This window comes from Nicotiana tabacum, chromosome 12, assembly GCF_000715075.1.
Source record: "Nicotiana tabacum cultivar K326 chromosome 12, ASM71507v2, whole genome shotgun sequence".
Lineage (NCBI taxonomy): Eukaryota > Viridiplantae > Streptophyta > Magnoliopsida > Solanales > Solanaceae > Nicotiana > Nicotiana tabacum.
The window spans coordinates 74,543,000-74,615,088 of NC_134091.1; the positions used below are offsets into that span (position 1 = coordinate 74,543,000).

Sequence of the window (72,089 nt, forward strand, 5' to 3'; positions counted from 1 at the left end):
TCTACGGTGTAAGCTAAAATGTTTACTACATCAATATCTAAATGAAAAATACAACAGGAGTAAAGGTAAAGGAAGGTGACTCCAAGACTTGTAGACGCCGAGTAGGCATACCTTGAAGTCTCCGGAAGCAGCTAAAAGTCGATCACTAACGTCCGGCACAAGCGGACATACCTGGATCTGAACAAAATGATGTGCAGAAGTGTAGTATGAGTATACTACAATGGTACCCATTAAGTATCAAGACTTATCTTGGTAGATTAGTGATGAGGCCAGGTTAAGACACCTACTAGGATATAAATATACAGTATGAAAACATAATAAGGATAAATAATGCAAAGTGAAGACATAACTGATACGAAACAAGCTAATAGCATGAACTAACACTGGAATTGTAAGCTTGGAAATAACATAAAGAAAATCGATAAAAGAGAACCACAATGATCATATACGGACAATGACTGATAGAACAAGGAAGAACAAAACAATAAAAAGTGTTCCCACCAAAACTCTTTGCAACATGAGATAAACAATAAGAATCACAACGAGGTACCGCCTCGTGTATAATAAGAATCACAACTGAGGTACCGCCTCGTGTATATATCAAGAATCACAACTTAGGTACCGCCTTGTATTCACAATTCACAATCTCAATCACAATATTTCCTTATACCGCCATGTGAGCCTTACATTTAAATAGTTTTGAAAATATTTTTGCCCGAAATAGCTACACACACTTTAGCCCATCTTATGACGCTACGTGGCTTCACGTAGTTCCCTACAAGCAACACGCACATAAGTCCCACCTTATGCCGCAGAATGCACATTAACCCCTAGCCTTATACTGCCGCATGCGTGTCAATATCACATCACAATAACATCTCGCAGCACAAGTGCCCATATATCACAACTTACTAACAATCAACAATATCAATATTTCTATAACAATAGCCCATGGCTCCACCACAAAGTGTTCAAGAATATCAACAACAACCATGAATGTAAAATACTCAACAAGAAAGATGTCTCAACAATAAACAATTTTGCCTCAACATGATAACGACTTTCACAACTTCAATACCAATAACTCAACAATGAGAAAAATAATATGTAACTACGAACTAAATACAAATAACTCACAGTGAAAGAGATAACATGACTTCAAATAAGAATAATAGCAATGAAAGAGATAACTTGTAATAATGACTTCAAATAAGAATAATATCAATGAAAGAGATAACTTGTAACAATGACTTCAACTAATGATAATCAACAATGAAAGAGATAACACGTACAATGACCTCAAATAATGATAATCAACAATAAAAGAGATAACATATAACAATAAAAGGGACAACAAGTTCAACTAAAGCATGAGATCAATTTATCAAGTAGGATGTAGTAGAAGTGTTAAACAAATCTTTTAAGGCATGTAAGGATAGACTAACACAAGTAAGAATAGATTGACTATGAGAATTTAGAACATGATATGACATTTCAATTAAAGCATGGAAAGAGTCTAAGTAGCCTAAACCGGTGAATTATCACATATAACCCGTGTACCCACTTGTAACCTTGCTTACACGGCTTTCACATAGCACAAATGACACAATCAATCCCAAATCCTAAGGGGTAGTTGCCCTACACAAAGTTATACAAGATACTTACCTCAACAAGGCCAATTCAACCCTCGGAAATAGTTTTTCCCCGAAAATTCGCCTTCACACGGCTTAAATCTAACCAAACTCGACTTAATATCATCAAACAATACAAGAAAAATCAATTACAATAGATAAAGCTAAGATCTTTACACTTTTCTCAAAAAGTCAATAAAAGTCAACCTGGAACTCACCCAGTCAAAACTCAGCTCCAATGGTAGATTCCGACTACCCATGACACCACGAGTCCATATATGTAATTAGTTTCAAAATTCGAGTCCAAATCGACTCTTAAAACTCAAATTCTTTTTTTTCAAAAACTTGACAATGTTTTGCAAATTTTCACTTATATCATATGATTTTGATGTTAAAATCTAAGATATATTGATGGAATATGATTAGAAATAGATTAGAATCACTTACCCAAAGTTTGTGGATGAAAAACCCCTCTCCAAATCGCCTCCTACCGAGTCTAGGGTTCGAAAATGAGAGAATATAAGATGAAATCCCGACTTACAGCCCTTATGTTCAGCTGCAGTTATCGCAATTACGACATTGGTTCGTAATTGCGAACCCTCACAATTGCGAAGAAAATCTCGTAATTGCGGTACTGACCGGCCTGGGGAACTTCTCGCAAATGCGAAGAGAGGTTTGCAATTGCGAACCCTGTTCCCGTCGCAAAAGCAACAGATTAGTCGCAAATGCGAACTACCCAAAATCCTATGTATCATAATTGTGATAACTAAGTCTCCCTGCTAAGCTCGCAATTGCGAACCTGGTGTTCGTAAATGTGATACCTGAAGCATCAACACACCAGATTCTGCAATTCAGTCCAAAACACTCCGATAAAATTCTGAAACCTATCTGCGCCCTCAGGGCTCCAAACCAAATATCCACACAAGTCTAAAAATATCATACGGACTCGCCCGCACAATCAATATACAAAAATAACATCTAAAACTACGAATTGAACACTAAAACGCATAAGTTTCAAAGTAAATTTTAAGAACTTCTAGAATTATAACTAAACGTACGAATCATATCAAATCAACTTCAAATGATACCAAATTCCGTAGACAAGTTCCAAATATCATAACGGACCTATTCCAAGTCCCAAAATCAAATTCTGAGCTCGATAGTTAAAAGTCAACCTATGGTCAAACTTTTTAACTTCAAATTGTCAAATTTCGGCAAAACAACACAAAGCAACTTACGGACTTCCAAAATCAATTCTGGGCATACACCTAAGTCCGAAATCACGATACAAAGCTATCGGAGTCATCAAAATACCATTTTGGGGTCGTTTTCATAAAAGTCAAAGTTTGATCAACATTTCTAATTTATACTTCTAAGTCAAGAATCAAAGGGTCCAAATCAACCCGAAAGCTTCCCAGAACGAAACTAATCAACCCCGCAAGTTATAAAATCATAAATACATATGTGTGAAGTATCAAAAAGGGTAACGAGGCACAATTACACAAAACGATCGATCTGATTGTTACATAGATATTTGGGATCTAGTTATTGCGTGCGGATCTTGATCTATCCCTCGTGAGTCGCCTAACCTTGTTCCTTTTTTACAGTGTGTGCACGAGTTCTATAGAAACCGACAAGTTTCTGAGTCCAAGTTTGAGGCATTGGGCATGCCTATTATGGTTAAAGTTTGAGTCTTCATCATGCAAATTGATTTGTGGACTTTTGTCGTTGCATTTTATATAAATAATGTGCTTGTCCATGTCGTTATATATGTCTTTGGTGGATTTGATCATGCATTTAACATGAATACTTGAGATACTGTACATCTTGCCATATGCTCTATATGTGCATATCATTATAGCTTTGGATGTGCATACATAATACTCCCTCCGTTTCAATTTAGATGAGGTAGTTTGACTTGGTACGGAGTTTAAGAAAAAAAAACTTTTGAAACTTTTGGTCTTAAAAGCTTTGTGAGACCATGATATTTGTCTGGTTATAAAAGTTTCTTATTAAGGGTAAAATGGGTAAAATGAAGAGTTTAAATTTGAATTATTTTAAAATTTAAAAATGTGTCATTCATTTTGGAATAGACTAAAAAAGAAAGTAGCTCATCTAATTTAAAACGGAGGTAGTAATGCGGTTTTAATGCTTTAGTATTATTACTCTCAGATATATAAATGCATAAGTTTTTTTAGTAAGTATTTCTATTGACTCTCACCACACTTTATTAGGGGTGGTCAACAATATTTACTGAGTACTTCTCGTCTCACTCTACACTTTTGCACCATGTGTACAGATATAGAGTCGAGCTTCTGTGGAATCTGCAAGTGAGCTTTGGAGATCTACTAGCATTCTAACAGTGAGCTGCCAGCTTATTCATAGTAGCTTAGGGTCTTTTTCTTCTTTTTCTATTTTAGATATATTATGTATTATTCGTGTATAGGTGGTACCTATTCTTAGTGGCCCATGACTTGTGACACAGTTCAGAGAGTTTGTTTGAGTCTTCAGTTGTACCAAATATTGTTAACTATGTTATATTCCTTGCCTTAGACGTTTGTACCTCTTATTGGGAATGTGTTTGAAGAATTACTGTGTGTAGGTTCGCCAAACGCGAGGATCGTTGGGTGCCATCACGACTGAAGTATCTTTTGCGTGATAGTAAGACTTGCTCCGAGGGGTAAGATGGAGGATCGAGGTCTCAATGGAGGTAGGATTACCAAATCTACTCATTGCTCTATTCAAATCCTACTACTGGCAATACTAATTAAGGGACCTCAGTGATTCTCGTTCGAGGCACTCTTAGTATTCAGTTCAAGTGAGCCAACCATTTCCAAATCATGGTGGCATCTCTACTCTATCCTTCAACTTCCATTTCAGTTATTGTCCAGTTGCGTCCCTAGACTTTTATGGTAAAACTCTTTAGATGTTTGTATATATCGGGTAGTGACTCGCTGGGTGCCATGTCGCAACATCAAATTGACAAGTGACAATCGTTGACCACCCCAAATGAAGTAGTAATGAGAGTAAATATGAAAAATACTATGTATTAAACTTGAAGGTATCTTATGTTTGGCAATAATAATAGTATGCACGAAATCACAAGAAGCACATTTACCGCAGACAACCAATGCAGAGATAAAACATACATTAATATGCACAACTAAAGTATATTATGATATGTACAGATAAAGCATATAAAAGTCTACAACTATATGCATAAGTCCATTATTTAATAAATGCACAAGTCCAGCATTTAACAAAAAATGCATAAAAAGAAAGCATATAACGGTATGCATAATAAAGCTTCAAGCTTTACTTAAAATGAACTGTAATAGACCGGTCGGTTGTTTTGAGTATTGTAGTCATGTTCCCCCATTTATTGCTTATTCTATGTTCGTTTGTTGTTATGTGGCTTGCCGAGGTGGTTGGTTTGGTTCCGGGGATATTTCGTAATGAATTGGGACACTTAGTCCCAAGGTTGGAAGCCTAAGTTGAAAGAGTTGACCGAATGTTGACTTCTGTGTAAATGACTTCATAATGAAAATTTGATGGTTCTGATAGCTCCATATGGTGATTTTGGACTTAGGTGTGTGTCCGAATATTGATTTGGAGGTCTGTAGAATAATTTTGGCTTGAATTGGCGAAAGTTGGAAAAGTTGAAGTTTGGAGAGTTAAGGTGACCGAGAGTTGACTTTATTGTTTCCGAGCTTGAATTTTAGTTCCGGAAGTTGGAATAGGTCCGTTGTGTTATTTATGACTTATGTGCAAAATTTGAGATCAATCGGAGTTGGTTTGATAGGTTTCGACAACGATTGTAGAAGTTAAAAATCCATTAGTTTCATTAGGCTTGAATTGGAGTGCGATTCGGATTTTTGATGTTGTTTGATGTGATTTGAGGCCTTGACTAAGTTCTATCATGTTTTAAGACTTGTTGGTATGTTTGGATAGGTCCCAGGAGCCTCGGACGAAGTTCGGCTTCATTTTGGTCTTATTTAACTACTGATCTTATATCTTGTGTGTCCTTCATTGCAATCACGACATAGTGGTCGCGTTCGCGTAGTGTTCCTAGGTGGAAGATGGTTTTATTCTTCGTGTTCGCGATGAAGGCAACGCGTTCGCGAAGGCTAAGAGGGGTTGGGCATCGCAATCGCGAGGGTAGTGTCGCGTACGCGTAAAAGGATGAGGCCGGCTTAGGCACCAGGACTTAAGCCTTCGCGTTCGCGGTTAGGGAGATGCATTCGCGTAGGCAGAGCACTGTGAAGCATCGCGTTCGTGGACGAGGTTTTGTCAGCTGGTAATTTTTGTGCTTCACAAATGCGAGGCTTTTTCCGCATTCACTAAGAGGAACTTCTAGGCGGCAAATATTTAATTTCAAAATCAAGGGTTTTGACCCATTTTTCATATTTTGAGCTAGAGACCTCGATTTTGGGCGATACTTGAAGGAATTTTCAAGAAGTTGATTGGGGTAAGTGATTCTAACTCGGATTTGGTTAACATACACGAATCTATCATTGTTTTTACCACTTAATTAGTGTTTTGGATTGGAATAAATGGGAAAAATTATAGAAACTTCATAAATTATATTTTGAGGATTTGAAAGGCGATTTAAGGTCGGAATCGGATGATTTTGGTATGGTTGGACTTGTTATTGAATGGGTGTTCGGATTTTATAACTTTTATCGGATTCAGAGACATGGACCCAGTGTTGACTTTTTGGATTGACTTTTTGACTTTGGTTAAAGAACATAGCTTTATCATTTGGAATCAATTTTATAGCTTATATTAATAGTATTACGTTATGTTTTTCTAGATTCGGGCCTTTCGAAGTTTGATACGCGTGGGAAGGGCTTGCTAGTAGAGTGATTTGATTTGTTTGAGATAAGTATCTTATCTAAACTTGGTTAAGGCACTAGTTGCCTGAATTATTGTGATAGCTACGTACTATTGGGTGCGCACATGCATGGGGTTGAACTCATGTGCGGACACCAGGGTTATTTTTTCATGTTCGGGTTGTGCTCAGGCTCTTATAAGCCTAGAATTTGACTGTTAGACCTTAAGCTATGATGCTTCGCACATTTGTGACATTGTTGTGAACTATTTGAGCCATGTTTGAGGCTATATAGGGGCTTAATCCCTTAATGAACTTATAAATATTATTCTTTGATGAAATTATCGGTTTGAGCTATGATAGTACACTTGCACATGCCTACACTTTAGCATGTCATTTATACCAGCCTAGGAGCATGAGATTTGTTATTCACTCGTTTCACACATGTATACTTGTTTATTTGCTCATGTATGATATGATTGGACTGGGTGCCTATGACCACGCCGGGCGGATTGTGTTATTGTGCATGTGACCATGCTGGGAGGATTGTGTTTGTTGGCATGTAAGTTGTCCGTACAGATCCTAATATTGATATTATTAGTACGTGAGTTGTCCGTGCAGCACGTGAGTTGTCCGTGCGGGTTCTATTATTAGCACGTGAGTTGTCCATGCAGCGTGTGGATACGGATCCATCCCCTTAAGGTCACACTCTCATGTTTCTCTCTTGATGGTGTACACGCGGTTATTAAGGAACTGATCAATGGTTTGGTACGGATATGGAAAAGTTGAGTAAATCTGGCCAATGTTTTGTTTGGATTTTGCATTTCATCTTTACTTGCAATTTCCTTGATCATTTATCTGATTTAACTGCACATCATCTCTATATGCCAAGATATTGACTGAGTATGGTATTTGAGAAACTGTACACATACACACACGGATATTTTCTTACTAAACTTTATGATTGATTCAAATATTGTTCTGTACCGGTTTAAAAGACGAAACTACACAGGTGATAGCTAGCATCATTTGATAATTCGTGTTTCTCCTACCTCGCCATATTTATTTTCGATATTTATTGAGTACACTAGGTCAGTTGTACTCATACTATACTCTGTACTTAATTGTGCATATCCAGGTGTGGGGAACAGTTATCAACAGTAGGCTTGAGTGTTGGACTATCTGCTAGAGGCGAGGTAGAGCTGCATCCTTGGTCACAGTCTGACTTGTCTTTTCCTTTCATACTGTTGTTACAGTTCAAACAGTGTATTTATAGTTCAGATTCAGACTTGTATTCCGTTGTAGAAGCTCATGACTTCGTACTTACCAGTTTCTGGGGATTTACTTTGTATTAGTGGTTTTATTGTATTGAGATCTCAGACTTATGCTATTTCTATAGAGGGGCTCAGTAAGAGGATCCTCAGGATTTCTTAGACAGGTGCCAGCAGATCCTACGTACAGTGGGTATTCTGGAGACTAGTTGAGTCTCATTTACTATTTTTCAGCTGTCGGGGGAAGCCTTCAGATGGTGGGAGGCCTATGAGTTGAGCAGGCCAGCCGGCACTGCACCACTTACATGGAATGAGTTCTCAGTTCTCTTCTTAAAGAAGTTTGTTCCACAGACCCGTAGGGAGGAGTTGCGTAGGAAGTTTGAGCAGCTACGCCAGGAAGGTATGTCAGTGACTCAGTATGAGATGAGATTTTCAGAGTTGGCTCGTCATGCGATCTAGTTGGTTCCCACAGAGAGGGAGAGGATTAGGAGGTTCGTTGATAGCCTCAACTATGTACTGCGCTTCGTCATGACTCGGGAGATTGCATTAGGTTCTAGGTTCGACGACGTTGTTGATATTGCTAGGCGGCTAGAGCAGGTCCATAGTCAGGAGCATGAGGAGAGGAAGGTCAAGAGGCCTCGTGCTTCAGGTGGTTTCAACAGTGTTTCTTCTGGAGTGCAGTCCAATCAAAGCAGGGGTCATCCTTATAGGCTCGCTCAGATGGCTCGTCCAATTGATCGTGGTGCATCAGTTAGCTATAGTTCCTACAGTGCTCGTTCGTATCAGTCATCATTCAGTGTGTTACTAGCACAGAGTTCTTACCATGCTTCGTCTTCCCAGGTTTCTACAGGCAGTTCCTCGGGTTATCAGGGGCAGCAACTCCGTCAGAGGAGAGGTTGTTTCGAGTGCGGGGACTTGAGTCACCTCAAGAGGGATTGCCCTAGACTGGTGAGTAGGGTTCCACAACAGAGTTCTCAGTCGATGATACCAGCACCAGCAGCTACACCACCCGCTCAGCCAGCTTGGGGTGGGGCTCAGGCAGCTAGAGGTCGCCCTAGAGGGGGAGGCCGTTCAGGTGGCGGTCAGGCTCGATACTATGATTTCCCTGCCAGGCCAGAGGCCGTTGCTTCAGATGCAATGATCACAGGTATTGTCTCAGTATTCCACAAGGATGCTTCCATATTATTTGACCTTGGTTCCCCTTGGACCCAGGTTTCAACCGGGCGGGCCCGGAGTTGACTTTTGAGTAATTGTGCAAAGATCATAACTTTAATTATTGGAATTGATTTCTCTTGCCTTATTTGATGTTATTAGGTCGATTTTTGTTAGATTTGAAACGAGCGGAGGTGAATTGTAAAGGAAAAGCTATTTTAAGATATTGATCGAAGGCTTTTGAGATAAGTATCTTGTGGAATATTATTATGCGCATGTGGCGAGACAAGACGGGCATTTATTTTATTGTTGCGCACGTGAAAAGACAACAGGGGCTATGCCGGGGATGATTTGTTATGGCCTGGGGACATTGTTATTGATGATATTATGTAGTGGTGTGCCTACCTTGTGTGAGTCATGCATATTACGATTTTGTTGTGTTGTTTGTTATGTGCCTTTCATTATCTCTGATCTTACTTGTCAACTCGAGTTGTGACAGAATACTTGCACAAGCATACATCGTAATTAGTCACTCTTATAAGTCTAAGAAGATGAACCTTGATGCTTGTTGATCATTTGCATGTATTCTTGTATACCTGCCTTCTGTGCGTGAGTTACACTGTTAGCACGTGAGTTATTAGTGCGGATATGAGATATTATTACTGCTAGCATGTGAGTTGTCCGTGCAGATATGGGATACTGTTACTCTCTTAGCACGTGAGTTGTCCGTGCAGATATTAGGTATTAATGGTATTGGCACGTGAGTCGTCTGTGCAGCACGTGAGTTGTCCGTGCAGTTGTGATTTGTAATATGGGCACAATATACCATGTGATTAGAGTTCATGATTTGGGACCCGTGATTTGTGATTATGAGGTTTGGTACCTCGGAGAAATTTTTGTATAAACCATGTGTGAACGCAGTTGTTTTATTGGGTTGTTACTTTTTTCCTTTACTTGGTTTCACCGGACTTTAACTGTATTCTGCTTACTTCACGGCGTTATTACCTGTTTGCTCCTTGTTCTTAATTTTTGTTTCTAGTTCTTATTGCAAGTATTGTAACATTATTCTTACCATGCTTAGCTTTATATTGTTCCATGTTAGTTATTATATCCATACTTATACAGGTTATTATGTCTAATAGGTGTCTTGGATATTCCTCATCACTACTTCACCGAGGTTAGTCCTGATACTTACTGGGTACCGCTGTAGTGTACTCATGCTAAGCATGCTGCATATTTTTGTGCAGATCCATCTACCTCGGGGCGTGTTGATCATAGATAGCCGATCGAGTATTGCTGTGGAGACTTCAAGGTATACCTGTCGTCGCGTTCGCATGCCTCGGAGTCACCTTCTGAAGTTTACTTTGTATTGTTTATTTCTATTCTGGAACAGTTGTAATTAGAGATTTTCTAGTGAACTAAGTAGAGCTTATGACCTGTACTACCGATTTTGGGATTGTTATATATCTACTTTGGATTGTTGGCGTTATATAGAAATTTATGGTTCATGTTTAATAGTTGATTGGTTAAAATCTGTTATTAATTCAGTAAGTGTTAGGCTTACCTTGTCTTAGAGATTAGGTACCATCACGACTCCTAAAGAGAAATTTTGAATCGTGACAAAATAGCGTGGCAATATGCACAATCAATCACTTCGTAAATATAGCAAATAGCATGGTCGATATGTACAATCAATCATATCACATATATAGAACGTTATGCATACAAAAGAGCAACAGTATATCATTTATTTTCCTCATATTTATATTGATACTCGTAACCTCATATATACAGTACTCCCATATATGTAGTCTATTTAAAATAGTTATTTCGAAAAAGTTCCCTCTTTGAGGTCAAAATCTTAATTTACTTCGATCCAGTCAATATTAATATTCCTCAATATTTTTGCCGCATTTGGGATCCACCTACGATTCCAATTTGTTCGAAAGAATACTCAATGGTGTCAAAATAAAAAGCTATGAGACTCAATTTCATAATACTAAGCTTGATTAAAGTCAATGTCAACCTAAAACGTCAACCCATAGTTCACATGGTTAAACCCCAAAATCTAAGTCAAATATGGGTTAGCTATAACTCCACGAGCCCAAATATTTAAGCATTCAAATCATTAGTCTAGTGATAGATTAAATGATAATAAACAGTACAAAGTAAACCTTGCTCAAGATAGATTCTTGATAAAAACTCAAATTTATGTTAAAATCATTTACACTAAGCGTGTGGATGAAAACCTTGCTCAATATCTCTCAAAACCGAGCTCCCAAGGTCTTAAAGTATTGAATAATGAAATTAAATGGTGAAATGGCGCTATTTATACTTGATAGAATTTTGCCTAATGTTATAGGTCGCACGTTGAGCGCTCGTCACTCTCCCTTGCCCTTGTGCGACAGGTCTGCGTCGCCTTTCCATCGCACAAACTACTTGCTTGTGCTTCAAGTGTGCAGTGCATGCACCAAAGAACACCATGCAGTTTTCCTATTTTTCTCAAACTTTTCTTAATGGAGGTAAAACTTACCGAGCCCCTTGGGACCCAACCAAACCCTGCCAACGAGCCACAAAATAACATATGAACTTGTACGAAGTCATAAAATATGAAATGGAGGACCCATACTCAAAACAAGGGAAAACAAATCAGAAATAGCCATATTTACAAGTGGTAATTGAAAAATTATCACAGTTTCAAAAGTAATAGAAATTTAGCTACTTTTCAAGTAAAGATAAAATGTGAACAAAAATACTCTTATAAGTTCAAATATTGTGATGACCCGATAGGTCATTTTAAGTTTAAGCCTTTATTTCCGTGTTTCGAGACCTCAATTAGCTCCGTTTAGCATTCCTTGATATGCTTGCGCAGTCCGTGTCTTGTTCCAAAAAGTCTTTATGTGAAAAATTGAAGAAAATGTGAATTTTTGCCATAAAAATGATTTCAGTTGACTACGGTCAACATTTTGTGTAAACGGATCCGGATCAGTATTTTGACACTCTCAGTGGGTCCGTATTGCAATTTGGAACTTGGGCGTACGCCGGGAATCGAATTCGGAAGTCCCTAACTTGATTTAACGTGATTTATTGAAAACTAGTAATTTGAAGGTTTAAAGAATTTTGAAGTTTGACCGTAGGTTGACTTTATAGCTACCAGGCTTGGATTTCAGTTCCGAGACTTGGTGTAGGTTCATTTTACTATTATTGACTTGTCTGCAAAATTTGGTTCAAAACGGAGTCGATTTGACATGATTCGGACGCTCGGTCGTAATTTGAAAGTTTTTAAGTTTCATTGAAAATTTCATACATTTTGATGTGTGATTCGTAGTTCTAGGTGTAATTTGGGTATTTTGATCGTGCGAACGAGTTTGTATGATGTTATTACACTTGTGTGCATGTTTGGTTTGGAGCCTGAGGGGCTTGAGTGAGTTTCGGATAGGCTACGGACCCCTTTTGGACTTAGAAGTTGTTGGTTTCAGCTATCTTCTAGTGTCTATCACTTTGTGCTTCGCGATTGCAAAGCCACTATCACGAAGGGGAAATGGGGCTGGGGAGGAATTTCATCTATGCGAACGCGGGGACTTGGTCATGAACGAAAAGTAGCGGGGGGTTTACCCTTTGCGAACGCGGCCTTTCCCTCGCGAACGCGATGGGTTATGGGATCTGGGGACAGGCTGGGCAGTAACTCTATGCGAACGCAAAGGCAAGAGGGGCTAAGCCTTCCCGAACGCAAAGAGTTGATCGTGATCACGATGGCCACTTGACTAGTGCTCTTCGCGAATGCGTCAGGTGCTTCGCGAACGCGAAGAACACCTGACGCCCAGGTATTAAATATTTCAAAAGTCGGGATTTTCTTCACTTTTCACCATTTCCAATTTTGAACTCGGCCTAGAGGCGATTTTGAAGAGAAATTTCATCTCAACTTCAGAAGCTAGTAGAAATTGGAGATTTTGAGAAATTGAGATATAGTCTTCAAATTGAGGTCGGATTTCGAAATTAATCACATAATCGAGCTCAGGGGTGAATGGGTAATTGGGTTTTGGTCTGAATCTTTGGTTTTGACCAAGTGGGCCCGGGGTTGACTTTTGTTGACTTTTTTCAAAATCATTAAAGATTGAATCTTTTTCACTCGTGGGTAGTTTCTAAAGCTTATTTTAAATTGTTTGAACTATATTTGGTTAGATTCGATTGGTTTAGAGGCGAATTTTAGAGGAAAGGCCCCGATTGAGCTTTGATTTGATTGAGGAGTGAGGTAATTGTTGGATCTAACCTTGACTTGAGGAAATTAAGAATTTTTGAACTATGTGTTGTGTGGATTATGTGAGAAAATGGTGTATATGCGATGTGAAGTGTATATACGTCGTCAAGATATTTGTTTCCATGTTTCTCGTTATTTCATGAATTATCTTATTCTATGCCTTAATTGTTACATGCTTTATTTGACTTATATACCGTAATTGTTAATTGTAATTTATTTATTTTTGTATTATATTGTTCGCCCCTTCCATGACTCTGTGCTTAATTATTACTTGCCTTTAATTATTTTATTTGCACTCTTTGACTGTCACATGCTTTACTTGTCCTATTATTTTTGTAATATTTGTTGGATTCTAAGATGTAGTTTCATTTGCATGAGTTGATGAATTTGTTAGACACCGATAAACTTGTAAAGTAGAGACTTCGAATTTTAAAGATTCTTTGATTATTATGTGGTTCTTTATTGCCTTGTACTGTTACTCTTTGATGTAGAAATTCTTGTAAATTGAGCTATTGGATTGTTTGTGTTAATTGGAAGTGTTAGGGGATCGGGTTGCACGCCGCAACGGAAATTTGAAGATATTAAATTGAAATGGTGGGATAAGGGAGGATACTTGATGTTGATAAATGATGATATGGTGGGATCGGGTTGCACGCCGCAACGGATTGTATACAGATATTTTGATGTTGATAAATGATGATATGGTGGGATCGGGTTGCGCCGCAACGAATTGCATACAGATATTTGATGTTGATAAATGATGATATGGTGGGATCGGATTGCACGCCGGAACGGATTGTCGACGTGGTACTTGATATTGATAAAGGATGATATGGTGGGATCGGGTTGTATTCCGCAAGGGATTGTATGTGTCATACTTGTTGTTATTGTTGTTGTGTTGGTTCAGGATTATTATATGAGATTACGAGACTTGTTATTCTGGGCTTTCTAATAGTGAGGTTTGAGTTCATTTCCACAAATTAATTGCTTTACTTCCATTTCCTGCTTTTCCTTCCCTGTTATTATAATGATTACTGCATACAGGTTATTGTAAGTAGTCCGCTTTAGCCTCGTCACTACTTCGTCGAGGTTAGGCTTACAGAGTACATGGGGTCGGTTATACTCATACTACACTCTGCACTTGTTGTGCAAATACCCGAGTTGGTCCTAGAGGCGTTCAGTAGCTTTTGCTCGGATCCAGTCGCTGACGGAAACTTGAGGTACAACTGCAAAGCATTCGCAACCCTGAACTCCCCTTCCCTCCTATCTTTACTGTTTTTCTGAGTTTCAAAACAGTGTATTTTATTCAGACCCTGTTTGTAGCACTCTAGATGTTCATGTACTCGTGACACCAGCTTCTGGGTTATGTTTAGACTTTGTTATTCAGTATTACTTTACTATACTTTAGACTTATATAGTTTTTACTGTTAATATCTTGTTATAAATTGTTAAAATTAGTTAATTTTCTGTTTCATGTCGGCTTGCCTAGCAAGTAGATGTTAGGCTCCATCTCTACCCTGAAGTTGGGATTATGGTTCGTGACAAGTTGTTATCAGAGCATTAGGTTTCCTAGGTCTCACGAGTCATGACCAAGCTTAGTAGAGTCTGAAGGATCGGTACGGAGACGTCTGTACTTATCTTCAAGAGGCTTTAGAGTTTTAGAAAAAAAATTCACTTTTTTCCTTCCCTATCATGCGATTTTGTTCTATCATTGATGTTTGAATCATTCTATTTTTACTCTCTCGCAAATGGTGAGAACACGCACGGTATCTACAGTCGGGCAGGAGTCGGAGCCCCTGTTGCAGCTACTACCAGGGGTAGAGGCCGAGGTTGAGGCCGAGGTCGAGCCAAAGGCCAAGGCAAAGGTAGAGCTCAGCCTAGAGCTCGAGTAGCAGCACTAGCAGTGGAGCCTCAGATTGATCATGAGGAGGATATCCCAGCTCAGACCGTACCCATCAGACCAGCTCAGGTCCCGGAGGGATTAATAGCCACTCCAGTGCTTCAGGACGCTCTAGTCCACATGGTGGGCCTTATAGAGAGTGTGGCCTAGACCGGTGCCTATCCGGTGGTACCAGCCGTCTCTCAGGCTGGGAGAGGAGCACAAACTCCTGCTACTCACACTCTGAAGCAGATGGCTCCCCTATATCAGACATCATCAGCCCAGCCAGTTGGGGTAGTTCAGCCGGTTATTGCTGCACAGGCCGGGGATAGGCTCGCTATGTCTTCTGAGGCCTTGATGAGGATGGATAAGTTTACCAAGCTCTTTCCTGTTCATTTCAGCAATGCACCTTCTGAGGACCCACATGATTACTTGGATCATTGCCACAAGGTATTGCGCAACATGGGTTTTATTGATATCAATGGGATCGACTTTGCAGTGTTCCAGATGACCGATTCTGCCAAGAGATGGTGGAGTGATTATGTGTTAACTAGACCAGCTGGTTCGCTTTCACATACCTAGAATTAGTTTTCATAGCTATTTCTAGAGAAGTTCATTCCTTTCAATCTGAGAAAGGAGTATCGCAGGCAATTTGATCGCCTTCAATAGGATAGCATGACCATTACCCAGTATGAGACTCGATTTGTGGACCTAGCTTGTCATGCCATTATCTTCCTCCCTACTGAGAGAGAGAGAGAGAGAGAGAGAGAGAGAGAGAGAGAGAGAGGAGATTTATTGATGGGATCACTTTTAGTATAAGGTTACAGATGGCCAAGGAGACCATAGATGATATTTCTTTTCAGAAGGCCATAGAGATTGTTAGACGGATCGAGATGGTTCGTGGTCAGGAGAGGGGGCCGGTATCAGATAAGAGGCCTCGTCATTTTGGAGGTTTCAGTGCCGCCTCATCTGGAGGCAGGGGTACCTTGGGTAGAGGTTATCCTCCCAAACCATTTTAGTCAGCACTTCGGGCATCCCACTGTGCTTCGGGTAGTCGTGGTCCTTATGTATCTCGAGTTAGACAACTAGATTATAGTGCACCATCAACTCATATTAGTGTGCCTTCGATCCAGAGCTACTACAGTGGTTATCCTGCCCGTTCAGGTCAGTCTCAGCTTCAGCAGCCACAACAGTCGGGAGTGTGTTTTGAATGTGGGGGTACAGGTCATATCAGGAGGTACTGTCCTAGATTGTTGAGCAGCATGCCACAATAGAGTTCTCATGCCATGGTTCCGGCACCGGTTGCTTCACCGCCCGCTCAGCCAGCCAGAGGCGGGGGTCAGGTTGCCAGAGGTGGAAGTCAGGCCATTAGAGGTGGAAGTCAGGCCGTTAGAGGTGGAGGCTAGCCAGTTAGAGGCCTTCTGAGAGGCAGAGGTCAGGGTGGTGGGGCCCAACCCCATTTTTATGCATTCCCAGCTAGACCTAAGGCCGAGTCATCTAATGTCGTTATCACATGTATTGTTCCAGTTTTCCATAGAGATGTTTCAGTTCTATTTGATCCGGGCTCTACTTATTCCTACGTGTAATCCTATGTTTCTTTATATTTGGTTGTGCCTCGTGATTCTTTGAGTGCTCCTGTGTATGTGTCCACGCCTTTGGAATATCCTATTATTGTAGACCGTGTCTATCCCTCATGTGTGATTACTATGGGAGTCTTGAGACTAGTGTGGATCTCCCACTTCTTGATATGGTAGACTTTGACGTTATTTTGGGCATGGATTGGCTGTCACATTATCATTCTATATTGGACTGTCACACCAAGATGGTGACCTTAGCCATGTCGGGGTTGCCTCGATTAGAGTAGAGAGGGACTCCTGTCCATTCTACCAGCAGGGTTATTTCTTATGTGAAAGCTCGGTGTATGGTCAAGAATGGATATCTAGCTTGTTTGGCCTATATTCTCGATTCTAGTGCAGAGGTTCCTTCCATGGATTAGGTACCTGTTGTACGTGGGTTTCCAGAGGTATTTCCTGCAGATCTCCAGGGGATGCCACCCGACAGGGATATTGACTTCTGTATTGATTTGGCTCCGGGAACTCGGCCCATTTCTATTCCACTATACCATATGGCCCCGCCTGAGTTGAAGAAACTGAAGGAGCAGCTGCAAGATTTACTTGATAAGGGATTCATTAAACCTAGTATCTTGCCTTGGGGTGTGCCCGTGTTGTTTGTGAAGAAGAATGATAGTTCGATGAGGATGTGTATAGACTATCAGCAGTTGAACAAAGTCACTATCAAGAACAAGTATCCGTTGCCGAGGATTGATGACTTATTTGATCAGTTTCAGGGTGCCAAAGTGTTATCGAAGATTGATTTGAGATCGGGCTACCACCAGTTGAGAATTAGGGCATCGGATGTCCCTGAGACAGCTTTTTAGACTCAGTATGGGCATTATGAGTTCCTAGTGATGTCATTTGGGTTGACAAATGCCCCAGTAGAATTTATGGATTTGAACCGGGTATTTAAGCCCTATTTGGATTTTTGGTGATCGTATTCATTGATGATATCTTGATCTACTCCCGCAGTTGAGAGGAGCATGAGCAGCATCTTCGAGATGTACTTCAGACTTTGAGAGATAGTCAGTTATATGCCAAGTTTTCAAAGTGTGAGTTTTGGTTAGACTCGGTCGCCTTTTTATGTCACATTGTATCAGCCGATGGCATAAAAGTGGATCCTAAGAAGATTGAGGCGGTTCAGAACTGGCCTAGACCTACTTCAGCTATAGAGATTTGGAGTTTTCTAGGTTTGGCGGGTTATTATCGCTGGTTCGTGGAAGGGTTTTCATCCATAACAGCCTCATTGACTAGATTCACCTAGAAGGGTGCTCCATTTAGATGGTCCAATGAATGTGAGTTGAGGTTTCAGAAGCTCAAGACTGCCTTGACTACAACGTCAATATTGGTATTGCCCAAAGGTTCAGGATCATACATAGTATATTGTGATGCATTGCGTATTGGGCTCGGTGCAGTATTGATGTAGGATGGCAGGGTGATCGCGTACGTGTCTCGGAAGTTGAAGGTTCATGAGAAAAATTACCTTGTTCATGACTTGGAGTTGGCAGGCTTTGTTCATGCACCGAAGATTTGGAGGCATTACATCTACTGCGTGTCGTGTGTAGTATTCACGGATCATTGGAGTCTACAATATTTGTTCAAGCAAAAGGATCTCAACTTGGGGTAGCAGAGGTGGTTGGAGCTGTTGAAAGTTTATGATATCACCATTTTGTAATATCCCGGGAAGGCCAATGTGGTGGCCGATGCCTTGAGTAGAAAGGGTGTGAGTATGGGTAGCCCTACGTATATTCCAGTTGGTGAGAGACCACTAGCATCAGATGTTCAGGCCTTGGCCAATCAGTTTGTGAGGTTAGATGTTTCAGAGCCTAGTCAGGTCCTAGCTTGCACAGTCTCTCAGTCTTCTTTGTATGAGCGCATCAGAGAGTGTTAGTATGAGGACCCCCATTTGCTTGTCCTTAAGTACACGGTGAGGAACGATGGTGCCAAGCAGGTTACTATTGGAGATGAAGGGGTGTTGCGTATGTAGGGTCAGATTTATGTGCCCAATGTGGATGGGCTTCATCAGTTGATTCTTGAGGAGGCCCACGGTTCGTAGAATTCCATTCATCCGGGTGCCGCCAAGATGTATCAGGATTTTAGGCACCATTATTTGTGGAGAAGAATGAAGAAGGATATAGTTGAATATGTGGCTCGGTATTTGGATTGTCATCAAGTAAAGTACGAGCATTAGAGGCCTGGCGGTTTGCTTTAGAAGCTTGAGAATCCCGAGTGAAAGTGGGAGCGTATTACCATGGATTTTGTTGTTGGGCTCCCATGGACTTCAAAGAAATTCTACGCAGTATGGATCATTGTGGACAGGTTGACCAAGTCGGCACATTTCACTCCAGTAGCATTTACCTATTCTTCAGAGCGGTTGGCTGAGATCTATATCCGCGAGATCGTTCGTCTTCACGGTATGCCGATGTCCATCATTTATGATTGGGGTACACAATTCACATTGCACTTCTGGAGGGCCTTACGGCGTGAGTTAGGAACACGGGTTGAGTTGAGTACAGCATTTCACCACTAGACGGACGAACAATCCGAACGCACCATTCAGATATTGGAGGATATGCTTCATGCCTGCGTTATGGATTTCGGGGATTCTTGGGATCAATTTTTGCCGCTTGCGGAGTTTTCCTACAACAACAGCTACCAATCAAGTATTTAGATGGCCCTATGAGGCATTATACGGGAGGAAGTGTCGTTCGCCAGTTGGCTGGTTTGAGTCGAGAGAGGCTCTGTTGTTAGGTACCGATTTGGTTCAGGATGCCTTAAAAAAGGTCAAGATGATTCAGGATCGACTTCGCACAGCTCAGTCTAGGAAGAAGAGTTATGGCGATCATATAATTCGTGATGTTTCATTCATGGTTGAAGAGAGGGTTTTTCTTCGGGTTTCACCCATGAAGGTTGTGATAAGGTTCGGAAAGAAGTGCAAGTTGAGCCCTAGGTATATCGGACCCTTTGAGATTCTTGAGAGGGTTGGTGAGGTGGCCTACAAGCTTGAACTACCACCTAGCTTATCAGTAGTTCACTTAGTGTTCCATGTCTCCATGCTCCGGAAGTATCATGATGATCCGTCCCATGTATTAGATTTCATCCTAGTCCAATCGGACAAGGATTTGACTTACGAGGATGAGTCGGTGGCCATTCTAGCACGGCAGGACCGAAAGTTGAGGTCCAAGAGTTATCCTTATGTTAGAGTATAGTGGAGAGGTCAGACGATCGAGGCAGCCACGTGGGAGTCCGAGTCCGACATGCGGAGTAAATACCCATACCTTTTCACTAGTCTAGGTACCTTTCTATGTCCATTCGAGGACAGACATTTGTTTTAGAGGTTGAGAATGAGATGACCCGATAGGTCATTTTGAGTTTAAGACTTTATTTCCTTGTTCTGAGACCTTCATTAGCTCCATTTAGCATTCCTCGATTTGCATGCGCAGTCCGAGTTATGTTCCAAAAAGTCTTTATGTGAAAAAATAAAAACAATGTGAATTTTTGCCTTAAAAATAATATGAGTTGACTACGGTCAAGATTTTATGTAAACGGATCCGGATCAATATTTTGACGGTCCCACCGTGACTGTATCGTGATTTTGTAGTTGGGCATATGCCCGAAATTGAATTCGGAAGTCCCTAACTTGATTTAACGTGATTTATTGGAAACTAGTAATTTGAAGGTTTAAAGAATTCTGAAGTTTGACCATAGGTAGACTTTATATCTACCGGGTTCGTAATTCGGATCCGGGACTCGGTATAGGTTCATTTTACTATTATTGACTTGTCTGCAAAATTTGGTTCAAAACGGAGTTGATTTGACATGATTTGGACGCTCGGTCGTAATTTTAAAGTTCTTAAGTTTCATTGAAAATTTCATATATTTTGATATTCGATTCGTGGTTTTAGGTGTTATTTTGGTATTTTGATCGTGTGAGTGAGTTCGTATGATATTATTACACTTGTATGCATATTTGGTTTGGAGCTCAAAGGGCTCAGGTGAATTTCATATAGGCTACGGACCCATTTTGGACTTAGAAGTTGCTGGTTTCAGCTATCTTCTGGTGTCTGTCACTTTGTGCTTCGCGATCGCGAAGCCACTATCGCGAAGGAAAAATGGGGCTGGGGAGGACTTTCTTCTATGCGAACGCGGTGACTTGGTCGCGAACGCGAAGTAGCGGGGGGTTTACCCTTCGCGAACGCGGCCTTTCCCTCGCGAACGCGATGGGTTATGGGATCTAGGGACAGGCTGGGCAGTAACTCTACGCAAATGCGGGCATTGGCTCACGAACGCGAAGGGTTGATCATGATCGCGATGGACACTTGGCCAGTGCTCTTCGCGAACGCGTCAGGTGCTCCGCAAATGTGAAGAACACGTGACGCCTAGGTAATAAATATTTCAAAAGTCGTGATTTTCTTCACTTTTCACTAATTCCAAGTTTTAGCTCGGCCTAGAGGCAACTTTAAAGAGAAATTTCACCCAACTTCGTAGGTTAGTATATTTTAATTTATTTCCTTCCATTTTCATAAACACCCATTGATTTCTAACCTTTAATCTATGTTTTTAATGGTAGAAATTAGGGATTTAGGTAGAAATTGGGAATTTTGAGAAATTGAGATTTAGACCTCAAATTGAGGTCGGATTTAAAAACTAATAATATAATCGGGCTCGGGGGGCGAATGGGTAATTGGGTTTTGGTCAGAGTCTCGGATTTTGACCAAGTGAGCCCGGGGTTGACTTTTGTTGACTTTTTTCAAAATCGTTAAATATTAAATCGTTTTCAATCATGGGTAGTTTCTAAAGTTTATTTGAATTTTTTGAACTATATTTGATTAGATTCGATTGGTTTGGAGGCGAATTTTAGAGGAAAGGCCCTAGTTGACCTTGATTTGATTGCGGAGTGAGGTAATTATTGGATCTAACCTTGACTTGAGGGAATTAGGAATTTTTGAACTATGTGTTGTGTGGATTATGTGAGAAAACGGCGTATATGCAATGTGAAGTGTATATACGTTGTCAAGATATTTATTTCCATGTTTCTCGTTATTTCATGAATTATCTTATTCCATGCCTTAATTGATACATGCTTTATTTGACTTATATACCGTAATTATTAATTGTAATTTATTTATTCTTTTATTATATTGTTCGTCCCTTCCGTGACTCCGTGCTTAATTGTTACTTGCCTTTAATAATTTTACTTGCATTCTTTGACTGTCACATGCTTTACTTGTCCTATTATTTTTGTAATATTTGTTGGATTCTAAGATGTAGTTTCATTTGCGTGAGTTGATGAGTTTGTTAGAGACCAATAAACTTGTAAAGTAGAGACTTCGAATTTTAAAGATTCTTTGATTATTATGTGGTCCTTTATTGCCTTGTACTGTTACTCTTTGATGTAGAAATTTTTGTAAATTGAGTTATTGGATTGTTTATGTTAATTGGAAGTGTTTGGAGATCGGGTTACACGCCGCAATGGAAATTAAAAGATATTGAATTGAAACGGTGGGATAAGGGAGGATACTTGATGTTGATAAATGATGATATAGTAGGATCAGGTTGCACGCCACAACGGATTGTGTACGGATATTTTGATGTTGTTAAATGATGATATGGTGGGATAAGGTTGCGCCGCAACGGATTGCATATGAATATTTGATGTTGATAAATGATGATATGGTGGGATCGGGTTGCACGCCGCAACGGATTGTCGACGTGGTACTTGATATTGATAAAGGATGATATGGTGGGATCGGGTTGTGCGTTGCAAGGGATTGTGTGTGTTGTGCTTGTTGTTGCTGTTGTGTTGGTTCAGCATTATTATATGAGATTACGAGACTTGTTATTCTGGGCTTTCTGATAGTGAGGTTCGAGTTCATTTCTACAAATTAATTGCTTTACTTCCATTTCCCGCTTTTTTTTCCCTGTTATTATTATGATTACTGCGTACAAGTTATTGTAAGTAGCCTGCTTTAGCCTCGTCACTACTTCGTCGAGGTTAGGCTTACAGAGTACATGGGGTCGGTTATACTCATACTACACTCTGCACTTGTTGTGCAAATACCGGAGTTGGTCCTAGCGGCGGTCAGTAGCTTTTGCTTAGATCCAGTCGCTGACGGAGACTTGAGGTACAACTGCAAAGCGTTCGCAGCCCTGAACTCCCTTTCCTTCCTATCTTTACTATTTTTCTGAGTTTCAAAATAGTGTATTTTATTCAGACCCTGTTTGTAGCACTCTAGATGTTCATGTACTCGTGACATCAGCTTCTGGGTTATGTTTAGACTTCGTTGTTTAGTATTATTTTACTCCACTTCAGACTTATATCGCTTTCATTGTTAATATCTTGTTATAAATGTTTAAAATCAGTTAATTTTCTGTTTCACGTCGGCTTGTCTAGCAAGTAGATGTTATGCGCCATCTCGACCCCGAGGTTGGGATTCCGGGTCGTGACAAAAATATTTCAGCATAATATGTTGGAGTTCGAATTTTTTACATTTGAGCTTCCAGCATAATATGTTGGAATTTTATAATGTGCTAGTGTTCCATCATAATATGCTGGAAGTTTATATGCAAGTGCTCTATAATCGCGCATATTTTGGTGGAACTTTTCGTGTGTTGGAGTTCCAACATAATATGTTGGAAGTTTATACGCAGGAGCTCCATAATCCAGCATATTATGCTGAATCTTTCTGTCTTTTAGCAAAACATTGGCTATTTTTTAATGACTTTACAAATGCTGGCTATTTTTCAATTACCAGTCCGAAAACTGGCTAACCCGTGCTATTTTTACCAAAACAAGAGGTTGGGTTATCACATATATGCAACTATCACTCTAAAAATGATTTTCCAGATTCTTAAATAAAAAAAAAAAAAACCAAGAATGCCCACAAGTTTTTTGAAATCCACTAGGTAGTACTATGGCTCTTTTTATATAAAATGCCCACAATTTGCTTCGACATATTTGTTTTTTTTTTAAAAATTTCTGATAAACAGTAGTAAGTACCCATTTTGACACATTGCCTCCCTTCCTAAGAAAGAACGATAGTCTAGTTCTACTATCCAGCTACTATTCAAATTACTTACCAAGATTCACATTTTGGTTAGAACACGACATAATTTCAAGAGAAGCCAGTGAAAACATTACACGGTTCTAACAAGCGACTCATATCTAGAATGAGATGACGTTCCAAAAAGATTTTAAATAATTAGAAAGAAAAAAATAATAATAATAGGGCAATCAAACAATAAAATCAGACACACTTCACATGCCAGCCATTTTCTATAAATAGTCCCCACAATCTTGTTTGGCTCATTCATCTTAGCATTGCGCTTTGCTTCTTCTTTCGCAAAATAAACTTCAAGTCACTAGCTAGTGGCCGCTTCTAGCAAGAAGCCCTTTCTTTCTTACATATCGTTTAGCCAGAAAGGGAAAAATGGATTACAAGACCATGGAAGTAGAGAAGAAAGTAGTTGAAAATTGCAAAGAGGAAGAGATGGAGACAATAATCAGCAAAAAGAAGCAACTTGGAGGAATCAAAACTATGCCATTTATACTGGGTGAGTTCCCGTTGTCACTTCGTACATACTGAAACCTAATTTTACTTGGCAATATTATAATTCTGAGCTTTAGTTTTATCATATCTTTATATGGCTCAGGTAACTTGGAATTAGTACTCTTTCACTTTATTGTTTAATAATGTGTAGCCCTTGTGGAATTTATCCAACAAAAATACTTCAAGTTTTCTGGAGATCAAAGTAGGACGGCATTTTTTTTCCGTATCTTCTTGTGTAGGCTGTTCTTGTATTTGAATAAATAGATGGGGAAGTTCACTTTTTACAGAAAATGTTCTGATACAAGGGATACGAAAAATAGTTCAAATCTAGGCGTCATTATATTCCTTTAGCACTTTAAAGCTATTATTCATGAATAGCTGTTTAACCCTACGCTCTTGGTGGTAATATTAGTTTGGTCTTAACATCTTCTTTTGCGGTTCATGTTTACTATCGCGTCTAACTATTTGACAGATGATCCATCAATTAATCATGATTAAGTGAAAAATATATATATGCATACATGTCATACTTTTACTAGTTTGATTAAATATTCGGTAATCGATAAATTTTTACCATCTCACTGGGATGTGTGCATTCTTCGATAATAATTTTCGTCATCTCCAATCTTCTTTCTCTTCTCCTTTTTGGAGTGTTAACTAATTTGTACTATTACAACTTGGTGGGAAGATGGCAAGAAATTAGAATTATTTTATAAATTAATTCACTTCTGCAAGGTTAGAATAAATCCATATTTGCGTATTAAAAGCCAAGAAATGAATACGTACATGGAAGCGAATGGAACGCCGGCCTTACAGCCTCAATTACATAATGGGGTGCAAGAAATGGAAGAATATTAATTTGTTCATGGGTAGAGAAATGATATACACCAATTAAGGTTGTGGTTGAGTGGTAAGTACTTCTTTATCCTTAATTAAAGGTCTTTGGTTGAAATTTTGGTATAAAGTCACCTTTGTTAGAGAGGTTTACCCCCTTTGTGGTCTTTTGGGCGCAAGTTAGGCCGCAATATGGTACCGAACACCGGATGAGAAACCAACGGTATATGTCTTTTATCACCAATTATCGTGCTTTAAGCTTTCATATTTAAATAATATCAGTATTTTAAAAGGTGATTTTTGGGCGAGCCACAGAGTAAGACATACAGAAAACACATCGAGGTGTAGTGACAGGGCTTAAGAATCATGGGACATAAGCCCGAACCTTCCAAGCGTTGGCGTTCACCTAGGCATAAGTCCCATCGTTCTGGGTGTTCATTTGGAGCATAAGTCCCGGAGAAATTTTTCCAATTTGAGCAAAAAATGATTAATATTTTTTTTTTAAAACTTAATATGCAAAAGTTAACTCATAGTAAATTCTCAAACTAAAAATCTAAAAAGTCAAAAGTTTATTAATATTTATCCTAATTTCGTAATCTTTACTTTTTCTCGTTGACTAAGTAATAAATACACCTCTTCTGTGCTTGCATTTTCCTTCTTTATGCTTCATTTTGTTTTTGCATCTTTTATTTATTTTTTTCAAGTTAGTTTTTGATTTCCTATAACTCTAGTTTAGATATTATTTTGCGGACTCTATTCTGGATTTTTTATGATAATTATTTGTGACTTGTTATCTAGTTTTAGTTTTTTTTAAATAATGTTTTATTCATAGTATATTTTTTTGAATTATTAGGAACTAGAATATTATTTTTACCATTCTGTGTATGTTCTATCATAGTAATATTATATATGTAATATATCTTTGCGTCTTTTACTTTTTCAAGTAAATTGTTTTTTGTATGATTCGTGCACATGTTATTATTTTTATATTATAATATACTAGTATCAGTACCCGCGCAATATGCGATTTATATCAATAGAAATTAATTATTGCAAACTAATTTTATCACTATTGAGTCTTAAAAGTGAAACGTTCGTCGGGTCTTTGATTGGCTCTGTTCCTCATATCTAAAATTTATTCCTTAAAGCTAAAGATATATGAATCTATCATTATAACATTTTAGTGACATGAAACATAAATCACCATATAGTTTGTAATGCAAACAATTTAAATTGTCTGACTAAAACTCTCAAATTAAATTACGAAAACCCTTCTTTATACACTATATTTATAGTTTCGTTTAATATTTGTCTATCATAAACCAAAAAATCTAACCTCTTTTACTTTCGTGAAAGAGCAACATACAATTATTCATGTGTAAATATTGATTTCTTCGATGTAACTCCACATGAAGTAATAATTGGCCTAGATTTTTGTTAATCATTATGGTAAAAGATATAACGACAAAAAATTATCTTCGCTAGAACTTAAACGGTATTCTTGCATCAGATAGAGTCAACGTCATTCGTAGAATAAACTGCTTATACTATCTGTTGTATTCCACCAAATACTACTATAGCAATATAAATGATGAGTTTATATCAGCCTTGAACTTGGATATTATATAACTCCTTTCCGAGTATAGGAGGGAGGAGATGGATAACAGTTATGAGATCCAGATTCCTAGAAAAATAAGACGTGGTCTTACCACGGCCGCATCATAATATAAAATATTTTTTATCTCAAATTCAAATAAGTCTTATCCCCAAAAAAATCTTACTTATTGTAAATTGCTAAGGTTAGTGATCAATAATAGACAAATAAATACTTATAGCTTGATTATAAGTATTTTAATTCAATAATAGACAGGAAATATTAGTCTAATATAACTTTTATCATCACAATTCAAAAAATATTCTCATATTAAATTTCAGATATCTTTTCCATCTATATTTCTGAGATTATTTATTTACATACTTTTCCTCTTTTTTTGTTTCTTGTCTACTGTCTTGAGCTTGCTTTTATCAATAATATATCAGTCTTAAACTTGGTTATAAGTATTTTTTATTCAGTTTTAGACAGAAAATATAAGTATTGTATGACTTTTTTTTATAATCATAATTCAAAAAACTTTTTCATAGCAAATTCAAATATCTTATCCTTCTATATCTCTATACTGAAATTATTTACTTATATATTTTATCTCTTTTTTTTGTTCCTTGTCGATTGTTATTGCATTATCTATCACTTAAAATGTTACGCTATTATGTAACTTTTAATTAGCTTGCTACTTACTTTATATCCTTGTCCGCTACTCCAATTACAATATACTATGTATAGATGAAAATGATTTTTCTTTCTATTGAAATAAAATTTCTATTTATTTTTAGTATTTTGTTCTATAGTGTTTAATTTTATCAATAATATTTTGGATTATCAGTTATTTGGTTGGTTTATCATATTTTTAGATTAATTTAAAGTATAAATACCCTCACACTATTTCTACCCCCTTTTTCTAAATTATTTTCCCTAGTAGGTTATAAGTATTTTTAATTCAATAATAGACAAAAAATGTAAGTATTGTATGACTTTTCTCGTCATAATTCAAAAAACTTTCTCATAGCAAATTCAAATATTTTATCCTTTTATATCTCTACACTGAAATTATTTATTTATTTATTTTATCTCTTTTTTTGTTCCTTATCGATTGTTATTACACTATCCATCACTTAATATTGTTACGCTATTATGTAACTTTTTATTAGCTTGCTACTTACTTTATATCCTTATCAGCTACTCCAATTAAAATTTACTTAATATAGAGGAAAATGATTTTTCCTTCTAATGAAATAAAATCTCTCCTTATTTTAACATTTCATTCTATAGTGTTTAATTTTATTAATAATATTCTGGATTATCAGTTATTTGCTTGCCTTGTTATATTTTTAGATTAATTTAAATACCCTCGCACTATTTTTACCCCCTCATTTTAAATTATTTTCCCGAGTAGGATACTTTATTTAATTTTGTATTCAATAATAGAAATAGAAAAAAAATAAGTGCATATGATCATACTTTATAGTACTTCACCAAAATTTCATGGTAGTTTATTATTGAAACTTCTAGTAATGGTTATTTTTATTGAAATATCTGGTTTTAGAGAATTTACTTTAACTTTTAAAAGATAAATGTTGCAAGTTATGAATGCACATAATTTAGTTTACTTTGTACGTTAAAATAAAAAATCATCAATATATTTTTGAAAGCGAGGAACAACCAAGTCTTATTATTATTTACTTTTTGGTAATAACCAAGTCTTATTTTAAACGTGTAAAGTAAACCAAAACTGACTCCTTCTTTTCCTTACATATAACCTAATTGTTTTTAATGTAGCATTTAATGAGGATATCATATGGGCCGGTAATTTTCTTTAGTAAACCAAAAATAAATTATTATTTCCTTACATAATAACTCAAACGTGCATAATCTTAGAAACTAAATTCAAATGATATCTAGTCAAAGGCAAATCCAATAACCATGTAAATTAAATTTGATCAAATTTAATTTGTCTAAAACTTATTTCGAATTTGTTAAAAGTGTCAAGTGGCATTTTCTTAATATGCCATTTGGTTTAACCTCATGCTTCACTACCCTCCTTTTAATATAATATATATATATATATATATATATATATATATATATATATATATATATATATAGACACACACACACACACACACACACACACACTATATTAAAAGCACGAAGGCCCTTAGCGAAATATCGTTCGTCTTTTTTACCCTTTTAAAATAGAGTTCGCACTGAACAAAAAAATAATTTAATTATTTTTTTAATATTTAAGAATAATTTATCTTAATTAATTTCCTACTATTTAGGAATAATCACCTTTTAGGTTTGGGAGAGTTGTTTTTAGTTGATAAATTAGGAAACTTTGTATATTTTGAAGTAACTAGGTTTCGTTTATTTTCTAACTTTATTTATATTTAGGAGTATGAAATTTCTCCTATTAAGTTTAGGAGGGGTTTTTTAGTTAATAAAATCTATGGTTCTTTTTAATTAATAAAAGTTGACAGATTATTCTTTATAAATTTATAATTGGTAATTGTGAACTCCTTTTCGATTTAGGAGTCTTAATTTTTTAATAATTAATTTTTATGGTCTATTTGAACTATATACAATTTGACCTTATATAATTTCTTCTTTTTGTTTCGAATTATATATGAGTACTTTTAAAAGAAGTAGCTACAATTCCACGCTTTCATCATATCTTTGTTGTTCGAGCAACATCAACAAAATTAAGGGGTTTCGGGGTCTTCTCTTTCTAATTTTTTTTTTGTATTTTTATTAGTATTTAAAATTTTCATTAATGTTCAATTAATCCTTATTTTGGTGTTTTTGATTGTGAACTTTCGTTGAACATGACTGTCGCCATATTGCATTAGATTTTATGTGTCAACTTTTGTCAAGCTATTTCTTCTACTATTTTTCCGTGCTTGCATATAATAAATATTATAAAATTTATATATCTGGCGCGGCACACGCGTGCAACGCAAGCATACTAAAACTAGTATACACATGCACCTCTATAAAATTATATATGGTAAAAACCGGTTAGTCCTTCGTACGAACTGGTCGAAATAATAATGCATTGGATCGAAGAGCGTCTTCATAATATCAGGTTGAGGTCCGAAGTCAGGTCATCAAGCTTCGAGCCCTAGGGACCGATCAATATCGAGCTCGAATCCAAATCGAACTATGATGTGAAGTAAAGTTATCGAGCTTATGAGGCAAAAACCGACCAACACTGACCCCGAATCAATACAAGGCTCCGAATCAGAATCGAGCTCGAGTCGATATCGAGCTCGAGTCAATATCGAGCTCATAGACAAGAGCCGTTGCAACCGCACTAGAGGAGAGAATCCTGGCAGGAATTATGGAAAAGCTGATTTATCATGGGTCTCCCACTATGTATTTTTAATTATATCTAAAGTAGGATCTCTCCACTATAAAGGGAATGGTTATTATTTATGTAAGGACGAAGTTTCTACATATATGGTAACTGAGATATCATACACTCCTATATTGAAGAGTTATCCTTTTTAGCTTCATAGATTGATTCATCTTGCTTAATCCATAAATCATCTTCTTTCCAACTTTGCTTATTTTTCATTCTTTGCAATTAATATTCGATATTTCCATTTTACTCTTACGATTTGTGTCAAGTTATACCACATACCCTTAGAACTACGTACAATTTCAACTCTATCCGTTTTTCGGATAAACACTTTGGCGCCCACCGTGGGGCTAAGGATAACAGTGATTATTTGGTACGAATATGCTAAACACACCCTCTTACACTTGTTGTTGAAAGTGTCTTTGATTTCGAATTAGCGACAACGAACTCTCAATTAATGGCCTTACCTATTGACAATGAAGCTGGCCTTCAAGGAGAAAACAATAACTTGACAACCAGGGCCGAAAAGCCGCTTGTCGATGCCGTTGGGACCCGAGTCGAAGTACCATTAGACGTTAATTCGCATGTGGCTATTGAGGAAAACCAACGTTATGAGCCTGAAAATAGCATTCATGGTGGTACTCGATCTGCATATCGAGATACCCATAACGTTGAGGAAAATAGAATCAGTTTGCGTATGATTTTTGAAATATTGCAAGCTCAACAGGTAGCGATAGCTCAGTTGCAGATTCAAACCCAGGTACCGAGTAGACCGGAGTCCAGTCCACCCCGAGAAATCACCCACAAAACGGAACCAGCTAAAGTAAGGTCAAATGAGCAAGAGTAAGGGACTAATCCCGAAATTGCTAAGATGTTCGAAGAATTGACCAAACGAATAGAATCAGGAGAAAGGAGGATCGATGCAAACGACAAAAAGGTAGAAACATATAACTCCAGGGTTGATCAGATCCCGAGGGCACCACCGATATTGAAGAGCTTAGATTCTAAAATATTCGTACAAAAGCCTTTCCCCCCAAGCGCGGCTCCTAAACCGATCCCACAGAATTTCGCATGCCCGAGATTCCTAAATATAACGTAACTACCGACCCCAACGAACATGTCACCTCTTACACATGTGCCATTAAAGGGAACGACCTAGAGGACGATGAAATCGAATCCGTATTATTGAAGAAATTCGGTGAAACCTTGTCAAAGGGAGTAATGATATGGTATCATAATTTACCATCTAATTCTATCGATTCATTCGCTATGCTTGCAGATTCCTTCGTAAAAGCACAAGTCGGGGCCATAAAGATCGAGACCAGGAAGTCGGACATGTTCAAAGTAAGACAAAAGGATAACGAGATGCTAAGGGAGTTTGTATCTCATTTTCAAAAGGAACGAATGGATCTGCCACCAGTCACAGACGATTGGGTTGTTCAGGCTTTCACTCAAGGTTTGAACGAACGAAGTTCGACGGCTTCACGGTGGTTGAAGCATAACCTGATCGAGTACCCAACTATTACTTGGGCCGACGTGCATAATCGGTACCAGTCGAAAATTAGAGTCGAAGACGATCAGTTGGGTTTATAACCCGCTGCTAGAAGGGACATCAATCGAGAGCAAAGTCCGATCAAGGACCGATACCGACCATATAGTGGAAACCACAGGATCAATGAATCGAGACGTAACCCCGGACAAGGCAATAAAAGAAGTGATCGAGGTCAAGGGTCTTGGGGGCTGATGAACAAAAATGGGTTCGACAGGCCTACCGGACCTAAAGAAGCACCACGGTTATCAGAGTATAACTTCAGCATTGATGCATCCGCCATCGTGTCGGCTATCGGACGCATCAAAGATACTAAATGGCCTCAACCCATGCAGACCATTCCTGCCTAGAGGAATCCCAATCAAATGTGAGAATATCATGGTACCCATGGCCACAGAATGGAAGATTGCAGGCAACTAAGAAAGGAGGTAGCATGTTTATTCAATAAAGGGCACCTTCGAGAATTTTTAAGCGACAGGGCCAAAAAGTATTTCAAAAACAGGGATTTCAGTAAACAAAACGAACAAGAAGAACCGCAGCACATCATCCACATGATCATCGGTAGTATCGATACCCCTCAAGGGTTGGTGCTTAAACGCACTAAGACATCGGTTATACGAGAAAAACGACCTCGAACTCAGGATTACGCACTCATAGGAACCTTGTCCTTTAATGATGAAGATGCAGAAGGAATCATGCAACCTCACAACGATGCACTGGTAATATCCGTACTTATGAATAAAACTAAAGTTAAGCGTGTGTTAATTAATCCAGGTAGCTCGGCCAACATTATTAGATAGAAGGTTGTAGAACAGCAGGTCTACAGGGTCAGGTCATACTCGCAACCATGGTTCTAAACGGATTCAACATGGCATGTGAAACCACCAAAGGCTAGATAATTCTGCCGATAAACGTGGTCGGGACCATCCAGGAAATGAAGTTCCACGTAATCGAAGGCTACATGAGGTACAACGCCCTTTTTGGAAGGCCATGGATCCACATTATGAGAGTTGTACCTTCAACCCTCCACCAAGTTCTTAAATTCCCAAAATCGGAGGGAGCCAAAATGGTGTATGGAGAGCAACCGACCGCAAGAGAAATGTTTGTCGTCGAAGAAGCAATCTCGAAATCCTCACCTTCGTCAACAAAGGGATCGGACTCAAAAGGGGAACAAGATGTCAAATAGCAATCACAGACATCAGCTTCAACCCAACTAGAAAATCAGAAGATTGACGAAGATGATGATCAAAGGATCCCTCGATCCTTCATGGTCCTCGATGATTCCGACGCTACCCAATCAACGATTAAAGAACTGGAGCAAGTCATACTAATCGAGCATTTGCCCGAACGAAAGGTATACCTGGGAACGAGATTAACCCCTGAACTCAGGAAAAGGCTTATTCAATTTCTTATCGATAACATAGATTATTTTGCTTGGTCCCATTTAGATATAACAGGGATCCCACCGGATATAACGATGCATCGGCTAAGCCTGGACCCTAGGTTCAAATCGGTGAAGCAAAAGAGAAGACCCCAGTCCGAAGTAAAGCACACATTCATAAAGGACAAGGTAACTAAACTTCTTAATATAGGGTCCATTCGGGAGGTGAAATACCCCGAATGGTTAGCCAATGTAGTTGTAGTCCCTAAAAAAGGGAACAAACTTAGAATGTGTGTAGATTATAAGGATCTAAATAAGGTGTTCCCCAAAGATTCTTTTCCGCTGCCTAACATCGATCGCATGATCGATGCTACAGCCGGCCACGAGATCCTTACTTTTCTCGATGCCTATTCCGGGTATAATCAAATCCAAATGAACCCGGAGGACCGAAAAAAAACTTCATTTATCACCAAGTATGGAACGTATTATTATAATGTAATGCCCTTCGGGCTAAAAAATGCAGGAGCTACTTACCAACGCCTAGGTAAATAAAATATTCGAGGAACAAATAGGTAAATCAACCCCGAGAAATGTGCTTTCGAGGTCGGTTCGGGCAAGTTCCTTGGATTCATGGTATCAAATCGGAGGATCGAGATCAACCCCGATAAAATCAAGGCCATCGAAGATATCACCATCATAGACAATGTAAAAGTCGTACAGAGGCTAACCGGAAGGATAGCTGTCTTAGGCCGATTCATTTAGAAGTCATCAGATCGAAGCCATAGATTTTTCTCTCTACTAAAAAAAGAAGAGGGATTTCGCCTGGACCCCGGAATACCAACATGCATTATAGGAATTGAAGCGATACCTATCGAGCCCACCGCTGCTTCACACTCCAAAGGCAGATGAGAAACTTTACTTATACTTGGCGGTATCAGAAATAATGGTAAGTGGTGTCCTAATTTGAGAAGAGCAAGGTACGTAATTTCCCGTTTATTATGTAAGTAGAACCTTAGGGGAAGCGAAAACTAGATATCCACACTTAGAGAAATTGGCACTTGCACTGATAAGCGCCTCTAGAAAGTTAAAACCATACTTTCAATGTTACCCCATATGCGTACTAACCACTTACCCACTTCGTAATATTTTGCACAAGCTCGAACTATCAAGCCGATTGGCCAAATAGATCGTCGAACTCAGTGGGTACGATATCAAATATCGACCCCGGACGGCCATCAAGTCTCAAATTTTAGCGGACTTCATGGCCGATTTCGCGCCAACCCTAGTACCCGAAGCTGAAAAGGAATTCCTGTTGAAATCGAGTATATCATCGGGGGTATGGACCCTTTTCGCAGACGGGGCTTTGAACGTGAAGGGGTCCGGGCTAGGCATCGTTTTGAAGCCGCCCACGGGTAGCACTATTAGGCAATCTATCAAAACTACTAGGTTGACTAACAACGAGGCCGAGTATGAGGCCATGATTGCAGGCCTCGAGCTAGCTAAAATCTTGGGAGCAGAAGTCATTGAAGCCAAGTGTGATTCTTTTTTGGTGGTAAATCAAGTGAACAAAACCTTCGAAGTTCGAGATGATAGAATGCAAAGGTATTTTGGACAAACTACAGGGAACTTTGCATCGTTTCGAAGAATGGACTTTACAGCATGTACCTCGAGAACAAAACAGTGAGGCCGATGCACTTGAAAATTTGGGGTCGTCGGTCGAAGAAGATGAGATCGGCTCGGGGACTGTCATTCAACTCTCGAGATCCGTGATCTAGGAAGGTCATGCCGAGATAAAATCTACAAGCTTAACCTAGGATTGGAGGAATAAATATATTGAATACTTGAAGAACGGAAAGCTCCCATCGGACCCTAAAGAGTCGAGGGCCCTACGAACCAAAGTTGCTCGATTCACATTGGCTGCAGATGAGACATTATACCGAAGGTCATTCGATGGACCATTGGCAGTGTGCTCAGGACCAGGAGACACCGACTACATCCTACGTGAGGTTCACGAGGGTACTTGTGGAAATTATTCCGATGCCGATTCATTAGTCCGAAAAATAATCAGAGCAGGATATTATTGGATCGATGTGGAAAAAGATGCAAAGGAATTTGTTCGAAAATGTGATAAATGTCAAAGGTTTGCACCGATGATCCATCAGCCCGGGGAGCAACTTCACTCAGTCCTATCCCCATGGCCATTCATGAAATGGGGAATGGATATCGCCGGCCCCCTGCCATCGGCCCCAGGTAAAGCTAAGTTCATTTTATTTATGACTGACTATTTCTCTAAATGAGTTGAAGCACAGGCGTTCGAGAAAGTAAGAGAGAAAGAGGTTATAGACTTCATCTGGGATCATATCGTATGTCGATTTGGGATACCCGCCGAAATAGTGTGTGACAATAGAAAATAATTTATCGGCAGCAAAGTGACAAAATTCCTCGAAGACCACAAAATAAAAAGGATATTATCAACATTATATCACCCTAGTGGGAACGGGCAGGCCGAATCGACGAACAAGACTATCATTCAAAACTTAAAGAAAAGGTTGAACGACGCTAAGGGAAAATGGAGAGAAATCCTACCCGAAGTTCTTTGGGAATATCGAACAACATCAAAATCCAGTATGGGGGCTACCCCGTTCTCCTTAGTATATGGCCCCGAAGCCTTGATTCCATTCGAAGTCGGGGAACCCAGTGCTAGGTATCGATATACAACAGAAGAGTTAAATCATGAGGCTATGAATACTAGCCACGAATTATTGGATGAAAAACTAGAAGCCGCTCTCGTCCAATTAGCCGCCCAAAAGCAGCGGATCGAAAGATACTATAATCGAAGAGCCAATCTTTGCCATTTTAAAATCGGGGACTTAGTGCTAAGGAAAGTCACCCTCGGCACCCGAAATCCAAACGAAGGAAAACTGGGTCTGAACTGGGAAGGACCTTATCAAGTACTCGAAAGTGTCGCTAAAGGATCCTACAAACTCGGTATTATAAACGGCAAACAACTACCAAGCAATTGGAACGTGTCACACCTAAAACGATACTACTACTAAGGTACGACCCTCCCATGTTCGTTTATATTTTGAAACTAACCCTTGCAGGAGTTAAATCAAGAATAAGGATGGATCATTCAACACGAAGCCTTAGGTCTGAAAGTACGCGTTGCACTCTTTTTTCCTTAGACCAGTTTTATCCCAAATGGGTTTTTCGGTAAGTTTTTTAATGAGGCAACCATTGATCGTGCTAACTTAGAACAATTTAACAGTATTTGAGACCTCTTTACAATCAACCTCGAATAGTGGTAGGGCATTACCCTCAAATATATCAAGTTCGATGCAAGAAAGTTACTTTATAACAACAGGGTTCCGATAGGAAAAATTGTAAGAGCCAAATGGTAAAAACGAACCATGCTCGTGTAGATTGCTCGATCCCTAGTACAAAATAGAAACACATGTATAATGACATGAAAAGAAACTTCTTTGCCCATATCTCATGTCTCACAACCCATCCTCTATTTCATGATCTATTACGCAAACAGGCTCAAGGGCCGATGATTACCCCACAAATCGGGGACTGCCACTCGACTACTAAGCCTACGGGCTATATTACTTCGAGTTCGAATTACTCACTCGACTAATAAAGTCTACGGGATACATCACTTCGAGTTCGAATCATTCACTCGATCATTAAGCCTACGGGTTATATTACTTCGAGTTCGAATCACTCACTCGACTAATAAAGCCTATGGGATACATCACTTCAAGTTCGAGCAAGCACTCACTCAACTACTAAGCCTACGGGCTACTCTTGTTTCGTGTTCGATCAAATACTCACTCGGCCATTAAGCCTACAAGCTACATTACTTCGCGTTTGAATCATTCACTCGATCATTAAGCCTACGGGCTATATTACTTCGAGTTCGAATCACTCACTCGACTAATAAAGCCTACAGGCTATAACACTTCGAGTTCGAGCAAGCACTCACTCGACTACTAAGCCTACGAGCTACTCTTATTTTGAGTTCGAGCAAATAATCACTCGACCATTAAGCCTACGGGCTACATTACTTTGAGTTCAAATCACTCACTCAATCAATAAGCCTTCGGGCTACATTATTTCGAGTTCGACTCACTCACTCGATCATTAAACCTACGGGCTATATTACTTCGAGTTTGAATCACTCACTTGACTAATAAAGCCTACGGGCTACATCACTTCGAGTTCGAGCTAGCACTCACTCGACCACTAAGCCTACGGGCTACTCTTATTTCGAGTTCGAGCAAATACTCACTCGACCATTAAGCCTACGGGCTACATTACTTCGAGTTCAAATCACTCACTCGATCATTAAGCCTACGGGCTACATCACTTCGAGTTCGAGCTAGCACTCACTCGACCACTAAGCCTATGGGCTACTCTTATTTCGAGTTCGAGCAAATACTCACTCGACCATTAAGCCTACGGGCTACATTACTTCGAGTTCGAATCACTCACTCGATCATTAAGCCTACAGGCTACATTACTTCGAGTTCGAATTACTCACTCGATTAATAAGCCTACGGGCTATATTATTTCAAGTTTGAGCAATCACTCGCTAGACTACTAAGCCTACGGGCTGCCTTATTTCAAGTTCAAGCAAGCACTCACTCGGTTATAAAGGCTACAAGGTCCAAATACGATCAAATTGCCTAAAGCCTTATGAAAATCTTCATAAGGCATGAATGAAATAAAATATTCACGAGGCAGAGAATAAAACAGAGGAAAGTCAGGAAAAGAAAAGATCTTTATATATATACGAGAATGTTTACAATGTCCGAACAGGACCCTACACGAAAAACCAAAATGAAAACTAAGGGATAAGTTTCTTGGTTATCTACGGGGGCAGTCTCTTCTCCATCGAGCTCCTCCCTGCTCTCAGACCCACTCTTGCTCCCATCATCGCCATCATCATCATCATCACCATCATCATCATCGGAAGCCAAGGCTTCAACATTGGCTTTGAGCTCTTTAGCCCTTTTTATCTCTTCGGTGACATCGAAACCTTGATCATGGATCTCCTCGAGGGTCTCCCTCCGAGATCGGCACTTAACAAGTTCAGCAACCCAATGTTCTCGAGTGTTGACGTTCTCGACTGCCTCTCTTTCTTGTACCTGAGCAGCTTCAGCATCGGCCCGATAGATGGCCACAAATGCATCCGCTTTGGCCTTTGCTTTTTCGGCGTCAGATTTGGCCTTGGCAAGTTCGGAGGCCAACCGAGCCTCGAGCTCCTCTATTTTTCTTGCTTGAACCGAGCTCTTCTCCTTCAAGCTGTGAAGTTGGTTTTCGGCCGATAATAATTGGGCTCGAGCAGTTTCTTTCTATCCAGTAAAGCGGTCCATACTTTCTTTCCACTTCAAGGACTCCGCCTTTATCACATCGACCTCCTCACGGAGCTTCCCAATCATCTCAAACTTTTGATGCAGCTGTGAGACCAAAATATTAGTCACCGTTCCAGTATCGAGCCCATAGGATTTTAATAATATCATTAACTGCTCAGTCAGATCAGTCTGAACTTGGTGAGACTTGGCCAACTCAGTTCGGAGGTCTTTGATTTCCTCTCCCCTTTGCCCTAAGAGGAATTTAAGGGTGTTCCTCTCCTCCATAACTCGTTGAAGGTCGGACTCGTATAAATGCGGTTCGGCTCGAGACCAGCTCGAGACTGAGAACATGCTTCTCGATGAACCGCTGCGGCCTACGAAGAAAGAAGAAAAGAAGTTAGAAAAGAATAGCAAACATGAAAGTGGTATCAACGAAGGGAGTTAGAGCTTACTCGATTTAGAGCTTGTTGCACTTCACAGAAAAGGCCCGATACATCACTAGGGCTAGCAACATCCTCGACACCAGTAAACAAATCACAGAAGGGTTCCTCCCCTTCATGAGATCAGTTTATCTTGAGGGCCCCCAGAGCTTGGGGTTCCCGAATCGCCCCTTCGGAAAAAGTAGGGAGATTGGGCGAGTCTCCGATTACTATTGGCCCAAGCGACTCTCTTGGGACATTCTCCTCAGTTCGTAGAGCTTCAGGACCGACCTCTTCTGATATACCCACCGTTTGTTGACTTCGGTGGGAAGCATCCTCGATCTCAACGGTTCAGGGACTCTGCCCGAACCTTCCTCCGATATCTCCTCAGTCCGTAAATCACCATCGATGCAGCTGCCTTTGGGGCACTGATGGTTTTCTTCAGTCGGGCCACCAGCACGGACCCATCGTTTTCTTCTTCTTCCTCGTCTTCATCCATTAGATACATGACTGATTCCATGGTTAAAGGGATGGTATTCTTCCTCGGCTTACAAGCCATCCTCGTCTTCGGTTTTGGATCTTCGGAAGCAAAGGCCCTTTTTCTCTTATTATCCTTCACCGGTTTTGGAACAGAGATCGAAGCCTCTTCCTCGCTGGGCGGGGGCCTTAAAACCGCATCTTTGCCCACACCTACATACAGAAAAATTGATTTAAGTATATGGAAAGCATCTCGTTCGAACTACCAAAGATACGAGAAAGAGGCTTACCATGATTTTTGGCCTCCCATCGGCTCTTTGACAAATCACGCCATGAGCGCTCGGCATATGTAGAGGTCGAAGCTAGATCCCGTACCCAGTTCTTGAGGTCAGGAACTGCACCGGGCATCCAAGGTACCGCTGCATCACAAAAAATGGGTATCGGTGAGAAAAGAAATAAAGAGGCAAAATAGTAGGAGATAACAGCAGAATTACACTTACACTTCATGTTCCACTCCTTGGAAAATTATATCTTTTCAGTCGGAATCAGGTCCGAAGTCTTCACTCGAATGAACCTGCCCATCCAACCTCGATCCCTGTCCTCGTCTATGCTCGAGAACAGAACCTTGGTAGCCCGGCACTGAAGTTTTATTAACCCGCCTCGAAAGTGGCGAGGGCAGTACAATCGAATGAGATGGTCGAGGGTGAAAGGCATCCCCTCGATTTTGTTCACGAAGTAACGGATCAAAATAACGATCCACCAAAAAGAAGGATGGATCTGGCCTAGGGTTATTTGGTATTGACGGCAAAAATCAATAATAATAGGGTCAAGGGGACCTAATGTGAAAGGGTAAGTATACACACTTTAAAACCCTTTCACGTAAGTGGTGATATCTTCTCCAAAATATGGGATTACAATTTATTTGTTCTCCCAATTACAATCTTTCTTTAGCTGTTCGAGGTGCCCCTCGGTTATCGAACACATATACCTCGATACTGGCTCACATCGGCCGGGGACCGACGAGCCTTTGTCGACCTTAAAATTAGAGGTAAGAATACACGCCCCAGGAGCGCACGCCTCAGGCCGTGGCTCCACCGGTGTTTTGTCGGCGGCATGCTGTGAAGAAGAAGCTTTTTCTTTCTGAGGAATGAATTTTGATATTTTCGCCATTTTTGGATTTAAAGATCGAAAATAGAAAGAGATAACAAAAATATGGTGTGTTAAAGAAAGATTTTGCAGTAGAAAACGCAGAATTATTTTTTTGCAGACTTACATATGAATTCAGAATATGCGAGAAAGAAGTTAGAAAATTTAGAGTTTGGAGATGTAAAAGTGATTAAAAGTGAAAAAAGGAGTTATTTATAGGTTGAGCAATGGCGGTTCAATTTCGATAATGGCCGACCATCGTCTGACACGCATTAAATGCCTCGAAAAACTGAACCGACGGGATAGCTATTACGTACGTCATGATCGGACTCGATGCAAACGTCAGTATATATCTTATCGTACCGTTGAAAAATCATGTTGTTTATCGCTATATCCTTCCCGAGAAACGAGGGGACTATCTGTATACGGCAAAAACCGGTTAGTCCTTCGTACGAACTTGTCGAAATGATAATGCATTGGATCGAAGAGCGTCTTCATAATATCAGGTTGAGGTCCGAAGTCAGGTCATCAACCTTCGATATCATTATCGAGCTCGAATCCAAATCGAACTATGATGCGAAGTGAAGTTATCGAGCTTATGAGGCAGGAACTGACCAACACTGAACCCGAATCAATACAAGGCTCCGAATCAGAATCGAGCTCGAGTCAAGATCGAGAGCTCGAGTCGACATCGAGCTCGAGGCAATATCGAGCTCATAGACAAGAGCCGTTGCAACCGCACTAGAGGAGAGAATCCTGGCAGGAATTATGGAAAAACTGATTTATCATGGGTCTCCCACTATGTATTTTTAATTATATCTAAAGTAGGATCCTTCCACTATAAAGGGGATGGTTATCATTTCTGTAAGGACGGAGTTTCTACATACATGATAACTGAGATATCATACACTCATATATTGAAGAGAATCCATAAATCATCTTCTTTCCAACTTTGCTTATTTTTCATTCTTTGCAATCAATATTTGATATTTCCATTTTACTCTTACGATTTGTGTTAAGTTATATCACATACCCTTAGAACTACGTACAAATTCAACTTTATCCCGTTTTTCGGGTAAACAAAAGTAATCGAGAATCAGTCGAAAATACAGTCACATCCTAAAATTTAAGAAAATAATTTAGTAGGAAATTAGTTTCTCTTTCTGACTTAATTGGTCAATTACTCTCTTCCGTCAGTTATTTTTTATGGTGAATTTTTTATATGCCTTTTAAATATTCTATATTACTAAATATTTTGATTTAAAGTACTTTGTGTAGTTTTCGAATATAAAATTATATTTCAAAAAGCTTTAAAATATTATATCTAAATTTATGATCTAAATTGTATACCATATAAATTAATATAAATTAAGACGGGGGAGTATATACTTATATTTTTATTGACAAAAAAAAAAATTCAAAATGATCGACACCACACGTAACGTAGTGGACATATGGTCCCCTTTTCTTCTCTTTGATTGAGTTCTGCAAATTCTTGGACTATTTGAACAGAGCATGTGGTAATGCAATAAAATACAAACTTAGTAGCGGATCGAAAGCTCAATGGGAACAATTGCACTTTTAGATTTGAAAATGTAGCTACAATTCTTTTTTATTTTACTATAATCTTTTTGAAATTATTATATAGGCCTTTAACATATTTATGGATGTGGATATATATTCTGCTAAATATAGGATTACGGAACATTTCGGGAGCAAATAATAAGAATATCTATTATTCCAACCATGATTAGGCCGGAGCTTTAATTAGCTAAACTCGAACACCGATACTAAAAGGGGACGTGCAGTACTGTAGCACCCGTCCGAATAACAACTTGAGAAATTGAAGTTAAGGGAAATGAAGAGGAGCCGGATCCAATAGGGCGGTCTAACAAATTTTGTGGCCTAAAGCCAAATTTTATGAGGGGCTTTAACTTTAAAAAAAAAAAAAATTATTTATTTGAAGTCTATTTTCTAATTTTTTTTAGATGCAAAATTATTAATAATTTTTCTTTAATCAATTTCTCCTAATAAGTCTTTCTCAATTGACAATATAGCTAATCCATTTAACCTCTTTTGATACATTATTGATCTTAGGTAAGATTTTTTTAATTTTAATTTTGAAAAATTTCTTTCCGCTGAAGCAACGGTAACATGAGTTATTAACATTATTCTATAATGAATATAGGCATTTGAAAAATAATCAAATATTTTTATTTGATTGAGTATATTAATTAAAGATTTTTATGAAATATTTTTTGTCCTTTTGTCTTTTTGTTTTCTTGAGCCGAGGGTCTTTCGGAAACAGCCTCTCTACTCCTTTGGGGTAGGGGTAAGGTCTGCCTACACACTACCCTCCTCAGACCTCATTAGTGGGATTTTACTGGGTTGTTGTTGTTGTTGTTGTTGTTGTTGTTGTTGTTATTGTTGTATGTTAATTAAACTGTTATCTTCTAATTGTACTATTTTTCTTAACACTTTCAATTCTGAAAATAACACTAAACCATCAATATCGGATTGATTATTATGCTTTAAGAAAAATTTTCAAGATTAAGGCAATGTGTTTTTAAATTTCCATCATTTAGTGATTTTAGTTTTTTATCACTAAATAGAAAACCAAAAATATTTTCATATGCTTCAAATTGTTCAAATCTATTTTGAAGTGAAAAAATAGCCTTGTCTACTATGTATAAAAAGTAATCAACTCTAAAGGACTCTTCAAGAGATTTTGAGATGTCATTATCAACATTCTCATCAAATTGTTTTTTCCTATATATCACACGTTTTTTACGAAATTCGGGTTCAATATTCATTTCAAATGTAATTTTCTTGGCAAAAAATCATAGCAGTTGCAAAATGCTTCTTCTCTATATTTGTTAAAGAAACAAATCAAACTTTTTCACTTCACAAAACTTTTTTTTAAATTTATATATAGCCTATTAAGTGTAACAAAAAAAATGGATCCCCTGTAAATGTGATTACCCGCTTTAGGGAAGGGCCGCTCCTGCCAATTAGTTCCTAGGATTAGTCAGTTGTTTACTTTATTAATAAAAAGTTCATATATGTTATCCTAATTAAAATTACATATAACAATTGGACATCATGTTAACAGTGTAAACTTTTTTATGGAAATATGTCAAGATGGCCTTTTAATCATTTCTAAATCACTTTTTGGATGTAATGGGTAGATTTGGAGTCAATTAGTGAGTTTTATTCTCTCAAAATATATTTATAAATGATAAATGGGTCATGTGCAAGACACATGTGCAACAAGATGACCCACTTTTAGCCCTTTCAAGAATGAAGGCCCGCGCAATGTATTTTAAAAATCAGTATATTATGAGCACATTCAAGTTATATTTGTGCTTAACTTTGCTCTTATTGTAAGTAGTCTCCTACATTTATTAGGCAGCTAAGTCATAACAACTTATAATCACTATTCCTTTAGGGTGGAAGTTATGGTCCTACTTTCTTTTGCAGAAAGTATATAGAATACTATTTTTCTGTCTTCATTTATGTGGTACTATTTTCATCGCACTATTTTTTTTTTAATTTATCCCAACAATAATATCATCTTTTTATAATCAGAAATATTTTATTTTTAAATTTTTTTGTTTATCCTTACTAAAATAATTTATGATCACACAAATATTTAAGGTTTGTTTTAGAGTATAAGTTTTAAAAATATTCATTTCTTTTTATGTTTCTATGCTAACAATGTCACCTATATAAATTGGGACAGAGGGAGCAGTAAAATTGATGTTGGTTTCCGTAACCCAAAAAGAAAAATGTAGAGTTCGGTGAGATCGCATTTTGGATTCAACACAGCTTTTTCTTCATTCAATTTCTTAAAAGAAGAAAAGTTAACATATGGCCGAGATGATTCCAATAAAGTTTTAAATCTTTGTCTAAAAGGCATTAGTTACTATCATTCTTCTCTAACAGTCTTCACCTTATAAGTCTCAAGCAATAATCTAAGTCTCTATAATTAAACAGTCCAGATCATGCTGAAGCAAAAGCTTCCATGATTATAACATTTTTCCTAGAACTCTTTGATAATTTGGCCAGACAGAATCTCTTCTGACAAGTTTAAGTTGGCCTTTGAGCTAGTTGCACTAACTCAGAAAGATTTAAAAAGTAAAACCTGGTAAAAAGTTCAAGATCAATAGGGCAGTGTATGGGGTAAAATTGGTCAGTGACAATTGGCAAAATGATGGGATGACACGTGGAACCAAAGACAGGTAGAACGCGAGTTAGCAGATGATTGGCACCAGGCGCGAGTGTGTGGCCGGTGTTTGTTGGATCCCGAAGGCAGAGTAGCTGGCAATAAAAATTCAAAGATTTGATATTGGGTAGCATTTAATGAGCAGAAGTTACAGAGAATATCAACATTCAAGACCAATTGTTATACAACCATCAATGACGATTTTATTCTCATTCAAGAGGATCTTGATTTGAGGATCTTGTCTCCCTGATTAGAATTATAAATAGAAGGATTAACATCCATTGTAGGGACATGAAATATTTTGTACACAAAAGCTATGATCTATTCTCTTATTACGCTCAATTGAAACACTTGAACACTACATTTACTCTTATACTTAGCATTCGAACATGTAAATGTACACTAGGTGGCAGTAATACTTGATACGACACCAAGAGTGCCACGTAAATCGGGGACTGTTAGAACTGGAGTCAATATCTTATCAGGACCGGGGGCTGCGTGATCATCTCCGTAGAAATAAGTTGTACACGTTAGCCACATGTATTGGCAGCTTTATTTACTTAAACAAATAAATGTTTATGTAAATATACTTTTAAAGATAGAGAAAATAAATCAAAGTCTTTTTTATTCTTATCTTATTTCTTGTCTAAATTATAAGTCAATTTATTTTACCGTTTGAAAGTTAACAAAAGCTTCAAATGCTTGTACCAGAATGAACATGAGATGTCCTCTTCAAGAGCGATGTAAACATAAGGGTCCTCTCTTATGAAACCCTCATAGTAAAGGGTAAATTCTGGAAGAATTTATGCCCGAAATCGAAGGGTATCGGATGCGAAAATATTCCCGAAGCTTTCTCAATTAAATAAAAAGGAATGTTTTTGTACAACACTTAGGAAAAAAAGTTTTGTTCAGTAATCAGAGTGCCAAAACTTAATAAAAAGTTTTGACATAATTACAAAAGTTAAAAGAAAAATTTATACATCATTCTTTGCTGCCGGAACCCGAAGGGCGAGAAGGGTCTTCATTTTCTTTGGTGGAAGAAGGTTGTTCCGCTGCCGGTTTGGGACCTTCATCTTCTTTGGTTTCTCGTTCGGATTTTGAATACTTAGAATTAGTATTCGAGGAATCAGATGTAGTGAGACGAGCAGGAAGGTTCTCACGAGGTGCTAACTCCTGTTCCCGGGCCTTGTCAATGCTATCACCAATATTAGTAATGCCTACTTTGGATACATGGCGTAGGTCTTCTCCAAGACGAGGCATTCTTCTTGGTCCTGGATTTTTGCTCGGAGCTTGTCAAATTTGGCTTGGAGCTCTTCGTTTTCAGCCTTCATTGCACTAGTCTTGGAATCAATCTCAATGTTGGTGGTTGAGTAAATTCGGTTCTGCTCCATGACTCTCTTGAGTCTCTTTTCCATTTTCGCCCTCTTCTCCTCGGCAGCATTGGCCTCCTCAGTTTTGGCACACAAGCCATCCTCCAAGTTATTAACTTGTTCAATGAAGGTTGACTCACGCTCGGCAGCAGTCACAACATCGTGAAGCTCAACCCACTTAGCCTTTGCTTCCTTAAGGTTCTCATGTAGCTGGGTTGCTTCTTGGCTATGAGCTATCCTATCTTGTTGACACTGCTGCAGCCGGGCTCGAGCTCATCATTTGAGCGATATTGGCCTCCAACACCGGGAGGCACTCAGAGAGCTAATTCCTTTCAGCCAAACGTTGATCTCGTTCTGAACCAAGCCATTGATTGTCCAGGATCAACCTCAGCAGGCTCTTAGAGGAAAAAAGATTGGCCTGAAGAAAGGATAGAATCGAAGTTATTACTTCAAAAATATAAATCGAAAAAAGATAAAGAGAGGTGAGGTTGCTACCCGCGCCGAGCAATGGATGTTGTTGTTTATTAGGCACTCCCTAGATTGGGAATCCATCTTTTTCCAATCCTTCGCTGATGCCAGCAGCTTCAGGTAATTGCCAAGCTCCACCGACTTGGAGAGAATATGGCACTCATTTGAAACCGAAAGACTGGCACTTCTCCTCCCACGAGGATCTTGAGAAGGGGTTGAGTAAGTATTTCCCAAGTTCCTGTGGTTGGAAGACCGTGGAGGAGAGGCATTCCTTACTTGTTGATGCCGATGGAGAAAAAATAGCTGGTGCTGGTAGAGAAGGGATAGCTGGTGTCGATGGATAAGGAGTTGTTGGTGTAGATGGAGAAGAAACAATTATTGTAGAAGGCGTGGCAGTTGTGGCTGGCTCAATAGTCGGTGACAGAGGAAGGTCAGGGGACGAACTTCTCAGACCGGGGACATCGGCAGGGATCAGAAAGTGGGAATCAACATTTTCAACCGAACCCATTTGCCCTCAGAGTGCCTGAACTTCCTCTGACGATGGATTTTGAAGCTCTACCGGCTGAGCACCCGATTGAGTTGATGAAGACCTTTTTCTTCTTTGAAGAGGGGCGCCTTCATCATTAGCCCCTTCATCCTCATAAATAACCAGTGTGACTATTTCAGTTGATGATCTTCTCACTCTCTTCTCCTGAGCCCCAATCGAGGAGGTACGCTTCTTCTTTGGTTTCTTACTTTTAGACGGGGGCTCCGAGAGGAGGCACTCAATACGGAGGCTCGAGCAGATCCGCGATCCCTACTCCGGCTAAGGGAACTTTGCAATTCCTGTTTGGCCTCCTCAGGGTCATCGAGAGCCTCGATGTCGGGGCATACGACAAAACCCTTCGGAAGTCCTGTGTGGAACAAAAGAACAGTTAACAAATTTCTCCTATGTTATTGAGATTGAAATAAAGAATAATTCCTTGCATATCGTGGTTCTTGGCTCTCCACCCGTATTTGGAAGCCATCTCTTTCCACTTTCGAAAATCTAGAGTAGTAATATCCAGAATCTTCTATACCCATCGGCTAAGGTCTTAAACCCGTGATGGTTCCCAGCGAGTAGATGGAACGAAAACAATGAAGAAAATAAAATGTCAGCTAAGGAGAAAGTTTTTCACGAAAAGAAACAAGTAGACGAAGATTTACAGAAAAGGTTCCATGATTTGGGAAAAATTGGCGTTGTAGCCGGGATGATGTCCCTAGTAGCAATGATAACGAACCGTTCCATCCATCCACGGTCATTGTCGTCATCGACACTGGTAAGAAGGGCGTGGTGGCCACGCTTGCTAAGATTCAGCGCACCCCCACAGAAGATCTTTGGGGAGTAATGATTCATCATATGCGCAAAGGTAAGGGTTTCCCCAGTTTCAACGCATAGTTGGCGGAGGCAGACCACCGTACGCCATATGGATGGGCCTACCTGTGCCAAGCAAACTTGGTACTGATGGCAAAATTCTACAATTATTGGGTCAATTCCTTTACCCACTCCCAAGGTGAAAGGACCCAAAGTAAAGGGGTACGTGTAGACATACGTGAACCCCGACTTCGAGTAGGTAACTCGTTCTACCTCATCAGGGATAAGAATTTTGACGTTATCCCAGTTGCATTCCTCCTTCACAACATGGATGTTAGAAGGGCGAATGGAAGAAGGATATCTACGGACAGGCCAGAACCTGTCGCTTTTTGAGTTCGGAGGTGGTTTGTGTTCTTGGAGATCAGATTCTGTGCTAAGACGAAGTGGTATGATGGTGTTTACGGTTGGAGGTTCAGAATCAACATCAACCTCTTTGGTTTTGTTCTTCTTTGGGCTTCCACCGAAGATAAGGCTAGCATTTTCGGAGATAGCAGTATAAGAAGATATGGTGGTAAAAATCTGTGAAGAAGTTCTTACTGAGGAAGTTGAGTGTTGCTGAAAAGTTCTAGGGAGATTCAGTGAAGAAGAAGGAGTTCTAAGAGTTGTGAAAGTAAAGAATAAAAATGATGAGTAGTGGAGAAGTTATAGACGGCAAAAATCGTGGTCATAATTACCTCGAAAACTAGCAAAGTACTTGCTGAATTACGGAACAACATGTGTTCGGGTTATTAAATGCGAGAAGACGTACGTCCTTTCAAGTTTCAGAGACCGCTCAGGAACTTTCCCGCCAAGAAAAGAACTCTTATCTACTTCCCGGTAACGCTGAGTTGTATCACCGGAAAGTAGGGGGACTATCTGTATGGGGTAAAATTGGTCAGTGACAGTTGGCGGAATGATGGGATGACACGTGGAACAAAAGACAGGTAGAACGTGAGTCAGCAAATGACTGGCACCGGGCGCGAGTGTGTGGCCGGTGTTTGTTGGATCCCGAAGGCAGAGTAGCTGGCAATAAAGATTCAAAGATTCGATATCGGGTACATTTAATGAGTAGCCGTTATAGAGAATATCAATATTCAAGACCAACCGTTATGCAGCCATCAATGACGATTTTATTCTCATTCAAGAGGAGCTTGATTTGAGGATCTTGTCTCCCTAATTAGAATTATAAATAGAAGGATTAACACCCATTATAGGGACATGAAACATCCTGTACACAAAAGCTATGATCTATTCTCTTATTATGCTCAATTGGAACACTTGAACATTGCATTTACTCTTGTCATCGGAAAGACTTATCTTCTTTAATTTCGTTTAGTAATTACTTCTCTTTTCATTCACTTGTTATTTTTGGGCCAAATCGATTCGCTTGTCTATAAACCATATTATAAATTTAACTGTACTATTTTACGGATAAACATGCCGGGCAACTATGTTAATGTTAGTATGAAGAAATGCAAATGTATAAAATAGCTATAGCTTAATTAATTATGAATTGATAGAGCTGATTATTCTCCGTGACAGCAAATGAAGTATGTGACCGATTTGCCGGCGTTGGTTTTCATGCCAACATGATAACATACCTGACACAGGTGCTAAACTTGCCTTTCTTGGCACTTCCAGTTTCACTCCACTTATTGGTGCTCTTATTGCTCCACTTATTGGTGCTCTTATTGCTGATTCTTATGCCGGCCGATTTTGGACAATTATCATTGGTTCCATTATTTATGAGCTGGTACGTACATTTAATTTTTTGTGATTCATCCAATCGGTAAAAGAACAAAATTCTCAATTATATGTGTGTGTGTTTGCAGGGGATGATAAGTATTACCATATCAGCAATCATGCCACAGCTCCGTCCTCCACCATGTCCAACACAGCAGAACTGCGTAGAAGCTTCCCATCTGCAGCTTTGGGTTCTTTATGTTTGTCTTCTCCTGACATCTATAGGTGCTGGGGGACTTAGGCCTTGCGTTGTCACCTTTGCTGCTGACCAATTTGACTTGAAAAAATCTAAACATGATCAGTCTCAAAGTTGGAATTTCTACAACTGGTATTATTTCTGCATGGGAGTGGCTACACTTGCTGCTCTAACCATAGTAGTCTATATCCAAGACAATGTGAGTTGGGGTTTGGGTCTAGGACTTCCTACCATTGCCATGGCATTATCAATTGTTTCTTTTGTCGTAGGGTCATCTCTTTACAGAAAAGTAAAACCAGGAGGAAGTCCTTTGATTAGATTGGCACAAGTTATTGTTGCCTCAGTGAAGAAAAGGAACGTCGTTGTTACTGATCCTGCTTTATTATATCAGAACAGAGAGGTGGATGCTATTATCTCATCTGATGGCAGGTTTCTGCACACTAATCAGTTCAGGTAAGAGCATTTCAGAATACTTCATAGCATACTCCATTATGTAATATAAAGCCCGTCTTTTCAATGGAAAAGTGTTGTAGCATCGGGTATTTCTTCAGCTTGCTAGCTATTGAAATTATTACACTATCACATACATCATGTCTTTAACAACGTACTCTCTCCATTCCTAAAAATATTTCCTTTTTAGTTCTTACTAAAAAGAACGATTCCTTTCTTAATTTGAAAATAATTTAAAATAAATTTTTAATTTTAGCCTTAATGAAAAGCTTTTATAGCCAAACAAATATTATAGCATATTTAGGACAATAAATTTCAAAATAATTATAGCCACATATATAGTGGCGTAGCCAGGAATTTCATCAATGGTGTTCAAACTTTAAACAAGTCAATAATTTTTGTTTGCCGATGAATGGTGTACCAAATTTTTTGTAGATCTTAACTTTTAAATTATAAAATTTGTTTAGGAAATTTCTTTTTAGTTAAAAAGATTACTTTTAAGATTAGTTGTTTATTTCTATACAAACTTTAAGTTTTAAGAGTTATTTTATTAGGAATTATTTTAGATTGCAAAAGAACCCGTGAATAACACGTCACTTTGAACACCCTGAACCACTGACCTGTCTCACTCAATTGTGTTAAGGGTGTTCAATATATAAAATATAACCATATAAAGTAATATTTAACTTATATACGTAATATAATATTTCGGTGAAGAGTGTGTGCTTGACCACCCTTAACAAAAGGTGGCTATGCCACTGGCCACATAATTATTATGGCTTTGTTTAGGATCTCAATCTTCAAAAGTCTTTCATTTATTTCATAAACTTTGTGCCTTGTGAAATAGGTTCACATAAATTGAAATGGAGGGGAGTACTAACTCGTACTCTTCCGTTTCAATTTAGATCATTTAGTTTAATTTGGCACAAAGTTTAAGAAAAAAAAGAGACTTTTGAATCATGTGGTGCTAAAAGCTTAAGGGGCAAAATCTTAGTGGAGCCATGATATTTGTGTGACTATAAAAGTTTCTCATTAAGGGTAACGTGATAAAATAAAAAGTTTAAAGCTAAATTATTTTTAAATATAAAAATATGTCATTATTTTTGTAACAAACTAATAAAGAAAGTGTGTCAGTTTAAATTGAAACGGAATGAGTAGTGTTTAATTCTGCTCCTTCTAGAATTTCGGTCGGGCATTAATTAACATACTTGTTTGATGGTGATCTTAATCAAGGTGGCTTGATCGAGCAGCTGTGGTGGTTGATGTTGATGACATAAATGGGTCGTCGAACAAGCCAAACCTGTGGAGGGTAGCTACTGTGCATAGGGTTGAAGAGCTCAAGTGCATCTTTAGAATGTTGCCAGTTTGGGGTGCGGGAATACTGCTAATCACTTCACATTCACATCTGGGAAGCTTTACAATCCAACAAGCTCGCAGCATGGATCGTCATATATCCCACAACTTTCAAATACCTCCAGCCAGCCTATCAATCTTTACTGTCTTAACTGTGCTCATGGGTCTTCCTCTATATGAGCGCATCTTTTTACCATTTGCTCGTCGCTTCACAGGAAATCCAGCAGGAATAACTTGCTTACAAAGAATGGGCATAGGATTTGCAATTAACATCGTTGCCACTATAGCTTCAGCATTGGTTGAGATCAAACGTAAAGCTGTTGCTGCACAACATGGCCTAATTGACCAACCTACTACTGTTATACCTATTAGTGTATTTTGGTTGGTTCCACAGTATTGCCTCCATGGAGCTGCAGAAGTTTTCATGGCAGTTGGGCACCTTGAATTCCTCATTGATCAATCTCCAGAGAGCATGAGAAGCACTGCGGCTGCACTCAACTCGTTAACAACATCTTTCGGAAATTATTTAGGCACTCTCATGGTATCTTTAGTTCACAATTATACCGGTAACGACCGCAACTGGCTACCTGACCGGAATCTCAACAAGGGAAAATTGGATTATTATTACTGGCTTGTGACTGGAGTACAGGTTTTAAATCTCATATATTACATGATATGTGTCTGGTTTTATAAGTATAAACCTTTGGAGGAGCTGACTGAAAGTAGCAAGGAAACTGACGTGGAGTTAGCTAACAACAAAAATTCTTCAAGCGCAGCAAATTAACTGGTTCTAAAGGTGATAGAGGAGTAGAACAATAACAAAAAGGGGAAATGTTAGACCGTGAACAAGAAAACAAGAAAATGGAGTAGTGATTTATTATTAAGTGTACCAGCTAGAACATCACTTTACTTCCGCCTACTTGTTCACAGCTGTTGTGTAAATTGATGTATATGCTTATAATAAGTAATACTCCATGTGTTACAATTTAAATGACACACTTTCCTTATTAGTCCGTGTAAAAAAGAATGACATATTTTTATATTTGGAAACAATTTAACTTTAAACTTTTCATTTTACTCACTTTACCCTTAATGAAAAGTTTTTATAGGCACAAAAATGTAATGACTCCACAAAACTTTTGATCCTTAAGTTTTTAAGACCGCATATTTTAAAAGTCCTTTTTTTTCTTCTTAAACTTTGTGTCAAGTCAAACTACATCATCTAAATCGAAACATAGAGAAAAATACTTATCGTATGGTTTATCGTTCTTCCTATTCCCATATTTTTCTTTTCTTCTCCCAGTTGTTATGCTAGATCCCAGCCAAGTTTGGTTTGATTTTAATTAGTGGACTCGGTCTAGTTGGAATATAAGCTAGGTTCTCGATAACATATCACATGGTACAAAGAGGATGCACGAAAGAAGAAGATAAACATAAAGCACACTTGATACAAAACAATGTTCAGAAGGGGGAGAGGGGTATATAGGTAGATGCTAGAAACTAGGTACAACGCTAGTTTGGACTGCTGGACCTTTTTTTTTTGGTGGGAGGGGGCAGGGAGAGGGGCTAATTTGGGTCCCAACAATAGGTGTTTACCGAACGGGCTAGATCTAGTTGGTTATGGGAAAAAATAGCTCGTCCAATTAGTGGGTGTTGCACATTTTGCACAAGTCAAAACAATGTACAACTTATAGTACCGTACAATGTTAATTGAAGTTAGATTCGCAAACTAGTAATTAAGGTATACTAGGACACCTATACTACACTATGTAATATACACTTTAATTATGGACTGCGAAACCAGTTGAGATTCCAGGTAAGGGTTCAAGTTATCCCGAGGGGAAGGTATTAGGCATCCCTTGAGATTCACAAAATGTGATTCCGGTGGATTCAATCAAATAAATGAGGATTAGGTGATGAACAATTAATTTGATACATATACCAAGAGTGTGGAAGCAATTCAAAGAAGGGTGGTCGAAAGACTGTAATTTATCGATCGATCATCATTTTTTTATATGACTGTGGTTGCTACCAACAATTAGTATTGTGCATAAGAATTTTCACCATATACTTTCCAGCAAACTAAGATTAGCTTATGGGTAATTTCTATAGTTTCGAGTTGTACCTTGTGCATACCTAAGTTCGACAAGATTTGTTCATCTTGCTTCAATCAATAGTTTTTGAATTCTGCCTATGCTCATGTTTTAAGTGCCTCACTACAAAGAAAGTCCTAATTTTCGTAGATATTTGAAGTATTTGTTTTTGATTTTAGGATATTTTTGCGAAGCACACTCACACTCAGAATGACATTCAATGCATGCGATTGAGATACCATATGTTTGACCATTATGTAAGTATCCACTAATGTGAGAATACTTGGAATAAAATCATGTAGAAATTTGTAATTAGCTTGTAATGTAGGCTTGGGGACAGGTAGGGTATTCATTTTGAGGTAAAGTCACTAATCCCACCTTGAACATTGCACTGTATCAGTGTCTTCGGTGTTCAAACCATGCTTCAACGCTTGATCTTGTTTGGCTCGATGTCCCTTTCTTTGTTTTGACTTCTTTTGAGCTTGTTGGAGGTTCTTCTTCCTTTTTCAGAGATATTTTTTTTTGAAGTTGCTTCTGCTTTGCAGGAGTTTTTCCTTCTTTTTGTTGGAGTTACTCCTCTTTGATTGTGGAGTCCTTTTTGTTGGATTTTCCCTTGAATTTGAGGAAGTTTTCTCCTTCTTGTTGGATCGTCCTTTTGAATTTGCGGAGTTTTCTTTTCTTTTCTTGATGTCATGTCTCTGATTGTCTTGGACTTTGCATCTTTCGCCTTTTCATGCTTGTCGCCTTCACTTTGGTCTTCGTCCGAAGTTACACATTTTCTGTGGGCGCAAAGGAGGTTGGGCCAAGAGAGGGGTAGTTCATTTAGCACAAGAAATGGTATGAGCTAAGATGTGGTTGTCCAAGAAAAAAGCTTACGACTCAAAGGGATAATTCTAGGGATTAATGTCATTTGGTAGCTGAAAAGGCTCAAACGAGCTAAAGAAGGCCTACGATCCTTTTCTAAACCAAGTGTTACTCAGGATTTTGCCTCAACAGATATTGGGGCCAAGTTCAAGATCCACAATGCAATACAATAAATTTTAATCTAGGTTCACCACACAATGCACATGAAAGGATGGGGTCGGATTTGTTCTTACCCTAACTGTAAGCATGAGATTTTTTCAAGCGTCACTAGGCATAATTAAGAGGTACCATAAGAATATATGGTTTACCCGAAACTGATCCTCTCCAACATACCAATTAACCCTTGTTCTTTCTTATGCACACTTCTAACTGTGTTAGTACCAACCAAGTCAACGTTTGATGATTTTTTTTTAAGTTTGACTATATATATATATATATATTTTTTTTTTCTTTTGAATTTTGACATAATAATTTTCTCTTTTGTTTTTTGATTTTTTGAAAAATGAGACTGAACCTAAAGGTTGCCTACATATCTCGTTGAAATGAGAATCAGGTCAAACGTAGTTTAGGAAGAATAAAAAGAAAATATTTTTAGATTTTCATTTTTTTTTTTGGATTTTTGAATTTTAATCAATTTTTATTATTTGGTTTTTGATAAAGAGAATTGAATGTAAAATGGGCTTTGTAGTTACCGTTCCGAAGCGATATCAGATCATTTGAATGTTAGACGGGTTTTGTGGTTACCATTCAGAGGCGATATTGGAGTATTGAACTATTAGAAGTGCTTTGTGGTTACCGTTCCGAAGCGATATCAAAGCATTAAAAGTTAGACGGGCTTTGTGGTTACCGTACTGAAGCGATATCGGAGCATTGAAAGTTAGACGGGCTTTGTGGTTACCGTTCCAAAGTGATATCGGAGCATTTGAATCTCCACGCGATAGGAATGACTGAAATGTAAATCTCCACATGATGGGAGTAACAGGAATTAAAAATCTCCATGCGATGGGAGCGACAGGAATGAAAAATCTCCACGCGATGGGAGTGACATTAATGAAAAGTCTCCATACGATGAGAGTAATAACAATTAAATATCTCCACACGATGGGAGTGGCAGAAAAGTAAATTTTCACGCAATGGGAGTGACAGAAAAGTAAATCTCCATGCGATGAGAGTAATAGGAAGGTAAATCTCCACATGATGGGAGTGACAGAAAAGTAAATCTCCACGCGATGAGAGTATTGGTGTGAGTGTTTTTTAAAGATGAGATCGAACTAAGTAAGGGTCCTTGATTTTTTCCTTTTTTTTTTGAGTTTTTGAAAAATAGGGTAAACCCACGAAGGGTTCTTGATTTTCTTTTTATTTTTTGGGTTTTTGAAAGATAGAAAATCGCACCCACGACAAGTTCTTGATTTCACCTTTTTGATTTATTTTTTGATTTTCTGAAAGATGAGAAAAAATCTAAAGGAAGGGTCTTAACTTTCGGTTTTAACATCTTTCTTTTGGAAAGGATTAGACCGAATATGAAGGAAGGGTCTTGACCTTTTTTTTATATATTTTTTTTTAGAAAAATGAGACCGAACCCGAAGATTGCCTACGTATATCGTTGAGATGAATTGGGTCAAGTGTAATTCAGGAAGATTAGAGATAAAAGGAAGATGTTTTGGATTTTTGACTTTCCCCAATGAAAGGAGATAATATTTTGGATTTTGATGGTTATATCTCACAGAGAGACTTCTAGAGAAGAAACAGTGGAAGATATATATATATATATATATATGTATAAGTTTATTTATTTATTTTGACTTTGTTTTAGAAATGATCTTTCCGCAAAGATCTTCGGTCAACTGTAACCCAAGTGGTCAGACTTGATCGACTTGTCCAGCTAAGTACGAGGAAAACCGGACCCATGAAAGGTTGCCTACGTATCTTGACACAAGGTCAAGAATCAGGTACGCGTAGTTCGTGAAGGTTGGAGAGTATGAGATGTATGATTCAGAGAACTTTTACTCTCATATGTTTTTGGCTTTTTGACAGATTTGAAACAAAGAATATTGACAATACTAAAAATATGTATTAAATGCAAGAGTATAGACAAACTAAGAGCGATGCCAAGTTGTATCCATGATTGGGTGTGGTATCTTTGAAATTGAAGAGTGACTCCATTCAGAGGAGGTGCCCCAGTTGGTGATTGAAAATTTGCTTCGATTCCCCCTAACTGTTTATGAGACAGTTGTTGTGGTTGTCTCCAATTGACTGCAGGGATATTTTGTTATGACCTTCAAGCAGGCCATAGGAACCTTTTGGAGATCGCCCTAGGTTGTTCACCGGGGCGATTATCTGATCAAGATATAGAAATATTGTCATGACCCAAACCGAAGGGCCTCGACGGGCGATCAGTGCCTTACTCAACCGAGCACCAACGTAATATATCTTTCTTATCGTACTATCATTGGTAAATGAGCCGAAAAGACCGTTATTAGATAACCAGAATAAAACATAAAAGATACTCAATATAGGACGGCCCAACATGATATACAAACTTATACATGTGACATACAAGACTATAAGGCCAACATGATCATTTGTATACTCAAAACATAGGCCGACAAGGCCATACAAGTATCCATATACATGACATCTGTCTACAAGCCTCTAAGAGTACATAAATATCATAATGGTCGGGGCAGGGCTCCGCCATACCAATCATTACATGTCCAAATCATACTGACCAAATAGGCAACCCCAGAGCAAGTGGAGTGTACTAACACCTTCCGCTGAGCTGATAGCCTACTAGGAGGACTGTCAACCTATCTATCGGGACCTGTGGGCATGAAACACAGCGTCTTCAGGCTAAAGGGACGTCAATACGAATAAAGTACCGAGTATATATGGCAGGAAAACATAAATAAAAATAGTAATGTAAAGAGAGATAAAGAAGATACAACACACACACACACACACACACACACACACACACACACACACACACACACACACACACACACACACACATAGAGAAGATACAACCTGTAACATCTGAGTACCTCTGAGAGCGTCTGGCATGAAATGCATGATACATATATATACATATACTTTCGAAAAACATAAGCCTCTATGGGCATCATCATCATTATATCGTACCCGGCCTCAAAGAGGATTCGGTAAAAACATACTCGGCCATCATAAGGCTCGGTAGAATCGTACTCGACCACGTGGAGCTCGGTAAAACCCAACTGATCAGTGGTTGTACAATAGGTGCCGTACCCGGCCGACTATAGCGCGGCTCGGTAGAGTAAAATAGATACATATATATAATGCATACTGGACTCATTGGAATCGTATATATATAATGCATGGTGGACTTATGGAATTACGTTCTAAACCTTTCGCAGTGATGTAAGGTCATCGCACCTTCGATTAACATTATGGACATCCATACCATCGATATAAACCTCAATAGGATTCAAGGATTATACATACTTGCTTAGAATAACTTTATAAGAAAAGAACAACATGGACAACCTTAGTTGCTAGGAGTAGATCCGTTATTCAATAGCGTATCATTTACGTTCATTTCACTTTAGATCATGCCAAAAAAAGAAGAAAGTGCCTTAACAAACCTTTTCAATATTCTCTCCAATCGTCAGCTAATACGATCTTCTTAAGTCTACAATGAGTAAACCGACTTCGTCGTCATCATATAAGCATTGTACTTTCATATATCAAAATCAATATTCTACAAGAAAACGGACAACACCTCCCCCGTTTGTACTACATCCCATAAGTTACTAAAACTCACCAAACTGCCCAAACAACAACCAGTAGCTATATGGAACACAACCAGCACAATAACACGTCGAGCGGTAAGCTCGGTTCATGTCTAATAACACTATATTTTGAACCCTTTCCCTCTTATTTATATTTAGGAAAATATTGATAATAACAACACAATATACTCAGGTTATTCCATAAATTTTCCAGCCAAAAAACGCTACAAGAACACCTCCCAAACAGCCCAACAATCAACAACACTACTAACAAGCTTTTCGATCGATACTCACAAGTTCTAGCTTCAATAACTTAGACACAACTTGGACAAGCTTAAATAAATATAAAGTAAGAGGTTCCTTACCCTTAAACAGATAGAAAAACTCCAGTTTGAGCTTAGTTCACGACTAAATATCCTTCCAATGCAGCCACAAGAACAAAGAAGCGAAACTAGCAATCAGTTTGGGTTTCTCGGCACTAGAATCACTTTGGAAGACTTGAAATCACCTAGGGTTGATATGAAAACCTTGGGTGAGTATTTTACAGAACTTAAACCACTTTAAACAACTCCCCACATGAGTTAGAACTAAACCAAAATCAGCAACCACAAGAAGAACAAGAAACTCACTAGCGCCACGGGATTCCCGACACTTGATTTGTGTTATTTGCCCTTGGTTTGGATCTTGAATCATGAGAGAACTTTGAGATAAAGTTTTAGGTGTCTAGAATCTGAAGAGAGTGAAAAATAATGAGTTAAAATGGTCTATAGGCGTCACATATATATCAAGATGTCTCAACCGCCTAACTGGGTCCCATAGGACCTGCTTGCGTAGTCTTGCAAAAACGCAAATATCTCTCTACTCCGATATCATATCGATGAACAGTTTAATGCGTTGAAAACTAGACTTGTAGACCTTCTATTTGATAGTTGGATCACCCCCTAATTCGTATTATATTGATAGAAAAGCACTGCTATATTTGACCTAATGTTCAGCATATTTATGAATGTAACTTGTGATGACCTTTGCCAACTTTTGTTCTACAACTCGCTTGACTTTAAAACTCAACATACGACTATCATACGACTATAATAACTCATAACATAAACTGCTTATCATGTTAATCACCCTAGTCTCACCCCAAAATTACATGTTATAATATTCCCAACTTGTCGACTTTCGACGAAACATATTTTCTTCAATTCGTTTAGCTTCTAAGCCTTCCAACACTCTTGGTACTTCGTTATTCATGATCTTAAATATTTGTAACCTCCAAGGTAATATTATTAACTTAATTTATATACTTTCAAATATAATCTCGTTTTTGAGCTTACATCAATTGACTTACGAGTACTCTCACATATGAAAATATGTGGGGTAACATCATTCCCCCCTTGGCACATTCGCCCTCGAATGTTGACTAATGCGCTTATCTGTGTCATAACCTATAGCTCTTACGAATACTTTAAAAATTTCCTTGCCATCTAGGCAACTGTTCTATGAATAAATCCAAATGCCAGGGCATTTCCCCCCTTTAGGCCTCTTTCTCACACCATTACTTGTGGTCGGAATTGTTCTAATATCGTAACTGTTGCTACCCTATGTCAGCCTGTACGATTTTGTCCTTGTATGCATGCCTAAGTGACTCTTTTCTCCTTTTCCCCCTAACTTTTAGCCAATCTCTATGCCTCACTTTGTGAACATATACAAAACTATGACAAGGTGTACCTTTGGGAATATATAGGTGTATTGAAGTTCTTCGCTAGGCACTTTGTCGAATTTACGATTATTGCTATATCTTGTTTCATAACCTTGGTTATCTATGCTTTTGGCTTATTATTACCGAGGTCTGCTACCCAACTCCAGGTTTCTCTCTCGCTGCTTATCCTATACGTATAATCTAAGTCCTTTAATGCTTCCTTATTACTGTTCATCTTAAGAATGACAGCCTAATCTCATATCATACTTTGTAACTTTTATCCATCCAATATTGATTCACCTTAATGTTGATCTATAATCTACCACTGATAACTTGAAACTTCTTACGTAATACATTGTCTCTAGGGCTTACGTCTCATTGGAGAACATCTAAAGTTATTCGCCTGATCCATCTAGAGACGATACTATACTTCAATAACTGTATTTCATAGCATCCCAACGTGATTCATCTTATGGGGGTATTCTAATCCCGTGCAATTCATGAAATCTTTTCTCTTTGAATCACTACTCAATCGAAGGCCTAAACATCATCCTCTTATCATTTATCACAATTACACCCTTACATTATGACCAGGGAAACATTCCATCTCTTCAAAATGCTCCTAGTTTTAAACTCCTTTGAGTTCATTTAGGCTATACTGAGCTTTGTATAACTTACGGAAACCATCAGCTCTCTTGTTTTGATGGGCTTAATTCTGAGGCCTTACCTATTCTTGTCAGCTTCTCACTCACCTTTTCTTGTCCTTACTCCTATATACCTAAAACCTTGACGCTCTACTATACTTTAGCTTGCGACCTACACATATCTATTTATACTACTCGCAATCTTCCTTTAAATTGCTAGCACCATAGATTTCCTTTCGTGCCTTCTCAGTTGTTAAGCAATTACTTTTCTGGTCGTTCTACCACTTTTTACATGAATACTTGGCTTATCTTAGTGCCCACATATATTGGAATTCCATGCAGCCCATATGATCTTGAATATTACTTTTGATTTTACTTCCCGTTCATTAGTCACAATAGGTGCCACTTTCTTATAGAATGCATACAATGTTGTAGTGAGACTGTTGTTACAAGACCATTATTTCTTTAGGTCACTGTGCTTAGGTTGAAGCCTTTTTCCTTATTTCCTCAACTAGTCTTTCGTTGTAGTACTTAGGGGAGACCCTCTGACTCTTGTAAAACTGTAAGCTTATTACATCGTATACCCGACAGAATTTTTGATGTTCTTACTCACCTGTAAATATCCTTAGTTACATACCTCCATGCCCTTGTGCTCGTAGGGTTACTTCTGAACTCAAATTTTGATTGTCTCCTTAGTGGCACTCTCTCTTATTTTTGTAAAACTTAAACAATACCTTTAACTGCCATAATTCCTATCTGAAATTTTTTTTAAGGATTGCGATCTCGTATCTGCGAGACTGAATTCCCTATGCTGGGGTTCACTACGTTTATCTTGCATGATCTGTTGATTTATCTGTGACATCTTGTCTAGCCATAACTAGGCTCTTCCTGAATCAACTACAGACTACTCGTTGGTCCATTCTCATATCTATATTCTACGTAACCCCTCTTGGGTTATGTTTTTTTTCTCTCTTAACTTACCTCTCGCACTGGATCGTTATGTATCAAGTGTCCATTTGCACTTATTTACCAATTAACATCCTTGCCGGGAACCCTTACTGCATCTTACCAGCGTCATGCTTGCATATCGTTCAGGAGTCGTGACATATCTATAGGATCTGAGTAAATGCATATTGATCTTATGACATTCCGAGACATCTTATTGACTTACTTCATTATGTATTGCATTCATTCAAACATGTACATTGACCCATGAACTGATGGCGTTATATACGCATATATTATATGTATATGGGGTATGGGAAAAGGTTATGGCGTTATATATGCACCACCACCTAATCAACCGGCATACGTTGATGATTTTGCCCACTAAGGCTGAGATGATATGATGGGATGCCCTCAGAGGCTTGATGATTTTATGTACATATATACCCATGCATGATATGACATTTATACTCATATGCATGACATTATAAATATTTCATAATTCACAGAGCTATTAAGACTTACAGTTTAAGTCCTTTAATCCATGTTTCTTTCATGTCCTTTATATATTGAGTTTTACCCCATAAATACTCGGTACATTATTCCTACTGACGTCCCTTTTACTGGTGATACTGCATTTTCATGCTTGCATGTCCTGATAGACAACTGGATCGACCTTCCCAGTAGACAGAGTCAAACATCATCTTGGTTGGTAAGCTCCACTTCCTCGGAGTTACCAGGTCTAGACCTTGGAGTCCATTTTATATATATAGGTTTGATGGGTAGTTCGAGGCCCTGTCTTGACCATGATACAGTTCAGTTATCTCTAGAGGCTTGTAGACGAGTCCTTTATCTTTTGAATATCAGTATTGTGGCCTTGCCAACCCTATCTACATGTTAATTTGGTATTCCTGGTTGTAGACATTCCTGGTGGCCTCGTCGGCCTTGATTGGTATTGTCAGCTTGCATGTAGACCTCGTCGGCCTAAGTTGAGGGTTACCCCTCCAGAGTTTACAGTTACAGAGTGGTACGCTTGGGCCAAATATTGCACTGGGTGCCGGCCACGCATCCCCAAGTTTGGGGCATAACAAACTTGGTATCAGAGCAGTTCTATCCTAGGGAGTCTACAAGCTGTGTCTAGTAGAGCCTTGTTTATTAATGTGTTGTGCACCACATTATATAAACAAGAAGATACAAGGCATTTAGGAGTCTGTTACCCTTCTTTCAAATCTAAATCGTGCTATAGAGTTGAGTTATAAGAGTTTGAGCTAGAACTTATGTTTGCTAATGATACAAAGATATTTTTAATTAGAAAGATTATAGCTAGCCAGATGGTTAATACAACAAAAATTAAGGGCACTAGTAGAGGGAGAGTTCTTGATGACATGGCCTAGTTTGAGGCCCTATCAAATCGTGCATGCCTGATGTGCAAATTTCATGCTTAAGTCCTTAGGATGGGAGTATCTAACGTGCCTCGCGAATAGCAGGCCTTGGGAGTATCAGAAGGTAAAAGTATAAGCTTCAACAGGTAACAAAAACAAGGTGAAGGAGGGTACGAGGTACCCAGTTAGTGAAGATTATAAGTATTTACAATTCAGGTAGAGAAATATAAGCATTATGAGTTACCTTCAACAGTAATAGAGGTATGTACAATTGGTTACACCCATCTCAGTTATGCCCTATGTGAGCTAACAGATATGGTTTAAGAGAAGGATAGGATATCAGGATCTGGTTGGGGTTAGAGTAAACCAAAATGGTGGATGGATTATTATCATTATCTCACATTTTTGAAGGATATTGTAAACGTGGTAATAGTTCTCCTTGTGAGACACCCGGATGGTGCACTCTAGAATAGTACAATCAGATATGAATACTAGAATGTTCAGAAATTTCAGAATATATGCAGTGGAATCCTAGAAGGGATAAATATTTACCTTAGTATGACTCCCGACCCTAGTAAAAAGAGAATGTTAGGCGACCCGAATAGTCAATGAGATGGAGCAAGGAGAGCTAAAAGTGAAAGAATGTTTTGTTGAAATTTTCAGAATAAGGTAATAGACAGAGATATTAGCAGGACAATAAGAAGAGCGTAAATGAAGCATTATGAGTAAGATGTGATAAATGGGTGATAATGATAAATCAAAATATGAAAAGATGACAGAGTCTATAATCGAGTGAAGGAAAAGAAAAAAAGGGACAAACCTTGAGAGTATAGAAGAGTATAAGCCATACAGTTATATCCTCATTTCGAGAAATGATTTGGTGATTCCAACGCGATTACTAGAAGGCTAAGTAGACCCCTAGAGTAATAAAAATCGGCATGCGCTAGTAAACAAGATACATTTACAAACTAGAGGATTTGATAATAGTCGACATCGTGAGAATTTCAGAGACCATATTTCATCAACAATAGAATGGACAACAAAAGAATAACCTTTAAAGTTCATTCAGTAAGACGCTTCACTAAAAGCAAGCACTGTGAGCAGAGTTAAGCTCAAGTGATTATGTGTGCTAGTTACACTAGGTGTCCCCTTCATGCGTAAGAAATTCAGTTATCCCTGGTACAGAAGGGTTACTGCAAGGTGAGTAAGGGTCATCAAAAATAAGAAAAGACGCCGAAGATGAAGAGGTAAAGCATCTACATGTAAACTTTAGAGTAGTAAATGCTAGTACTCCCCTAAAAAGAGGGAAAGATGGTGTGATTGGTATTAAGTTAAAGTTAAGTGGTTTAGGTAACTATGAAATGGTAAAGGAAGAATGCGGTAAAAAGGCGAAATGGATGGGATTGCATTTACTGGGATCCAACAGATATGTCATGACTCCAGAATATTGTGTAAGGACGATGCTGAGAATAGGAAGTAAGGTTTCCTGCCAGGATTTTATTTAGTAAATAAGTGCGAATGGACACTTGATACATTAGGAGCTAGTGTGAAAGGTAAGTTAAGACAAAAGACATAACCCAAGAGAGGTTACACGGAATATAGATATGAGCATGGAATGACGAGTAGTTAGTAGTTGATTCAGGAAGAGCCTAGTTGTGTCTAGACAAGAGGTCTCACATAAAGCAATAGATCATGCAAGATAAATGTAGTGAAACCCAACATAGGAAATTCAGTCTCGCAGATACAATACAGTAATTTTTGAGAAATATTCAAATAGGAGTTGAGGTAGTTAAAGGTACCGTATAAGTGTTACAAAAATAAAAGAGAATGCCACTGAAGAGACAGTAAAAAATTTCAGTTCAGAAGTATCCCTACGAGCAAAACGGCACGAAAGTATGACGTTCCGAGAGATCTTATTCACTTACTTCATTATGCATTGCATTCATTCATACATGTATATTGACCCATTAACATATGGCATTATATATGCATATATTATAATGTATATGGGTTATGAGGAAAGGTTTTGGTGTTATATATGCACCACCACCTGATCACCTGGCATACGTTAATGATTTCACCCACTGAGGTCGAGATGATATGATGGGATGCCCTCAGAGGTTTGATGATATTATGTACGCATATACCCATGCATGATATGACATTTATATGCATATTCATGACATTATAAATGTCTCATGATTCACAGAGCTATTCAGACTTAAAGGATCATGTCTTTTATATACTGAGTTTTATGCCTTACATACTCGGTACATTATTCATACTGACGTCCCTTTTGCTGGGGAGCTGTATTTCAGGCCTGCAGGTCCTGATAGACAGCTGGATAGACCTTTCCAGTAGACAGAGTCAAACATCAGTTTGGTTGGTAAGCTTCGCTTCCTCAGATTTACCAGGTCTAGACCTTGGAGTCCATGTCGAAGCCCTATCCAGACCATGATAAAGTTCAATTATCTCAAGAGGCTTGTAGACGAGTCCTTTATATTTTGAATATCAATATTGTGGCCTCGCCAGCCCTGTGTACATGTTAATTTGGTATTGCTGGTTGTAGACATTCATGGTAGCCACGTCGTCCTTGATTGGTATTGTCAGCTTGCAGGTAGGCCTCATCGGCCTAAGTTGAGGGTTACCCCTCCAGAGTTCACAGTTGGAGAGTGGTACGCTCAGGCCATATATGTCACCGGGTGCCTGCCACGCCTCCCCAAGTTTGGGGCGTGACAGATATCAAAACCAAATCAAACTCAAGTATAAAGCACGAGTCTGCCGAGACAAGCAACCTGCTCCTATAGGACAAGTGATGCACAGTATTGCCGAGGTGAATGACCCTATCCCATAAGAATAGTGTTACCATATTATCGAGGCGAACAACACGATCCCATAAGAATAATTTACAAGACTGCGGAGGTGAACGGGATGATCCCATTAGAATAGTGTTACCGTATTGCCTAGGCGAACAGCCCGATCCCATTAGAATGGAGAAACTACCTTTGTCGCGAAAGTACATGTGAGTCGAGAAGACACGGTTCTATTATCCAATGAATATTCCAAAAATTTTCAAAGTAAGAGACTCAGTCAATATTTTATTCTAGCCTCAATCCCAGTCATAATTAGAGGAAATCAAATATATAAGGTAAATATAAATAACACATTTAAGGCATGATGTAAATCTAAGTCTACCCGGATGTAATAAGGATATAGCTATGTACGGACTCTCGTCACCTCGTGCGTTCGTAACTCCCACAACACGTATCACACAATAATTAATATACCTAAGGGGAAAATTCCCTATTACAAGGTTAGGCAAAAGACTTACCTCACTTTCAGGCTCACTATTCGTCTCTTAAACTCACTAGAGATCCCCAAACAACATCGAGCAATCCAAAACAACTCAAAAGTCGTACAAACTAATCATATATGCTTAAAAGTTAATAATTTAACTACTAATGTGATATCCAACCAAATTAGGAAAGTCCATAAAAGTCACCCCCGGGCCCACCTTCCCGGATTCCGAAAATTGTTGAAGATACACGTTATCCATGGCCTTACGAACTCAAATATATAATTTATTCTCAATTCTATAATCAATTTCGTGGTCAAATCATATTTTTACCAAACTCTAGATTTCCAATAAACTCCCACAAATTTACACTAATTTCCATGTTAAATCTACCCATAATTCATGTATTTAACTTAAAATGAGTAGAATCCACTTACCTTGTGATGCTTGGTGAAAATTCTCTCAAAGAGCTCCCAAAGATCAGCCAAACCAAGAATGAAGTGAGTGAAATGAGCCTAAGTCCTGAGTTAAATTCACTTTCTGCCCAGCGCTTTTTGCATCTGCGGAACCTTTTCCGATTCTGCGATTCCGCATCTGAGGAAAATTAACCACAGATGTAGCCCTCACTTAAGACCATAGATTTCGCTTCTGTGGACCAAGGGACGCACTTGCGCTTCCGCTTCTACAGACCACTATCGCACCTGCGCTTCTCCTTCTGCGGACAATCATCGCACTTGTGGTCCCTGCTTCCTCAACTCAAATCAGCTTTGGATTTCTTTCGCTTCTGCGGTCGTGCACCTGGGCTTCCATGCCCTACTAGCGGACCCAGCTCCACTAGCCAAAACTCCCACCTGCGGCTAACAAACCGCTTCTGCGGTGCTAGACCTGCGGCCCAAACATCGCATGTGCGAAAACACCAATCCTCCACAGCCTTCAACAATCCTCTATGTTCAAACATGATCAGCCAAGCATCCGAATCACTCCCGAGGCCCACGGGAGCCCACCCAAATAAACCAACCAGTCCTAAAACATGTTACAAACTTACTCGAAGCATTAAATCGCATCAAACAACATCAAAGTCACGAATCACACCCTAATTTAAGCCTTATGAAACTAATGAAGTTCCAACTTCTAAAACTAATGTCGAACCATATCAAATCAACTACGAATGACCTCAAATTTTGCAAACTAGTCCCATATGACTCACGCACCTATTCCAACTCTCGAAACTAAAATCTGAACCCGGTATCAACAATGTCAACCCTCAGTCAAATCTCTGAACCTTTCAAACCTTTAATTTTTCAACTTTTGTCAAAAAGCCTCAAACCATCCTACGTATCTCCAAATAAATATCCGAAAATACACCTAAGTCCAAAATCATCATACAAATCTATTGGAACCTTCGAATCCTGATTCCGAGGTCGAATACTCAAAGTGTTGATTCAAGTCAAACTTGGCCACCTTAGGCCACTATCATGGAACTAAGTGTCCCGAGTTCATCCCGAGCCCTTCAAAAACTAAACCAACCATCCCCGCAAGATATAAAATAGTAAAAGCACATACGTGAAGTCTCAAATAATGGAACGAGTATCTAGAAAGCAAAATGACGGGTCAGATCATTACAATACTCATCGAAGAAATACGGCATATTCGAAACTTAGTAGCTAGCCTTCCAAAGAGACCCGGTGAGACATCTGAGGGACCCTTTGCATGCATGTCAAAGACAGAGTTTCAAAAATATCTTGATTATCAGAAGAAGCAGGGGGATCACCTTGAGAAGCTAGAGAAATCATAAACTGATTTGTCCACGGCGCACGCTGCTTTGAGTACTTCTCACGCCAAGTTGGCAAATGCACACACCAGGATGAAGAAGAGGGAGAAGAAGAGGGATAAATTCTTCACCCTAATGTGGAAGGGTGTGAAGGGGCTATGGAATGTTCTTAAGCCTCAAGATTTAGTGCCATTGACAGAGCCGGAAGCTGATGTTGCTCCAGTTCAATGGTCCGAAGAAGAAGAGGAGGATGTCACTGAGGATGAAGAGTCCAACAACGAGGAGAGCACTTGATGCAGTATTCAGGGAGCACTTTCCACATTTTACTCTATTTTGTTTAGTTACATTGGGGACATTGTAGCTTTTGTAGTTGGGGTGGCTTCTTGTATAACTGTCGATATGGTAGATTGATATTTTGTTTTTCATTGTTGATTTTATTTATGTTGTTTTATATTAGTAATTTTACTATATGTTTACTAGTTTCTTAATTTTTGTATATAGTATGTTTTATTTGGTTGGCAAATCCTTGAGTTTCTTTGTGTCGCGGTTCTTTTTTCGAGGATGCTAAATTTCTTTAGAACTGGGTGTTTTTAGGTAGATTTTATTTGTGTTGACCTTTTCCGACGATGGATAGCTAGGCGACTTTCTTATGGGAATTAGTCTTAGTTAATTTAGGAGCATAAGTGGTTTGAGTTGTTAATTTTTTCCACGTGGCCGATTTGTGGCTTGTTTGGTACCTCATGATTTAAACGTTTGGCATATGAAATCTTTAATTTTGAAAAATAAAAAGTAAAAGATTGAAGTAATAATTCTTGTTGTGACTTTTATATTCAATATTTGGCTCTTAGGTTCACTAATTAGTCTCTTTAGGCTATGAGTGACTTTTTTGAGTTCATTTGTTTCAATTGGGTTTTGGATACATATTTCATTTGAATTTGCATGTTCCATGTGTGGTGAGGTTTGTTGTGAGTTCTTTTGCATGATTTGTAGTCTAGAACTTGCCCAGAATGTGCTTCAAGGCGAGATCCTAGACTAACTTGGTTTGAAAAATGATGTTAGGCCTTCCTTGGACCGTTCTTTTGCCATAAATTTTCTGTTAGGCCTTCCTTGGACCGTTCTTTTGCCATAAATTTTCTACCCTTGCATATTTTCCCTAGGCAACCCCTTTTGAGGCCTTAACCTTCTCTTTGGCAAACATGTAGCAAACTTTAATCTTTTGTTCTTTATTAATCTACCATTTGGCATCCCACCTCCCTAAATTCTTTGAAAGTGTAAATGCAGGCTAAAAGCCTAAGTTTGGGGGTGAAGGTTGGAAAAGTTGTGACATGAAAAATGCTTATAAGGTGCAAGGTTAAAAAGACAAAAATAAAAAAAAATTGTGGAACCTTCCTTGCATTTTGAAAAAAAGGTTAAGAAAGAAGATAAAAGAAATAAAAATAAAGACTTGTGAATAAAGGGAAGACTAGGTATTGCAATGAAAAATGTAAGAAAAGGATGGAAAAGTTTGAAAGGTTGTGTGCTTTGATTGCTGAAAATAGTAGTGCTTAGGGAGGTTTTTGAGTCACTCTAACCAAAATTGTGCCCTACCTTAACTAAAAACCTACACTACAACCCTTTACGTCCTAACTAATTTTGAACTAAGTGTATCTACATTAGTGGAGAAATACATGAAGGATAAGCTTATGGTACTACGTGTGTGTATTTGACCATCTTTGTGAGAGAAAGAGAGTTAACTCTTTCCATTTGATATCCTATTTATGTCTTGAATTGAATTTTATAAGTGTAGGATTCTCTCTTGATTGTGAGGGGTCATAGAGGTTTGTGTTGTTAATTTGTTCCATTTTTCAATTGAAAGGAATGAACAAAAGAAAGTTGTTTTATGATAAAGAGACAAATTTTGAAGATTTGGTGTCACGACTTGATTGCCACTTTGATTAATTTGGTGTTTGAGCACTTAAAATGAAATGATATTTTTAAGAAATTATTGGTGATTCATATGTCTTGGATTAATTATTGGTACCAATTAAAGTTATGTGTTTGTGCTTAAAATAGACTTTTTGACTTGGTATGATGTTGATGCACTATTGAGTTGATTCTCGAAAAGAGATTGTTTGTTTTGATTTGCTTGAGGACAAGCAATAGTTTTAAGTTTGGTGGTTTGATAAGTTGAAATTTTACTCACTTATCTCTTCTTGAATCTTAAATTTTTGCTATGTTTGACTGATAAAATAGTGTATTTAATCCCGTTTACTTCTATTTACAGGTTTTGTATGATTTAGAAGTGATCGGGAAGAAACCAAGTGAAAATAAGTCAAAAAGGAGCTAAAATGAAGACATGAATTCTACGTAGTGAATTACCCTTCGCGAATGTGAAGGAGCATCACGAACGCTAAGCTTTAGGATTCAAACATTTGCGAACGCGAAGGTCATGTCACAAAGACGAAGCTTGAGGAGTCAAACCTTCTCGAACGCGAAAGCATAATCCCGAATGCGATGAAGAACTTGGTGGAAAAACTAGGCAGATATGAAAATTCACATGTTTTGGTCCCAAACCATTTAATACTCAGCCCATCTCATTTGGAAGATAACTTGGCAGTTCTTTTGATATCTTTGACAAAAAACACAAGCTTGGAGCTAGGGTTCTTACACACATACTTAGGACTTGATGATTTAAAGTCTTTGGATGAGAATTTTTTTTATCATTTTTTACACATTTCTTCATTTACATGATTTTTATTGAATATCTAAATGTGTAGTATTTATTCCAATGCTTGAATCTTGTTTATGAAAATATTCATTATTAAAGTTTGGATTAAATCTCTTGTTGTGCTTATGTATTGAACGGTTTTTATTAATTATGAAGTGACTTAATTATTCTTGTTCATTAATATCTTCAAAGGGATTAGCTAACCCTAATACTTTCCCATTAACTTTGAATTAAACTTGAAAAAGGTAATTATTGGTTGGGAAAGATTAATTAACAAGAACTTGAGGCATTGTAACGACTCGATCTGTTGTTTTGTGTAACTACGCCCCGTTATCCCTTTTTATGCTTCATACATGTGTGTATATGATTTTATGACTTGCGGGGTCAGTTAGTTTCATTCTGGGAAGCTTTCAAGTTAATTTGGACCCTTGATTCTTGACTTAGAAGTTTAAAGTAGAAAATGTTGACCTAACTTCGACTTTTGTGAAAACGACCCTGGAACTGTGCTTTTATGACTTTGATAGCTTCGTATCATGATTTCGAACTTTGACATATTCCCGGAATAGATTTTGGTTATACGTAGGTTGATTTATGTTGATTTACCGAAATTTGGCAATTTGAAGTTGAAAAATTTGACCGTAGGTTGACTTTTAGCTATTGAGCTTGCAAATCGATTTTGGGACCTGGAATAGGTTCGTTATGGTATTTAGAACTTGTCTGCAAAATTTGATGTCGTTTGGAGTTGATTTGATAGAGTTCGAACGTTTAGTTGTAATTTTAGAAATTCTTGAACTTTACTTTGAAATTCATGCGTTTTAGTGTTCGATTCGTAGTTTTAGATATTATTTTCATATTTTGATCAGGAGAGTGAGTTTGTATTATGTTTTTAGACTTGTGTGTGGGATGGGTTTGGAGCCCCGATGGCTCGGATAAGTTTCAGACATGTTCCAGAGTGATTTGGACAGAAATTGAAAAACATCTAGTGTCTGGTGCTCTGGTGTCGCAATTGTGAACACCCGAGTCACATTTGCTAGCTTAGCAGGGGGGCCTCAAGTATCGCAATTGCTATGCCTGGCTCGCAATTGCAAAGTAGCTTCATGTAGAGGGTAGTTCGCATTTGCAACAACATAGTCGCAGTTGCGATGGAGACATGCTTCAGAAATGAGAAGCCAAAGTCGCAATTGCGAGCTCCTCATAGGGCTGATAGTGGCCGCATTTGCGAGAAATTACTTCATAATTGCGACATCTGCAACTGATCAACAGGGCTGGAAGTTGGGATTTCACCTCTCATTCTCACATATTTTAACCCTGGACTCAGTAGGAGGCATTTTGGAGAGGGGATTTTCATTAACAAACCTTGGGTAAGTGATTTTAATCCATTTCTAATCATATTGCATCAATATATCTTAGATTTTAAC

At 38.5% G+C, this 72,089-nt stretch overlaps 1 pseudogene; it reads left to right on the plus strand.

The window, feature by feature from the left end:
- Nucleotides 1–23,936: 23,936 nt before the first annotated feature.
- LOC107769276 (protein NRT1/ PTR FAMILY 3.1-like) lies at nucleotides 23,937–52,554 on the plus strand (annotated as a pseudogene).
- The last annotated feature ends 19,535 nt before the right edge of the window (nucleotides 52,555–72,089 follow it).